Consider the following 70,026-nt stretch of genomic DNA (forward strand, 5'->3'; position numbering starts at 1 on the left):
CTTTTGGAATGGGAATGTGCATTCTGTGACACTGTATATTGGAAGTGTATATCTTTGAGCTTAAGAGGATCAGTTAAGAATTTACTGAGGCTGGAGAGTGATTCAGTGGGGAAAGACCATTCACTGGCTGTTCTTCCAAAGGACCAGTGCTAGGATTCCCAACACCTACAAGGCAGCTCACAACTGTAACTCCAATTCTATAGGTTCTCTTCAGGCATCAAGTATGCCCATACCCTTGTGCACCTGAGTGTATACAGGCACACACATGCACGCATACACAAACACACGTACACAGGGATAGAGGTGTGTGTGGGGAACAGCCCAGAGTCAACAAGATGGCTCAGTAGGTAAAGGTGTTTACTCTTGAGCCTGATAAACTGAGTTCCAATCACAGAACCCATATGGTGGAAGGAGAGAATGGACTCCCGATTCCCTCAGGTTGACCCCTGACTACCACACATGGATCATGAAATGCACACGCACCCAATAGATATAATAAAAGCAATAAAAAAAAGACGTTACAGCTCAAAGTTAGGAATAACAAACATTTATTGAGAAATGGAAAGTAACAAGCCCCTCCATCCCACAATGCCTTTCTCTCCTAAACAAGACACAAAGAAGTAATGGAAGGGAGCAGGGGACATGAGGGTTGGCCCATCTTCTTTTCTGTTTCCCAAGATGACATTCTGAAATGCAGGAGGGGTAAACGCCCCACTCCCCAAAGTACCACATGGCCAGGAGGGTGAGGCTGACTCAGTTGAGTGTACCATCACTGCACGCCTGGCTCAAGGAGAGTAGGGGAACCAGGAAGGGCCTCAGCCATCCCTCCTCTATACAAAGCAAAAAGCATGCCAACTGTTCCCAGTGGCAGAGGAGTGAGGCCCTTTTGTCTGGGGGTGTTCTCTTGGGCCAGGAAGGGATAAACACCGAGGAATGTCTTCCAGTTTCTGAGAAGAATTAAGTTTGTACCCATTTAGAAGGGTTTAAGAGAAGGAGGCTTCTTTAGATGTGGACACCCCAGATGTCATTCCTGGATTCCTCTGCTGGGCAACCTCAGAGCTGAAGGGCTGATTCTGACTCAAAACACCCTTCCAGCTGGGCAGATGGAACTCAGGAAAGAATAATTAGTTGAAGTTCTCTTTCCTGGGCTAGCCTTGAATGGGTCACCATGCCTCAGCTTCCTTTACTTCCTCGGCTTGTCCCTTTACAGCACACACTACTGATCATGTGCGCCCTTAGAATCCTGCTCCAGCTCTGACAGCTTAGCATCTTCTGTTCCCACTGTCAGGGGACTACTGACCAGCTCTGGAATGCTGCTACTTGACACTCGGCACCTGCCTAAGTCCTACACTAACAATGTAGGAGTACACTGTACCCAGTAACCCACCAGCTTGCTTTGTAGCCTGGCTCTACTCAGACCATTCATCAATGTGGGTCACTTACACTAGCAGAGAAAATGCCCTGGTGGCAGCTGCACTTTGGGCAACCCTGACTGCTGTTCTGTAGATAGCCGAAGCCAGAAAAGCAGAGTCAGAGCCAGCCAATGGCTTTGATTCAATCAGTCTTCCCCAAGTTCTCTGTGCTGCAGCCTGGGGTAGAACCTGGAAAAAGGCTCAACCAACTTGCAGCTGGCACTGGCACCAAAGCCAGGCTTTGATGCTGCCCTATCAGGTGAGAACCAAGAGGGCTAATAGGCACAGGTCCCTTCCTTACTCCCATACGGAAGCTCAAAGAACTGAACCAAGGCCTTTGGCACAACACTAACAAGGGGCCATGAACTCTGGGACACTGTCCAAAACAGCACAGGCAGCCAAGAACAGGCAACACAGCCGCCCTACCTGCCCGTCATAGAGCTGCACATTAGCAGTCAGTCCTGGAGATGACAGTGGTGAGAACACAAGAAGCCAGTGACCTGATGCAGCCCCCTGGCTGACTGAGTGCCCACAGAATGGCAGGAGGTCCCATTCATTCCGTTTTGTTTGAAAACTTCAACTGAACAAGAAAACTCTTGAGAACAAAACATTTAAAAAAAAAAAAAAAAAAAAAAAAAGCACTTTCCAACATGCTCCTGCACTGTGTCCCATGGGGCCACAAGAAGGCCACCCAGGGAAACAGTGCACCATTTCTAGGGAAGAAATCAGCTAGGGGCCGAGGATAGGGGAGGCACACGACAAACACAGCCTACCTTGGTGATGAATGGAGGAAAGAGGAAACCTACTACAGAAACGTAACACACAGAAGGGCAAGGTGTAGAACAACACAGAAAGGTGGGTCCCGTCCAGCGAAGAAGCTCTCCCTGGTACCTTGTCCCTTGCTCGGGGGCTTCAGTCCGACGGCCCAGCCCGTTGGTCTCAACTTTGCCTTGGGAAACAGAGCCACCCCTCCTCTGCCCTGTTTCTGACTGCCTCAATCCCCTCCTCAAAGTTTAATTTTGAATTCTGTGGGTTGTGTGGTCACAGAGGCCCCCGAGGACTTGAAGAGTGCTCTGAGAATGGTGTCAGGGTCCACTTCGGCAGGAGGGTTGGAAGAGACAGGATTGCCCCTCCGCGGCAGCTCACTTTCCTTTTTCACTGAGGGGCTGTCACTCAACCGCCTGTGAGAACAGACAACCCAACCCCCGTCAGTGTCAGTTTCTACCTAGGTGGTGCTGCATCCCACTGAGTGTCGGCTGGGTGCTGGGCATGGAGCTCAATGCTATCCACATCCCTCTCTCACCTCACCTTATTGGAAACTGTTACTTTTCTTATTTATTATTAAAAATAAAACAAAACCTAGCTACAGCCTTCTAGTGCTCCAGTTCCACATCTGGAAACACTCCATCTTCTTCCGGGTGGTCAAACAAGGACACATATTACACAATCTTTCAAGTCTCACCTAAGTCAATTGCACTAATTCTGGTTAGTCCAATGATTAATTTATCAGATCATAAAAAACTTCAATATTTTAACTTTTAAATTTCAAATTGTATATATGTATGTATCTATGCATGTGTATACAATGCTCACAGATAGTTTTGAGCTGCCCAACCTTCCTGGGTCCTCTTGAAGAGCAGTATGCACTCCTATTACTCAACTGTCTCTCTAGTCCCTTCCCAAAACATTTATAAAGCACAACTTACTTCTGGGGAGGTTTTACAGAATTTGTCCATTCACCATCTACTACTTAGGTTCAGATCCTGCCTCTGCATGTCCAAGTCTATTCTGGGCCTGCCTGGCACAATTCCACCCAACCTTGGTAGGTCTCAGCTTCTTCTTGGGTATATTTCCTTTTTCAAGAAAAATTCTATTCTGCTAGCCTTAATATTCTATGCACAAAAATTCTATTCTGCTAGCCTTAATATTCTATGCACCTCAGGCTCCAAAGAGTCCTCAATAGTGAGCCAGGCACATGTGCCCAGGTGTTGTCCGGCATCGCCTCAACACAGTCAATTCCAGGGCAGTGCAGTTACTTTTCTTTACCATGAAGATGGCAGTCACACAAAGCAGACGTGAGAACGTGCTCTCTACTTCCCTCCGAGGTGCTGGACACTATCATATTAATCAGGATGAGACTGTAATCAAACCCTGGAGACAGTCTGAGACAAGCCACTTAGTTCTAATTCAAGCATCCTGATGGATCAGTGAGCATCAGAAAAGAGGTGACTGTGCAAAGTAAAGGAGCAGGGATTCTGTCCCAGTCTATGCCCCTAGCACTTACAGCAGGATGGGTTGGTCTGAGGTGATGACATTCCCATTCATGTGAAGGTTGCACTTCATAGGTTGCCCTGCAAACCAAAAATGAAAAGGCTCTATCAAGAGACCTGTTTCTCCCTCATCGGAGGACAAGGATCCCCAACTCCATGACCCAGGGTCAAATTCTACCACTGGAGCTAGGCATGGTGGCACAGCTCAGACAGACATACTGAGACTCAGGCAGGATTCCAAGTTTACAGTCAGCCTGGGATACCTAGTGCAGAACATACAGGAGCTATCTAGCAGGTCTGGGGTACAGCTAACTGAGTGTGCATCCTACAGATGCTGTGAGGTCTGACGTCCACCTTAGATCGCATTGAGTCTGTCACCCATTAGCCTCCCAGACTCGATCTGGGAAGGTGACTGAGGCATCTCTTCCCCAACTCCATGCTCAAATTTTTCTTCCTTTGTAAAATGTGATCACTAAGTATGGCACAATACCCTGAGAACAGCAGGCTTGGCTAGGGAGTCCTCAGCTATGCTAAACCAATGTTACTGCCACCTCTGAAAACCCCAAGTAAAGTCTCTTTTCTGTAAAAAGGACAGAGCCTCAAGTACTTCCTCAGAGCAACAGAAAGCACACCAACACACGTAGTCTCTAAGGAAGAAAACCAAGAGTGTGAGGGATCCTCAGGAATGAGACTGGGAAGCAAAAAGGCCAGAACTTTGCTTTACAAGAGAGATGGTGACTGTGGGGTGGGGAAGGAATTATACAGTAAGAAGTCACTCAACAAGTTTACGAGGCACACAGTAAACGTGGATGCTGTGAGCCTGTGTGAAAAAGCATGTAATGTAAGGCTTCCCCTTTGTCTTAAAGGATCTGGAGACCGCACTCCTGCTCTGAGATACAATGTGCAAAGGGAACAGAGCTACCCAGGAGAGCATTTCTGTGCCAAGGAAAGTCGTTATTAACCTGACACAGCTTCTAATAAGTTATAAGTGCACTGCAAACCCTTGAGCAACCACAAAGAGTAACTCAATGCATACTGAGCCCATTCAAGAACCCAGAACTCTGATTACTAGGAGTGCTTGTGGGCAGGTGCTGAGTCTTGCAACAGTGCATCTGGACGACGTGCACACTGCTGATGCCGCACTCTGCACTACAGTGTCTTCAGGGTTTATCTCCCCTCCTCTCTCCAAACTAAAGGTTCTCAGCACCCCAGATGAGTTAGCAGTGCGCACTCTCAGTCTGTCATGTTTTGGTGAATCTGCAGTGCCTGGAGCTGCCTCAGGGTTATGACATCTGTCATGTGATACAGCAAGAAGCATCACAAGTGTGTGTTCTGGCTGCCCCACCAACCAGCCATATCTGTCTCTCTCTGGTGTACCTACTGCCCTGAAATACAACACTAAAATCAGATCAACTAATAACCCTATAATGAGTTTAAGCTAAGTCCCAATTTTATAGCCTAAGCTGTCCTGAAACTGTGCAGCCCAGGCTAGACTGTCTCAGACAGTGCTCAGGCATGAACTCCATGATTAGCTATGACACAGAGATGGTCACAGGAACCAGGGTTGCATGCTTAGGCAAGGCTGCTGTTAAAGGTCCAGTCAGAGCTGGAGCTCAGAGGGAGAATGTTTGCCTCTCATGTGAGGCCCTTGGTTTGACCGAGCACCGGAAAAACAAGTACCACAAAATGAAATAGAATTGAGCTGCCCTCATGGTGCCTGCTGTAATCTCAGTCCTGGGAGGCAGAGGCTGCAGTGCTGCTTTGAGTTTGTGTCAGGCTAAGCTACAGAGGGAGACCTGCTGTGTGCAAATAGACATCACAGGAACGTGTGGCCTTTTACAGGACAGGGTCCCTGGTCCTTATGCTTGTGCTTAACCCCATGTGCTGTCTGTCTAGCCTTGTGAGCATATGAAGAACCTTCACAACTCAGGATTAAAAAAAAAAAAAAAAAATCCCAGAATCCAGTTGGACAGTGGGACACACCTTTAACCCCAGCAATTGGAGACAGGGGCAGGTGGATCTGAGTTTGTGGCCAGCCTGGTCTACAGAGAGAGAGAGAACCAGGGCTACAGAGAAACCCTGTCTCAAAAATTAGACATCTCTCTGGAAGACACAAATATGGCAGAGCAGCACGTGGGAAACAATGATCATCACCATTACCAACCGGGAAATGCAAACTGAAGCGCCGAGGCCATCTTGGCTTCTCTCTCTCCTTGCTTCTAGTATGGAGGGGGCCCTGGTCCTCAGAAGGCCCTCAGCACACTCATCTTGAGCAAGAGGAAAAGGAGCGTGGTCCAGAGCTCCCAATGTGTGGCTTGAGATAAAGAGGAAGCAGTGTACATCTTCCCTAGAAGCCAAGACCTCTGAGAACACTGGGTCCCAGCGTGGCGACTCAGTTTTCCCAGCAAGACCCTTTGAGAGACTCCTCCGTGGAGATGCCCTACTCAGAGAGTGCACATCACACTACCTCTTCCTGTTACCCAGAAGCCCTAGGAGGTGAGTTCCCCAAGATGTCTTTGTACCAATCTCGGAGGATAGTTTACCCCAAAAGCTCACTGCTTTAAAACAGAGAGGGGGGTCCCCATATCAGCAAAGAGGTGGTCCTGCAATAAAGGCTGTTGAGAAGAAAAAAAAAAAAAAAACAGAGAGGGGAGCATGATGGTGGCCTTCCCCTAACCTACCATCCAGACATCGGTTGTTGTACTTCTTATAAGCAGTGATGGCGTCATCCTTCTTCACAAAAACAACCTCTGCTACCCCAGGATGGACCAGTCGAGCCCGCTTGAGAGCTCCACACACACAGAAAAGCTCCTGCAAAGGACAAGTGAGGTTGGGAGGGAAATGCAGACTACTTGCCGCTCGCACTCTCCAAGAACTGCACTGCAGCCGCACACCCAGGATCTCAGGGCAGGTCCTTGTCTGCTAGTATTCTTTGCTTGCAGTACAAGTGACCTCCCGCAAAATGCTCTGCCCCAAGCTCTCCCTGTGCAGTTCAACAGTGATAACAATTATGGACTTTCAGAGAGCTGTGCTAGAACCACAGAAGGAACGGTGGGAAGTTCATCAAAGGCAGTGCTTAATGCAGCTGGGGAGGGAGACCGCTGCAACTATGGATGCTGGTGCCCCATCTGGGTGACTTACAGCCAAGGTTGCCTGATGAAGTGGCTCCTAGGACATGGCATGGGACTTTGAGCACTAAAATCAGGAGAGTCCTAGCAAATTAGACACAGATGGCCAATGGGTTCTGCCATCTACCGGCTAAGAGAGCACTACTCTCAGGTCGTGTCCCCCTCCTAGCTGGCTTCCTGTCACAGCCTTTGGGATGCTGTGTGGCATTAACTACAAGTGTGAGCTACACACTCGTCAACTGAAGTCATCTTTAAGGAGTGCTCTGTATGTGCTGTCTTCACATGCAACCACTGCACTTCAGTGACAGAGGCAGAGGCCACGGAGGGTACACCATACGAAGATGGAGGAGAGTGCAAACCAGAACTTAAACCTGAGCTCAAAGTTGTGAGGCAGGGGAATCTCTGTGAGTTCAAAGCCAGCCAGATCTACAAAGTGAGCCCAGGACAGCCAGGGTTCTGTTATACAGAGAAACACGGTCTTGAAAAACCAAAACTAAAACCAAACCAAACAAAAAACCTTACCCTGAGCATGACCATCCTTTGAATTCCAGAAAATCATTAACTGACATGGTCTAGAAGCCTGTACCACAGAAACAGCCTGTGACTAAAAGGTCGGATGGTCCATGATGGTACTTACAACTATGTCCTCCTCTGTGACTCGAGGGTGCAGATTATTCACAGTCATCTTGGTGCCTTCCAAGGGGCTAAGCACAGGCTGCCAGGGATAAGCATGTGACACGGTGTCAGAAAGTAGCATGCGCCCCTAGAGAACTCACTCCAGACAACTGACCAGGAAGGCACAGCAGAAACCCCATTCAGAGTGCATCCACCTTAGCAGGCATCCTGGATAGTAGAGGCCAGGAGACTCCTGCTACTTCCTAGGAGACACAGGCCCTTCAACTCAAGCTTCTGCATGGAATGCTGCCCATGTATCTAGACCCAGTCAGAACAAATGCTGTAGGTTTAAATTCTGAGAGGCCCAATATGCCATCCCCTCATGGTTCTCAGCACTCTCTTCTGGGACCCTCAAGCCACATAGTGTCATCTCTCTACAAGGGTCCTCATTGCCAGCAAGCTAAGGCAAAGGTCTAAGATACTGGTTTATTCACTGCAGAAAGGAGCAGTGACATCCATGCCTCAGCGTGTCCTGAGGCCCTTCTAGGGCACACATACAGCACACTGACCCCTAACAAAGGCTGACACTCAGCTGTAGCTTTCACCTTACCTCGGCAGGTGGCAGCTCTTTGGGAAGCTCCTCCTTGTTCACCAGTGTCCGGGACATGTTGGTCAAGGCTTTGGTTCGAACAGAGGAGGGGAGAACAGGAGCGGTGTAGGCATCGTTTTGGACCACTTTTGTGAGAGGGAGGGTCTTGGACATGGAGAGCTTGGGACTACTCATTCCAGTCTATACAAACAAGCAGAAGAAAGAGTCTGAGATACCAGAGACACAGACCACTGTCTGAAGAGATGACAACAAGCTAATGCAAGACCCCCAAAGCCTCAGCCCAAGCACAAAGGGTAGGGCAGCTAGTACCAGCCATGCACACTAGGGAGGAGCAAGAGAAAAGCACAGACCATGCAAGGACCAGAACCCTTGCTAGGAAACATAGAAGCCATTTCCCATAGCACTAGTTCTTGCTTAGCAAGAGAATTTCATACAGATGTAACCAAGAAACTCACTCAAGAGCCAGGAAAGGTTCAAGGTAACTCCACCCTTCCTTCTTCCATTGCCCCTGCCCTCTTGCCTTACTTAGTAAACAACTTGTCCTGACCCCACCCACCCACCCTTCCCAAGTAACCCTACTGTTCCTTTTTTTCCTGCTTTTGTTTTTTGCTTTAAAAGGCCTTTGTGGTACCTGCTGAGGGTCTGGCCACGTCTCAAGTCGATTAGCCTGTGGTAAATAAACTGTTCCTGCTTGACATGTACCACAGTCAGACGTGACCTGAGACTCAACAGCCACAGGCTCATTCACAGCTGGTCAGAAGGCCAAAAGCCTGAGCTCAAGCTCGTTCCTCCATAAATAGCTTCTACTTTGATGGAAGGATTGTCAGCTGGCAGACAGCTGAACACAGAACCCTCCTTCATTATTTACTGATTAATCTTTCTTTCCTGTGCATTGGTGTTTTGTTTGCATCTATCGTCTGTCAGATCCCCTGAATCTGTGAGCTGTGAGCCACCATGTGGTTGCTGGGAAATGAACCCAGGTCCTCTGGAAGAGCAGCCAATGCTCTTAACTTTTGAGCCATCTCTCCAGCCCCTAGGAACTCTTAGGAAGACACAGAACTCCTAGTTCTGAGTCTCTGACCTGGCCATGTAGAGGCACCATGCAGTCATAGCCTCTGTAGCTCCCAGACTGTAAAGACAGGCTGCAGAAACTGAACACACACACAGACCATCAGAAGCAGCCCCTTCAGAACTGAGGGTGTGATTCCTTGGAAACCGAAACTTCTCATACTGACTTGTCTAATTACTGGAAAGGCCACTTCCCTGACATGTTCAACCTCATGAGCACTGTGAGACCTTGATTAGTACCCAGGAGACGGCATCACAGCTGGGGTCCCGCCCAGAGCTCAGCCTCTGCAGCAGGACCTTCCTCAGACTCCCACGCTGCTTTCTCACTTCTCCGTGTGATGTCTGCGGTACCCTTACTGATGCAGTCCAACTTTCTTGACTCCTGGTAAACTTACACTGCTTACAGTTCAACCAGTTGTTGTACTGTCACAGCAGCAGGAGATGGACTAAGACACAATTCCCTTCAAGGGACTCAAACCAGCCCCTAGGACTTCAGCTCTTCCTTTTACTGCTGTAGGACCTTGACAGCCCAGTCTTAGCAATGTTAAAACAAAGGAGCTGGCCAGTTACAGCTCTAAAAAGCTTATAGCCCAAATCAGTGATTGTCCACAACCTTATCCATCCACTTGATCTGATGTGCAGAGTGCAACAAGGAAAAGGAAAAATCGCCATACCGTGTGGTGAACAAGGCTGCCAGGGGCTGCAAACTTCATCTGCTTAGTAGGAACGGGTGCTACAATGTCATCATCTTCATCCAGGTCATACAAATTCTGAGGATAAAGAAACAGTAGCTGGGCTAGGGATGTTGCTCAGCAATCCCTAGCACCCTGAAATAAACAAATCAATTAGTCGGATAAACGCTGAAATGGCATGCAGCCCCTCAACACGTATCTGAACCAAGAGCAGAGCAATGGCTGCTGAAATGAACAAGGACTTAGAAAGGAGTACAACACATAAGTACTGGGGTCGAGAGATGTGTGACCCAAGTCTCCACAGGGGACTCCTACCACAGAACCCAGTAACTGCTGAGAACTACTTCTATGTACAGGAGCTCAGAAATTCCTTTTCGGTAAAAATCCGTGTAGCCCAGCTGGCCTGAAACTCAATCCTCCTGTCCCCAGTCTCCCAAGCACTTAACACATGGCAGAAATACCTTTTTTTTTTTTTTTTTTTTTTTTTGGAGCTGGGGACCGAACCCAGGGCCTTGCGCTTCCTAGGTAAGCGCTCTACCACTGAGCTAAATCCCCAGCCCCCAGAAATACCTTTTTATAGGTAGCAAATGTATATCCAGAATTTCTATATTTTATATTCAGTTAATGACGTAGCCTGAGGAAGGACTTCATTGTGAGATAAAGTATACTTACACAAACCTAGATGGTAAGATGTAATACATAGCTAGTCTGGTATATGCCTCTGTAGGCAGTCTATCACTGAGTGCAATGTCACTGTGAAGTACAAGACTATGTATCAATTGACTTGGAAAGTCATCCCAATGTCCGGTCTGTAGGAATAAACCTAAACCCTACAATGAGTTTTATCCCAAAGATGTTCACAACTTAGTATTTCTGTCTGGAAAAAATGTCAAATCAGTAGATTTGTTAAAGATGTTACTATAAATTTGAAACAAATTCTAAAGAAAAGACAAAACAGAATGTTAAAAAATTGGGTGAGAACATAATCTCAATCCTACCCAGGTATTAAACAAAAAGTAGCAACAACAAATGAAGAACAAGAAGGCTGGAGGAGTGGGTCAGTGGTCCAGTACTTGTCCAGCCCGGTAAGGCCCTGAGTTCCACTCCCAGCACATCAAAACAACAATGGCAACAAAAGTGGGCTGGAGGGATGGCTCAGCGGTAAGAGCACTGGCTGCTCTCTCAGCTCCCAACACCCACATGAGGGGTTAACTCCAGTTCCAGGGACCTTCTTCTGACTTCCATAGCAACAGGCACACATGCAGCACACATACATACATACATACATACATACATACATACATACATACATACATACATACATGCAAACAAACACTGATACATTTTAAAAACAAACAAACCTCCAGGGGAGCTCCAGCAGAAAGTCAGCAGTGTCTGCTTGGTGAAGAGGCACTTGAGGGTGCTTTTCTCCGTTAGACACATGCAGTGTTTATAACCTCTATTTGATTTTCCTGTTTTCTACTGCCCTTTGTGCCTCGCCTCTCTCAGTAACAAGTTTCTTCTCAGAGGCTGGAATGTAGCTGCTTAGATGGTAAAACACAAAAGCCCTGGTTTCATCCACGGCACAGCAAGGGGGAGGCAGGAGTATCAAATGATGTTCATAATGAACTAGAAACTAGCCTGACTACATTGAGACCTTGTCTCCAAAAAAAAAAAAAAAAAAAAAAAAAAAAAAAAAGTTTCAGAGCTGGAGAGAGATGATGGTTCAGTGGCTAAAAGCACTGACTGCTCTTCCAGAGGTCCTGAGTTCAAGTCCCAGCAACACATGGTGGCTCACAACCATCTATAATGGGATCTGACTGTGACAGTGTACTCGCATATATAAAATAAATATTTTTTTTAAAGGTTCTTTTTGGAGATAAGGTCTCCCTATGTAGCTGAGGCTGTCCTAGACAGTATGACCCTCTTGGCTCTGCCTCGGTGATTACACATACACCATGCCTGGATTAAGAAGTTTCTTTCTTTTTTTAAAACAAGGTCTCATTTTGTAGCCCAGGTTTTCCTGAATTCACTATATGGCCCAGGTAGGCCTCAAATTAATGAGCTCTGAGACAACCTCTAAGTACTGAGCTTACAGGTATGAACCACCATGTCTTCTAAGGGGCTTCTGCTTCTTTTTCTCACTATGTAGATCAGGCTAGCCTCAAACTCACAGAGATTCACCTGTCTCTGCTCCCTAAGCTCTAGGATTAAATATGAGTGCCATCACACCCAGCACAAATTCTTCTTAAAACTCACAAATTCCAAAGTGAAAACCTTCTGGTCCTTTGAAATAGGAGCCTTAGGCCAGTCCTCAGTCAATCTACCCTAACAGACCTCATCAAAGCAAAATGCATGCATACATACTCACATGTGGGTACCACACACACTCATTCTACCTGTTTGGCCTGGTGGTTATTGACAACATTGATCCTCATTCCAGCAGGATGGGCATGAAGTGGCACCATGGCCTTTTGCTGTGGAACCTAGAAACATCCAGTAGTCACAATCCATCCCAGAGGGTTCATGTGCACTCTAAGTAGGTCAATGAATTTAAAACAGGCTGGCTTAGACAGGTATCAGCAAAGGTCATGCAGTAATGGACCTGAAGAGCTCAATGAACTTGGCTCAGTCAACAACTGGTGCTGCTGCTGCTGTTTGTTCCCCGGTCACAAAGCTAATACAGTTAGCCTTGCAGTTTCCTCTCCTCCTGGGACGGTGGTTGTTTGGGGCAGCCAAGGCACTGGACAAGCAGTCAGGTCTCCTGGGCTCCTACCCTGGTCCTGGACTGACTGGCTGATTGAGTAATATCAGAAGCACTACTTCACATTTCTTACACACTCTCTTTTCAAGACTGAAATAGTAATTCTACAATTTGAGTGAGGAGTAGACAACTTGTCTACAACATGCTTTCTGCTCTCCCCGTCTTCTTCTCTACTTCGTTCTCACTTTGGAAAGTCAGTTCATTCTTGTGGACCTCTCTTTCGAAAGGCTCCATGAGACTGTCTGTAATGTCCTCTATGCCTTTCTGAAGTCAGACCGTGCTGGACCAACACTTGGAGCAACTGCATGTTTACTATCCCCCAATTTCCCCTGCACACGTCTAGCTTCTCCCTGGGATTTTGAAATGCTGGAGGAGAGCCACAACCTACCTGAATAGTTTTGGTGAGTTTCAGAGCGGGGGTCACAGTCCCAATGGGCGGGCTTGTGAATGTAGCAGGGGATCTCCTCTTCAAGCTGATCTTCTCCCGGGCATCAGCCACCTGGCGGGGCTTCTGGGGCACCGTGTTCTGCTGCTTTCGTGAGTTCAGCATCTCTCTGGCATCCTGTACTTTTCCTTTGATCCGAAACCGGGCATCTTTCTGCAAAAGCTTTTCCCGGGCATCTTTGACACCCAGCTTGAGCCGAGCATCTGAGAGGCCAATCTTCTGCCGGGCGTCAAATCTCTGCTGGAAGGTGGCTGTGCGAGCTGGTTGGCTAAGAAGACTATGCTGGATCCCAACTCGAGATCGGACGCCTCCAATTCCTGGTCTGACACTGAGCCTGCAAACATATTAAAACAGTAAGTGGATCTGGGGCTCAATAGCAGCCCATGGAGGAGAGTTGGGAGACACTGAGCAAAAAGCTTGTTCTGGAATTTCCAGAACCCTGCTGGCACCCAAACACACAGAAACAAGTACTTCTTCTGTACCTCAGGCTTTTCACTTTGCCTCATAAATGGAACCACGGAGAACCCATCACCAGTTAAAACTGTTTGCTCCCTTGATCCTGCTTTTAGTCAACCCTTCATACACCTTGGAATATCTATTACTGTGCCTGCTTTCTGTGTGGAAAGAAGGCAGACCTGGTGAAGATGCCTCTTAAAACAAATGGTGCCTCTATGTAGGCAGGCGCCTCTTAGCAGAACTAAGGAGGCCAACCTGCAGGCCTCAGCACTCAAAAGGCTAGCAGAACGAAGATAAAGGTTGTACCAGCCACACAAGCAATGCTTGCAATCAGAGCATTTGAGAGATTGAGGTAAGAAGACTATTGAGTTCAAGGCTGGTCTGAACTAGACTGCAAAACACAGTTCAAAAAAAAAAAAAATCTAAAGTAGAATTCAGCTCAGGGGCTGGAGAGATGGCTCAGTGGTTAAGAGCACTGACTGCTCTTCCAGAGGTCATGAGTTCAAATCCCAGCAACCACATGGTGGCTCACAACCATCTGTAATGAGATTCGATGCCCTCTTCTGGTGTGTCGGAGGACAGTGACAGTGTATATATATAATAAATAAATCTTTAAAAAAAAAAAAAAGAATTCAGCTCAGTAGTTAAGACTGTTACTCTAGCAGTGAACCTAAGTTCAGCTCCCAGTACTGGCATGGTTGGTGGTTGTGTGGTGACTTGAAAATGTATGGCTCAGGGAGTGTGGCATTATTAGGAAGTGTGGCCTTGTTGGAGTAAGTGTATCCCTTTGGAGGTGGGGTTTAAGACCCTTCTAGCTGCCTGGAAGACAGACTTCTAGCTGCATTCAGATCAAGACGTGGAACTCTTTTTTTTTTTTTTTGCAATTTTTTTTTTTATTAACTTGAGTATTTCTTATTTACATTTCGAGTGTTATTCCCTTTCCCGGTTTACGGGCCAATATCCCCCTAACCCCTCCCCCTCCCCTTCTTTATGGGTGTTCCCCTCCCCATCCTCCCCCCATTGCCATCCTCCCCCCATTGCCGCCCTCCCAAGACGTGGAACTCTTGTCTCCTTCATTACCATGCCTGCCTAGATACTGCCATGTTTCCCCGCCTTTATGATCACGGACTGAACCTCTGAACCTGTAGGCAGCCCTGATTAAATGCTGTCCTTTATAAGAGTTGCCTTGGTCATGGTGTCTTGTCACAGCAATGGAAACAGTGATTGATACAGTAGTCTGCAACCATCCCTAACTCCAATTCCAGGGGATCCAATGCTCTATTCTGACCTCCAAAGGGCACATATATGGTACAAACACATATATTATATATATTCATATAAAATACTCATATACATGAAACAAGTTAATCTAAAAAAAAAAGCTGTTCAGTAACAAAAATATACAATTTCAGAATCTCCTAAAACTGAAAAGGAAGGCTGGAGAGATGGTGTGGTGGTTAAACGCACTTGCTATTCTTCCTGGCCCAAGTTTGTTTCCCAGCACCCACACAAGGTGGCCTATAACCAACACCCTGCAACTCCAGCTACAGAAGGTATGATGCCTCTTTCTAGCCTGCCTCTTCAGGCACCACATGCAAAGGTACACACACACACATGCATACACATAAATCAAAAATATCATTTCTAAAGATCAGAAATGAGCTGGGCAGTGGTAGTGTATATCTTTAATCCCAGCACTTAGGAGGGAGACAGGCAATTCGAGGCCAGCCTGGTCTACACAATGAGTTCCAGGACAGCCAGGGCTACACAGAGAAACCCTGTCTCAAAAAAACGGGGGGGGGGGGGGGATATGAATTAAAGTCCATTAATCAGCCCTGTTCCTGTGGCCTACAGTGGTTGGAGACCACATGCTCTGCTGAGTGAAGCACAGGAGTCTGCAGGTTTCTCCTGCCTGGCCTTCCTACCTGCTCAACCAGCAGACCTCTTCCCATTCCAGCCCATATAGTTAAGCAAGCACTGCTAACTAAGGCGGGCATCCTTTCTCAAGGTCTATGCCAGCATCTCCTTACTCAGAACCCTCCTTGATTCTCCAAGACAACTTTCCTTTGTGCCTGTTACACCTGTTAATTTCCTTATTTCCTTTCCCCAACCCCAAGCTAGAAGGGGAGAAAGTGGTTCATCTCCTTCCCAGGACCCAGTACTTTAAAAGTAGTACTGTGAGCTGGTGATGCCTCAGAAAGCCCTGTGGTACATCTTGAATTCAGAGCTGTCAGACCCCACCCCAGCTGTGAAAGCCCCCCCCCCCCCCCCGTTTCCCAAGCTCAACATTCTTTCACTTCTGTATCCCTCCCCTCCACTCAAGCCTCTCTGCACCCCGGTGCCCAGAGGGAGGAACCAGCTTCCAAAGCACCCACAGCATTTACCACAATAACTTGTTTATAAGCCTGTGTCTCACCCGTGCCCCACCCCACCGCCGCCCAGCCTGGACTTTCTTTACCTGTGTCAACCCTGCATCACAGGAAGGAAAGGTTCAAAGAACTTTCCAGGAGGTGATCACTGCCATTCACACCATCCAACAGTAACCATCTATCTGGGTCTGAGTCTGACTTGGAGGCACCCTGACCAGGCCCCAGTGGGGGCTTTTATCCCTTCTCTGGATCACAATGTCCCAGAGATTGCAGCAGCCTCCCATGATTAGCTTTGGCTTTGATTCCCCTAAGTCTTAGAGCAGCGGATGCCTCCTCCCTACCCTCAGGCTTCCTTCCCATCTCCCCAGCTGGGGACGATTTGGGCAGTGGGGCTAAGGCGCTCCCAATCCATTTTGCCACTTCTTTTTTGTGTGCTTGGTTCTTGTTCTTTTGTTCATTCCTTGCTTACAACCCGGCTCAGACAGACAGAATCTACATTGGGTTCTAAAGCCTGTTGTTTTTACTGGGTCCCTAACTTTCCCTGACTGTTCTTGGGACTTCTTTATCTTTGGTCTGCATTTGTTTTCTGCCCCACCAAGCTTGGACACTCTTGCCTTTATTTCTACTTTCTCAGTTACCCGTTAGGCTTCCCAAGTTGTCTTATCCCATCTCTAGACAAGCAAATTGGCTGTGGACATACAGGACACTGGGCGTAGACTTGAGACTCGATGGCTTGTGAGTATGGTAATACTGAAAAGCTGTCTCAGGCTGTTTAACTCACTCGAATGGCTCTGTGGATGGTGTTTGGTCTGCCTGCTTCACACACAGGTCTCCTCATCTCAACACTTCCTCCAAAGCCTCTGTCAGGAGCCAGGCTGGCCCTAACTCCCCGACAGGGAGAAGAACACAACAGGCCAAGAAAAACATGTACTTACAAACAGCCAAGAGGTAAGCTATTTCCAACGGAGGCTACTGTTGATTATTTCATGGTATGAAAGTGCCATAATAAAACGAGCTGACATGATGCCCACACATGGAAAGGATAAGAGAGACCCTCTGTCCGAAATCTCTCAGTAACCCCAGCATCGCAGTTTCAATGGGGCTCCCTCAAATAAATTCTGTCAGATGATTTAAACATGAATTTAATGATGATTATGATATTAAAAAAAAAAAAACTCTACATGCTACATAAGCTACAGAGGCTGCCTTATGTTTTCTGTAAGATTTTACCTGGACACTTACAAGGCCTAATGGTTTAACAAATGTACACATGTGATACTGACTTACTGCATTACTCTGTGTAACTTGAATTCAACCTTCTCTTGTAAGGTGATGTTGCACAATACCTTCCAAGCTAAATGTCAGCCATCTTCAGAACCTCAACTGTACCTGCTTAAAACAGTTGGGCTTATTAAATATTATAGTCCGGGGTTGGGGATTTAGCTCAGTGGTAGAGCGCTTGCCTAGCAAGCGCAAGGCCCTGGGTTCGGTCCCCAGCTCTGAAAAAAAAAAAGAAAAAAAAATATTATAGTCCTTCAAAAAGAAAGACAAGATCATTGAACTGTCACTTGAGTATCCAGTTACTCCTCCTAGCTGGTTATGCGCAATTAGGCCCAAATTATGAGAGACCTCAAGGTTTTATGGGTACACAGGCTTTAAAAACTAAGAAACAGGAGAAGGTCCACCTATGCAGCAATGAAGAAACCCTGAGTAAAGTACCAACTATTGCCACACCTCTCCTAGAAAAGTTTCTTGTGAGTGATGAGTGTGACTGTTACAGTTCATGATACAATTTTTTTAAAAGACTCATCTATTTTATGTATGTGAGTACACTGTCGCTGTCTTTAGACAATCCAGAAGAGGACATCGGATTCCATCACAGATGGTTGGGAGCCACCATGTGGTTGCTGGGAATTGAACTCAGGACCTCTGGAAGAGCAGTCAGTGCTCTTAACCACTGAGCCATATATTAATCAGGTCAGATGGATATATAAAAGTTAAAATGACTAAATAAGGGTTTTCTAGCTCTCTGAATATTCCAACTCTAGAAAACTTAAAACCTACAACAAAAGCTACTAGTTCAAACATTCATACGTGTACAAACTCCAAAGGTTATAATGGTCTGTTCATGTTAACAAAATCTGACTTAAAGATGCGTCTACATCTTACTTAACTTTTTGCCTCCCCAAGGACTACAGGTATAGTCTAAAGTTTATTTTGATACTAAAAGAGCTTCAATTCAAAACCTGTAATTTTTAAGACAAACTTAACAGATAAAAATTATAAAATGCTGTTTGTCTGGGTTTGGTTTTTTTCAGACAGAATTTCTTCTGTGTAGCCCTGGCTGTCCTGAAACTTGCTTTGTGGACCAGACTGGCCTCAAACTCAGAGATCTGCCTGCTTCTGCTTCCCAAGTACTGGGATTAAAGGTATGTGCCACCATGCCAACCTTAAAATCCTAACTTAGAATTTACTTGTTATAAACTTTTAAAAGTAACTAAGACATGCAAGCTAAGGGTTAGTAAGCTGGTAAATTACTAAACTCTCTAGAGAACTGTAGTCATGCTGGGTTCACATGTGACTCAAGTTAGAGATGAGCTTGGAAGGAGAGACTAATTTATTTCTCTCATACATAGTCTTCTGTATGTGTTGTCAAGACTGAATCAAATAACTCAAAATAAGTTTTAAAGTTCTAGCTTGTTCAATGTAAAATAATATGTTTTAACTAAAAAACTGGTTATGGGCCCAGAGATCCCACCCATGGATAGGGCAAAAGACACCCAGAGGCTCAGGTGTCACTAAGGTGAGCGAGTAAGTGGTGGAGAAGAGAAAGAGAAGCAGAGGCTGTGTGCACAGTGAAGAGAGGGAGGAACACCCTGATGTGAGTAGCCTGTGAGGCCACCTGAGGCCACCTGAGGCCATGGTGAAGTCCTGGCCCTGTAGCAGTGGGGTTCTGTGTTGATGTTCATGGCCCACATTACCACCAAAGGCCATAAGGACACCCCTGGTCTGGGTTGCTGCCTAGGACCATGTTGATTTCCCAGGGCTGTACAGAGCAGGCCTCACCTCCCAATGGCTGTGGCCCTTGCCCCTCACCTGGGCAGCACACTAGAGCTGGCCCTGGTGATACAAGTACAATGAGCCCCAAGGGCACAGGACAGGACAGTTCTGGAGACCTGGTCCTGGTGTCACAATCAAGGAAAAGCTGCAGGCTGATCGACTCAGCTACCACCCAGGCCCAGGCCCAGGGCTCTGAGCTGCCCGCCCTAACATCTACCCCATCTACGACTGCTGGAGCCCGTCAAAGGTCTGGTTCTGCAGAACCAAAGCTGCAGGACGACCATGACACAAGATATCTGAGGGAGTTCCAGTGAGGATCCAGTATTTGTTCTACTCTTTTTTTTTTTCTTTTTTTCTTTTTTTTTTTTTTTTTTTTTTTTTCAGAGCTGGGGACCGAACCTAGGGCCTTGCGCTCTACCACTGAGCTAAATCCCCAACCCCGAGGATCCAGTATTAATAGTGCAGCAGAAGCCAGAGGCTTCAAACCAGACCAATGATTCACGGCAATGAACATATGCAAGTAAAGGCATTTGGGAAAAGGTCATACTGCGTGACACATCACAGCAAAATGTTTTTATTCTTTTTCTTTAAATTTATTCTATTTTCGGTTTTCTTTGGAGGGGGAGGTTTCTTTGGACCGACGGAGGGCTGATATGGAGGGATGGGAAGTTGAGTGGGATTGGGGTGCATGATGTGAAATTCTCTCTCAAACACCAATAAGAAGTTTAAGACAATGGCTATGAAAATTAAATGAGTAAAATAGGCTACATTTATAATATATTTGCATGTAGGCTGTCTGCAGGACCAAATCGTTCCCTTGGATGACACAACCGCACCAGAGTAAGTTGCACACTAGACTCTTACAGAATAAGGATGCTGGGAAAATATGGCAGGCCAAGCCCTGCTGCTCATCTCGGACTCAGTAGGCCAAACAAGAAAAAAAAAAAACCTCTGTAGTGAGGATGAATTACTTCTCACCTATGTGACAGGGGAATGAATTCTCTGCCTGTGAGAGAGTCTACAGAGTCTACATTCACATCCTAAATGCCTCAAACAACAGAGAAGCAAGCAGCAATTGCTCTACCCCCAGTGTCCTGAACTGAGGCCATGAGGATCCTATGAGCAGTGGGAACCTGTATGTAAGCCCACCTACCAACTGGTACAGGACCTGCATACCATTTCTACTGGCCACCAAACTTACAGCTTTGGATATTTATTCTGACTATCCAAGGGATATCTCTGAAAACTTTGATAGACAATCCTATAAAAAAAATGACAAGAGTTCTATTTCTCTTTTAAATTGCCAACTAGGTGCTGAATTTAGCTGAAATTAAGCTTCTCTTTACAAAGTTTCCAGGTGCTTTTCCTTATGCAGGAGTCTGACACAATAAATTCCTAATTAAAGTTACCTTACCCTCCAATAAAACTCAGATCCATAATCTGGCTGGATTTAACTTTACTAAACAAAATTCAGGTTAATTTTGTCTCTTAATGTTCCCACAAGGTTGTACGGTTGGTTATTCCCTCTTGATTTTTCTGGATCTTAGCCATTTGTTGAGTTTTACTGGTCCCCTGGATGGACCCTCCTTTGAGGCACTTTAACTGCTGCCCTTTCTACACTGTCCCCCTTGTCAGAGAAATCTGCACTGTAAACTGCTAAAAGTACTTTGGGTGATCTCTGAAGGGAGATCCAATTCATCCTTCGTTTTGCCTACACAGAACTACATACATCAGATGGACTGAAGCCTTTCTAAATCAATTAACTTCTGTTAAAACTTAAAGAGAAATTTGAGATCTGCTTGACGCACAACTCCTCTGGCTGTTGCAGGAGGCCATGACTAGTTCTGACTCCAGCTGAGGATGGAATTTGCACTCTCCTCCAAAAAATGCTGCTGCTTCCATACCAACAAGTTACACCTGATTTGAGATGGGGCCCAAAGACACATGGATCATACAAACCTTCAACCACAGGCTTTCTCATATGTATACATAGGCCCTTCTTTCATCCTTCTCATCCCCACAGTCACATTTTTACCCTGTCTTAAGTGTTTACCCTTTGAACTTCCCCCTAGACCCATAGGAAAGGTTCCATGTAAGCCCTGCTCTTCCAATGGCTCTCACCCTACAAGTGATAGGGCTCCAACAGGTACGACCCAGCCAATTGACCAACAAGATGAAGAAAGACCTGACCTTGGTACAACAAAGCATCATTACCCTGCAAAATCAAATAGATCCTTTGGCTCCAGTGGTCCTCCAAAACCACAGAGGACTACACTTAAGGACTGCTGAAAGGGACCTATCTGTGCCTTCCTAAGAGAAAACTGTTTTTATACAAAACAATCTGGCCCAAAAGAGAAAACGCTAAGCAACTATTAGAAAGAACCAAACACTGAGAAAGGGTAGACAATACTTTCTGGAAGGACACTGCTTGGGGACCATGGATTACCCCCTTGGCAGCCTAATCACTATGACTGTGTTAACTTTATCCTTTGGTCCCTGCCCTTTCAGCTTTCTCACCAAGCTCTATACACTACAAGCACAAACACTATAAGCTTTCACCAACCAGAGGGTCACAGAATTCTTCATGGGGGAAAACTACCAGCCCCTATCCCACCTAAAAGGAACTTCAATATCCCCCACCCCCACCCCCACCCCCACCCCCACCGAGACTGTCATACCCCCCTCCAGCTGGAAGAAACCTCCATGAAACTATCCTCTACTACCACTCTTCCAGAGTCTGGGTAACAGCCTCGGGTCATCGGGTCAATCAGGGGCCTTAAAGAACTAGGTTTAAGGGTTGGGGATTTAGCTCAGTGGTAGAGCGCTTGCCTAGCAAGCACAAGGCCCTGGGTTCGGTCCCCAGCTCCGAAAAAGAGAAAAGAAAAAAAAAAAAAAAAAAAAGAACTAGGTTTAGCCCCAGCCTGACTAGTCTGCTCCTCCGGCAGAGACCACATGCCCAGTATAAAAACTCAATTTTCTGATACCTGCCCATACATGTGTACATGTCCCCAGCCTCTTTAAGTGTGTTTGTTCAGCTTTCATCCCGCAGGAAGGTTGTGTCCCCTCACTACTCCAACAAAGTAGCCTCAGGCTGCTGAGATCAAGTGTTTCTGCTTCTCTGTCTCATCTCTCAAACAAACTAACAAAGGGAATCTGGTGGCATTCTAGACATCATAATCATAACCATCAAGATCGCTTTCAAAAGTTATGTTATCCATTTCATCAATCATTTAAGCAATGAAACATTACTGTCAGAAAGAGGGAGGGGCTAGAAAGAGACTGGCTAAGATCATTTGCCACTCTTTCGAGAGCACCAGAGTTCAGTTCCTAGCACTCACTTCAGCAGCTGACAAGTAACTACAATTCAAGTTTCAGGGGATCTGACAACCGCCTCTGGCCCATCAAAAGCACCAGGCATGCATGTACATGCAGGTAAATAACCAAAACATAAAGTAAAAAAGCTTTTTGAGATAGTCTCTTGGTGTAGCTCCAGCTATCTTGGAACTCACTACGTAGATCAGGCTGGCCTCAAACTCACAGAGATACCTGCCTCTGCCTCCTAGTACTGGGACTAAAGGTATGGGATACTATACTGGCTAGGTAAATCTTTAAAACCAAACAAAACACCAAACCCTACACCACAAGCTTGTAAACAGGATTACTGTAATAATCGAGATTACCCTAATCCTAGGCACTACTGGTGAAGAATAGATCTGAATGTCCCTCTAGCTATTTAAAATACCAACAAATAGCATTATTGACGTGAATTTTCAAAGTAAAGATGACTACTGCCCCTAGGTGGAGCACCATCTTAGGGTTCTAGTCTTACTCAGGGACAAAGCACACTCTCCTACACATGAAGAACACTGGACGAAAGTGCTTGGCTGCTCACATAGAAATCACCAAGACATCCTGGACTGACATTTTCACCTATAGTAATAATGCCTTGCATGGTGACAGGGATATACTGAGAAAAACAGGACAGTAATAAAAACAGCTCAGGGGGTTGGGGATTTAGCTCAGTGGTAGAGTGCTTGCCTAGGAAGCACAAGGCCCTGGGTTCGGTCCCCAGCTCCGAAAAAAAAAGAACCAAAAAAAAAAAAAATAAAATAAAAAAAAAAATAAAAACAGCTCAGCATGGCCATGTCACACAACCCTAGAGGCCACCTTCATGTGTGCTACTTGTCAACTGGACACCTAGAGTGCATTTGTGGAGGGGAGGAGCTGGCAGTTAGGGATGTAGGCGCTGCTCCTGCTGGGAGTAGCTACCTTTGCAATTTGATGCATTCATTCCCTGGTTACACGAGTTCTTTCAACTCCTTTCACAGCTTTGGGAGCTTCTGTGTCCCAGCTTTTTATAATCACATCTCTGCTTTCTGCATGGAAAGACAGCTATTCATCCCAGCAGGCAGCAGCTAGTTACAAGACAGGCATTAGTCATCAGGAATTCTTCAAATAAACACTCCAGCTAGGGGCAGGCCTCCTCAGTCAATTGTGTTACCCGCCCCAGAACTGCTGAAGACTAACAAAGCGTCCCTATGGGGAGGTCTTAGTCTCACCCCATCTCTAGACCTGCGGCCTCACACTCCATTTTAGGAACTACTGAGTTCTGCATGTTTGTCTTTGGGAAGGTAAGGGAGGGTGCCTTTGAGCAGGACTCCTTTTTTCTTTTTTATGTATATAGTGTTCTGCCTGCAGAACAGAAAAGGGTACCAGATCTCACTATGGATGGTGATGAGCTACCATGTGGTTGCTGGAAATTGAACTCAGGACCTCTGGAAGAGCAGTCGGGGCTCTTAACAGCTGAGCCATCTTTCTCTAGCCCTAAGCAGGACTCTTGCTGCCCCACCTTGAACAAGATCACCAGTGCAACTCTGCAATAGCTTTCAAGCACCCATAGCTACTCCTTGAGATCCTGGGAAGGGACACTGTAGACGTCAGGTGGACCCTTCCCACTCCGATTCTCCAACTAGAACCTGGCATACACTGAGGTGTGTAAAGGATAGGAATGCCTTGCCTTCCTGGTTCTGTGGAAGACAGAGCCAAGACTAGCTCCAGATGTCAGATACAAGAGGCTCATGAAAGTAACCCTGAGTTACATTTAAACACACAATGGGGAGTATGTTAGATAATGTGTATGCTGACATCACTAAAAACCATTTATTCATGTGTGTGTGTGGTCATGTATGTAGCACAGCACAAATGTAGAGCTCAGAGGTCAGCTTTCAGGAGTTCAGGATGGAACTCAGGTTGTCAGGCTTGGTGACAAACACTTTAACCTGCCGATCCATTTTACTGGTCCTGAGGTCACTTGGGGGCAGGGGTGGTTTTGTTGACGATTTTATCCATCTTTTATTTTATGGGTTTGTTTGAATGTATGTCTGTGTACCAAGTGCATGGAGAATCCAGGGAAGTCAAGAGGCTTCAGATCCCTACAGACCAGAGTTGTAGAGTTGTACACTGCCATTGGGATCCAATCCAAGCCCACTGGAAGAGCTGCAGCATGGACCCAGCACTGAGATAATTTCTATACAGAGAACCCAAATCAGTAATAAAGACAAGACACCAGGACACATTCCTTTACTGAAAACTTTCCTTCCCCCTGGCTGTGTGTGTGGGGCCACATTTCCTTCATCTTACCTCAACTAGGAGTAACCTTGGGGGCCAGGTCTAGACAGTGGCTGGGCTAATCCACTCTCCTCCACCCACTTCCGCTCCAAAGACTCCTCAAATGGGACACAAAGCTCTAGCACACTCTGACTAGACCAGCAGTGATCCCCAGAACTAGACTAATCAAATTAAAGGGTAGGGCGGTCTCAACTAATTTAATCAGAGACTCTCACATCTAAGGCAGACGTCAAGAGGGGCACAGCCTGTCTCTGTACTAGAGTGATACCTAGCATAGGCCCTTTGCACCTAAAATCACAAGAGACAAGTGTGGGTAGGACAGCAGGGTCTCATCAAGGGACAGATAGATCAAGTGTCCCTCAAACCACTCTTCTCATTCTACAAACACCCATTCTTCCAAGTGTCTGTTCATGATTAACAGGGGGCCCAGGTTATACTGACCTTCTGCTCTATAATGCAGTCCTGCCACGCTCTCTAACCTGGCTAAACTACACAGGCTTCTGCTCTCAGACTGCTGCTGCTCTTGGATTGCAACTCCCTCCCCAGGTCCTGGCTGCACATGGTGTGCCTTGGGGTGTGCAGAGTCTTGTGGTAAGCAGTAGGGAGGGCTTAACAGCCAGGTAAGTCAAAGAAGGCTGTTTTCCCTAGCAGACACTCTGGCTTTTGCCACATCCACCAAAAGGAGAGTGGCTGCTCCGAAAGTCACACACTCTAAATCATTAAACACACAACCAAAATTGCCACAACAGTTAAGTGATTCCTTCTAGAAGCACTCAACAAAGTATTTACTGTTGGAAATGGCATTTCCTTACTGAAACTGTTCAGACTCTTCACAGAACTTGACATGGAGCCCTAATCTAGTGTTTGCTGACTGTGTGAGTGAAATGGAATTTCAGGAAGCTGTAATTCTTGTACTGCCTTCAAGTCTTCCAGAATACGCCAGTCCCAATCCAATCTTCACATAAAAGCAGAATTTTCACACTAAAAAACCACATCATTTTTCTTTAAGCCTTTCCTACATACATGTGGAAAGAGAAGGGCAGTTAACTGGAAAGGTGAGGCTGAACGTCTGATACAGAGCCTTCTTACGCAGTCGTTCCCCATGTAGTCCCCGGCTTCTCTTCCTTCAAGGAAAGCCCCATGACACTGTCTCTGAACACTTACTAGAAGGTGCATTCTCTGTCTTCTGAGACAGGGTCTAGGCAGCTGGTGCTGGGCATCAGGCCTCCTACGTCAGCTTCCCTAGTGCTGAGATCACAGCATGCTCTACCACCCTCAGTTCTAACATGGTACAAACTTTTAAAAAGTTATAGTTCAGATCTAGAATGAAGGGTTGGTTTCTGGATGTTGGTTTTATTTTGGGTTGGAGATGGGGATGGACTGGGTGGTCTATGTAGCTCTAGCTGTCCTGAAACTTTCTCTGTAGACCAAGCAGGCCTTCCTTGAACTTAAGAGACCCAACTGCGTCTGCCTCCAAGTGCTGAGACTAAAGTTGTGTGTCACCATGCCTGATTTGATGGTGCTGTTAAGAAGTGACTGAATCGGGGTTGGGGATTAAGCTCAGTGGTAGAGCGCTTGTCTAGCAAGCGCAAGGCCCTAGGTTCAGTCCCTAGCTCCGGGGGTGGGGTGTGGGGGGGTGGGGGTGTGTGACTGAATCTTGAAGGATTAACCCTACCAGTGGATTACTCCACAGATGAGTTCATAGCTAAATGGGCTATTAGGAGTGAGGCCCACAAGCAGGAAGTAGGGCACCTCCTTTGTAAGGGTGTATTCTTGTTCTTTCACTTCTCCATTCAGTTACCTCAAACCATGAGCCCTTTAGTTGATGAGTACTGTCATAGCAATGTCACAGCTGACAAACATGTAGTTCTCTGAACAACATTCTAACAACACCATTACAAGAACACTATGTGCAGGGGGAACGTATGTGTGTGTGTGTGTGTGTGTGTGTGTGTGTGTGTGTTTGTGTGTCTGGTTCACAACCTGTTCTCCACAACGTCTTCTCCTCCCTGAAGCTGTCCCTACTGCTTCGCTTAAGACTGCACACTCCAAGATGAACCCAATGTTTTATAGATGGCATGGCCTCAGGAACCGAGGGGAAACATCTAACAGCAGAACCTACCAACAGTTAGCAACCTGTACGGCCTGGACAGGTTCAGGTATGCTGGACAACCCAGAACCAACTCCACAGCATTTACCTGAGGGAAGATCTGTGAGACTTGTATTCGCAGACAACAGATGAGAAAACAGCAGAGCGGTGCTAATAAAATGAATGGGTCCCATATTTTGTGTCCACCCAGACTAACAATTCTCAACCCATGGGGTTGAACAACACTTTCACAGGGGTCATCTAAGACCACTGAAAAACAGAGATTCATTACAAATAACAGTATGGAAATTATTAAGTAGCAAAGAAAATCATTTTATGGAAGGGGTCGGTACAGCATGAGGTGCTGTATTAAAGGGTCACAGCATTAGGAAGGTGGGAACCACTGGTCTAACAGTTCTCAGCCTTCCACCATCAACAGTCGCCTTTGGCAATGGCCATGACTCTCCCTTGGTGCAGTTATGAACCAATATACCTGATGTCTGTGCAAGCTTAACATGAAACTAAAATCACCATGAAGAAGTATATATAAGATAATGTCATGTAGTGTCTGGAACACACTGCTGAACTCTGCAAGGAAACACGTTACAAGGCCACTCAAGTGAGTGACCTCCTCACTGATGTGAGTGACCTCCTTACTACTGTGACCTCCTCCCCAGCACTGACTTTATTGGTCTTGTCTTTAAAAACAATGCACCCCTGACCATGGTCACCAAGTGACCTACTCTTGGCCTGGCCATTAATAAAAGGTCTCAAAACCTTAAAATGGCTTAATCATCGTGGCTGTCAACCTCTCAAAGATTATCTCCTTATGATCCAGAAGACAGGTAGGTGACGATATGAGCTGGTAAGCCAGGCAGAGATGGCGGCCGGCGCTGAGATCATTTCGTTTCAGTATGGGAGACAACAGAGTTTACTAGACACAAGCACAGGGAAGGATTGGCATAGCTGAGCAGATAAGAGTCTGGGAAAACAGTTCCTAACATTTACAGCAGCTCAACTATATGCTTGCTGACCACTAGGCGAGTTACCACTTTTTCACATTGCAAATTTATAAAAGCTAGAAATGGCTACCGATGTTTTGAGTCTGTTGGATCTGAATGTCTCAATTAAGACTCCAGAGCATACATCAGTGAATGTCAATGCACTCTCTTGGAACTGTTTTTCTGTCTTTGCCTGAGGCCAATTCAGTTTGTGAAATGGGTGTAAGATAATTAAACAACACCGAAGTGCCTGGAGCACCAGCTACTCAAAACACTGAGGCAGGAGGATCGATTGAGATAAAGAGTTCGAAACCAGCCTGGACAGCCTGGAGGAAGCCAGCTTTTCAAACAGAAGCAAACTCAGCACTTGGGAAATGGGAGGAGGAGGAGGATGCTGGCGTTTAAGGCCCTCCTCAGAGACACAGCGAGTTCGAGGCCTGCGCCGGCTACGTGAGAGCCCGTCTCAAGAAAACAAACGAACGAAAAACCATTACAGACATTCTAGTGAAAGAGCAAGGAAGGCACTTCGCTTATGAAAAAGCTCTTAGCTTAAAACGGGTCGGGCTAACCACAGTGGCGTGAGAGAGCCAGCAGAACTGGCCATGTACAGCTTTGGGTTCCTTGGCTCAACGTCCACACTCAACTCCAAGGGCCTAAAGGCCAAGCAGAGTCTGCGCCACGGTGGTCCCCTAGACCTCGTCCCCGGGAAGCAAGGCCCGCCTTGCCCAGCCCTCAGCTCGCCTGGGCCAGGCCTCCCGGGCCCAGCAGCCAGTGGACTACCTAGCGGCTGGGCCCGCGCGGCCCGGCCAATAAGAAGCGCGGCGGACGCAGGGGGCGGGCACAAGCGGCGTCGCACCCTCAAGCTGTTCCTTCCTCCGCCCCCGAATCCCAAGAAACAGCGAGCCCCACGAGCCTCGAATAAAGGAAAAAGCCGCTCACCGTCCCTTGGTCGCCGTTCCGCGCTTCCGGATGAGCTCGTCCAGCGAGATATCGGCCATCTTGCGCCGCCAAGGTAGCGGAGAGCGGATGAAAGGCCGTCAGCAGCGAGCCCGCCCCTCGGCCGGAGTTATGAGCAGCTTCCGACACCGGAACGACCAACTCTCGCGACAGCTCAAACGAAGCTCGAAACGGAAGGGGTGGAGCCCCGCCCCGTGAGCCTTTGCGGTGCTTGCTTCTAATTTGCATGTAGAAGTGCGAAGCATTATGGATTCTTTTTCCCCCCTTCTCCTTTTACAAATGAGGAGTTAAAGTGATACAAATCCTAAGCCGCTCAAAGAACTATCAAGAAAATAAGTCTGTTAGTCAGACAGACGATCTAACACTCACCATACTTGTAATAAGAATATAATTTCTTACCCCTGAGGAGTGTAGGTAGGTTCCTTATGCCTTAAACTTATGAGTAAGGAAAATAACGATTCGGGGTGACGCCCGAGTCCTCACTGCTTATGTGAGACGAATTTTTGAGCGGGTAAAGGTTGCTATCTAAGGCGACCCGCCTACTTTGCGGGATGCCTAGGTAACGCGATCTGCCCGACCCCTAATATGATAAAAGAATAGAATTTCTGGCAGTTATCCTTGACAGTTAGTTATACCAGGTTGTAACTACGACCCGGAAAATGTAGGTAACATTTTAACACTGCAGCCAGAGGTCCCCTAGAACCGGCAATGACATTGTGAGCCACCTGATGTGTATGTGCGCGCTCGCGCATGTACTCTTATTCACTGCACCATCTCTGCTCCGTCCTACTGTTTTTAAGACAAGGTCTCGGGGTTGGGGATTTAGCTCAGTGGTAGAGCGCTTGCCTAGGAAGCACAAGGCCCTGGGTTCGATCCCCAGCTCCGGAAAAAAAAAAAAAAAAAAAAAGACAAGGTCTCACGAGTGTTTATATCATACCTGACACGAGGCTCCTGTTCCTCCTCCTGTTTCTAAGTGCTCGTTTCACTCGATCATGCCCTGATGTAACTGCCCATGTTGTCAGGTCGTGCTCAGCTTCTGATGAGTGTATGTAGTGTTGATGAGAGAGCTAAGTCAACTGTTTGTCTTCCGAATGTGTAAATGGGGCAAATGAAGGTGGTTGGGTGGACTAACTTGACTGATTTGTTAGTGTTTGGCCTATGAGATAGTTTCTCGTTGGTGAGACAGAACTTCTAGAAGCTGGCCTGATGTAAGAGATGTGCTTGATAATTACGGAACACACAGACCTGGGAACATAGCTCAGATGTAAAGCACAAACTCCAGCACCACAAAATTACACATAAAAATAGGTTTTTGTTTTTTTTTGTTTTTGTTTTTGTTTTTGTTTTTTTAATAAAAACACGATGCTCTTGGGTCAGTCAGTTTCTCATGTCCCCTTGAAATGAACACGTTATGAAAGGAAGGCCTTACTAAGAGACAAGAACCAGTTTCCCATAAGACTATTCACAAGCTTGGCTCAGGAATCCCAGGCTGCTAGTTTGAAATGCCCTATGACTGAAGCCTTGGAAGAGTTGGAACTTTGATCAACTTGGACTGCCCCCTTTCTCAGGACATAGACTCTACAACCAGAAGCCGCCGTCCCTGCTGCCAGGGGCTGGACTACAGGTCCACTAACCAGCCAACTGTTTAAAACAAAAGGCATCAGGGTTCAGTGGAAAGGAAAGCTGAGCAGGATCCAGGAGAACCCTAGGGTTCAGCACTGCATCCAATAACTGGAGAAGCACGTCCTGGTCCTGGTAGTCCATCTTGTCATCTTACTTTAGAGACTGCCAGCATATAACGTGCAGGCAAGCATGCACGCACGCACGCACTCCCAAGGTGAGCAAAGGGACAGCTGCAGGTTTAGCCTCAGTGCTGGGGCCAGTTGAGCTATGCAGAGTACAGGAACAGGCCAGAGGGGTCTTGCCTAGAAGGCCCCGACTGCTCCTGAAGTTGTTAAAATATCTGTTTTCCTCCAGTACATGGGACTATAAGGAAGTCATCTGTAATGGTTACTCCTCGTTGTCAACTTGACTCTATCTGGAACGAACTACAATCCAGATCTGGAAGGCTCACCTGCGATCCTGATCTTGAGGCTGGGAGATTCAAGTTTCTGACCTGGATCTTGGCATGGAGATCTTGAGGCATAGTGGCTATGAATCCCAGGAGACTAAAACAAGATCTCTGAGTTCAAGGTCAGCCTAGGACAAAACAAGTCCCAGATCCAGGCATGGTGGTACACATCTTTAATCTGGGCCACAACTTCTGCTGCAGACCTAAATTAGAAGAAGGAAGATTCTTCTTCACCTGCTTGCATTTACTTGCCAACACATCTACTAGCTTTGTGGGATGGAGCAACTGCTAGATCCTTGGACTTGCCATTCACCACTGACCACTGCTGGGGAGCTGGACTACAGACTGTAAGTTATCATAATAAATCCCTTACTGTACAGAGACTATTCACAAGTTCTGCAACTCTAGAGAACCCTGACTAATACAACATCTAACTCTGGAGTTGGGACTAGTTTGAGGCTTTTTTGAGGGCAGTTCCACTGACCTCCTCCATGACAATGGGGCTCTGTGATCAGACTATCACCTTTGTGCAGCAAACACTGCCTAGTCAGTGCCCCCCAGCTTCTCCAGTCACCAGTTTTCTCCAGGTTTTTGAAGCAGCTTGTTCCAATCATAGAGTTCTCAAACTCACATTCTCCACCTGAGCTTCTGCCCCAGCAGGACGAGGTCTTCACATCCCAACTGTCTCATCAGAGGTAGCATGCTGGCTGGTTTTGTGTCAACTTGACACAAGGTAAGATTGATCAGAGAGGAAAAAGCCTCAGTTGAGGAAATGCCACTGTGAGATCCAGCTGTAAGGCATTTTCTCATTTAGTGATCAATTGCAGAGGGCCCAGCCCATGTGGGTGGGGCCGTCCCTGGGCTGGTGGTCCTGGGTGCTATAAGAAAGCAGGCTGAGCAAGCCATGGGGAGCAAGCCAGTAAGCAGCACTCCTCCATGGATTCTGCTGTTTGAGTTCCTGCCCTGACTTCCTTCAATAATGAACAGTGAGAGTTACAGAACATGTGAGCTGAATAAACCCTTTGCTCCCCAACTTGTCTTTTTGGCCATGGTATTTAGTAGAAACAATAGAAACCCTAAGACAGGTGGCTTTCCTGCCACCCGGTTTTAAGAACAGCCCACACTTCCACCTGATCCGTCTTTAAGTGACCATCTTACAAGTGTAATCTGTTTAGCACCTTCCCCAGCAAAATCCAGAGCCGAGGATCAGGGAAGGGAGGGCAGCAGGAGAGGCAACCCAGGGAAGCACTAGCCTGTGACCTGGGAAGAGCATGAACAAGCCTCCCATGCCCCACCTTCCACAGGGCTATCCTGAGGTGGGAATGGCTGTCATCAGGACAGTGACAGACAGGACAAGGCTGGGCTCCCAGTCTACTTTCTCCACTGCCCAAACTCCGAATGGGCAGTGTAAATGCATATCTGAAACAAAATAACATGTCTGTCCCCGACAGCCCTCCTCTCCTCCCTGGTCCCCTGAGAGACACCAGAAGGGCCAGGATTTGCAAAGTTTTATTTTAACTCATTTTGCCCATAAATGACTAAAAAAAGCCAGTGTGCAGGAGGCTGTCTGCTGTCTGCTGAAGGCAGCGCCAGGCACCGGGTCTGTCTCCGAGAAAAGAGGCTCTGCTCAGAACCCCCCAGGCTGGGAACCAGATGGGAGGGAGGTATGGGATGGAGAAACAAGCCAGGTACCCCAAGGTCTACCAAACTCTGTTGGGCTGACAACTTAGGGTGCTCAAGGCATCATGGAGGGGAGGGGCAGTGTGTGGGGTTTTGGAAGGGTCCACGTGCTGACCCAAGGAACTCCTGGCCAGCAAGTGGGGGCTGGCCTGTCACTGCCAGACACCCTCCTAAGAGAACCTCTGGGTGTCACTGTCTAATGTAGTGTTTAGGGGCACAGACCAGGCCATAGCCTAAGGCAGTAGGTGGTTAGGTGACAGGCATGGTTCCTAGGACTGTAGATAACTGTTTACCTTTCATTTCCTTACTACACATTGCGGTCCATGGTAACGGGTAGACATGGTACTAACAGCTCTCTGACTCCTCTCTCTCTGTCTCTGTCTGTCTCTATGTCTGTATCTGTCTCTCTGTCTATCTCTGTCTATCTCTGTCTCTCTGTCTCTCTGTCTCTGTATGTGTATGTGTGTGTGTATAAAGGGGTGGTCATGGACCATCTCTGGTAATGGCCAGTTAGTACCAGACAGAAGCCTATTCAGAAAGTGGTCAACAGAAGCCACCTGATACACAGGCCTGCTCCCAAAGGGGCCCCTCAGGGGCCAGTACAGCTGGATGACCAGGGCTGGGCAGGCCAGGCTGAACCCAGGCCCCAGCATGGATGTGGGCATATGTCAGGGTAAAGGACAGTAGTGGGGAAGGAAGGGGTGGAAGGTGGTTGTGGTGAGTGCGTGAGCAGCAGGCATGGGAGTGGCCAGCATCCAGCCATCAGAAGGTGAAGCATCGCTCCTTGGGATGGCCCACACGCTCCAGGTTTGGCAAACAGGCAAACTGGATCATCGGTGGGGGTCCACACATCAGTATCAGTGTCTCCTCCCCAGGAGGTGGAAGATGGTCCCTGATCATCTCCTCATTCACGAAGCCTTGGCTATAGTCCCAGGCTGTAGAACAAGAAACCAGGTGAGTCAAAGTGAGATCCGGTGCCCACCTGACCTGCTGCCCACCCCACCCAGAGTTCTGCTGTCTGTCCTGCCCTCTCCTGCCCTCTCACAGATGATCTACTTCCCTTTCAGTAAACCTATCCTGTTGTGGTCCCCAAACCCATGACCTCCCGACAGCCTACAACTGGAACACAAGGCCTTCGTGACTCCCCTGCCCCACATGCCCCATAGGGTTATTTGGTGTGGCAGTGCTAAGAATGAGACTCAGCCCATGCATGCTAAACAAGGGTCCCCCTGGGCCATGGTGTAGCATGTGGACTTCACTTTATAGAAACCAAGGCCCAGAGGACCCAGAATTGTTCAAGGTCAAACCAGCCAGTCTCCCTTCCCTAAGGAGGTACTCAGCCCAGGCTGGTCAGAATGACATTTGCTACACCTTGAACCCCAGCTATAGCTCACTGCCTCATTCTGCCACTGCAGTCAGCCCATTGGTCTTATTCACAGCAGCATCCTGGTCCCTGGTGTAAAACTGTCACTCAGTAAACAATGAGCAAGCCAGGTGAGATTACAGGCTTATGAGTGTACTCCTAGCAAGGACAGCTTTAGGTCCCCTGAAATAGCCGCATGCAAGGACAGTCCAGGATCTGACACCAGTGGACTCAAACTCTAGGCGTGGGCCATGCCAGTTCAGGCACGCTCTCTCTCCTGCTTGGGCCTGTGAATGCACCACTTCCTGTTCCTCATAACGGGCACTGCATCAGACAGAAGGCAGCCCACAGAGGCTACGGTGGGCTCTGGTCCAATGCTGACTTTTAAGAGAAACAATTCTGACACCTCTCAGTCCAACTGAGGGTCCCTGGTGCAGGCCAGTCCCTGAGCTGTGCCCAGTGGGCCATCCTCCAGCTTGGGTTTAGAGGTAGACAGGAAGAGGCAGTAGCAGAGCACAGGGACAGCAGGCCACTGACACCTGCTACTAAGGCTGCTTCTTAGACGCAGGGCTCCATGGGGTCTGGCACAGGCCCTCGAACCTTCCAGTCCCCTCACTCAGGACTATCTCTGCCTTGTCTCTGCCCTTTGCAAGCCAAAGAGGGCATCCTCAAAGCCTAAACCCCAACAGAAACACACAGAAGCTTGAAGTGAGAAAGGCACAAGGGCCAAGGAGATGGCTCAGTGGGCAAAGGCACTTGCTGTATAAGCCGAGTCTGCTGACCGGAATTCGATTCCACAAACTTGTCCTCTAACCCCCCGACATGTGCTGAGGAATGCAAACCCCAACACACACACACAATAAGAAGGTTAATTTCTTAAAAAGGTGTTGGCTGGCAGGGAGGCACTGCTGATAGGATGTCTCCTCTCTGGGTTCCCAGGTACAGGGGGAACTAATCTAGTCCCAGGGGACCCAGGACTGGGAAGAACCCAGGGTGCTTGATCAATAATGTCTTCCAGCTCATGGACACCATGAGTTAAGTAACAGGACACATGTCCCTTTGCACCCTGGCTCCCAGGGGTGTCAGAGTGACACACGAGGCCCCATGTGTATCAGACAGGCGTCACCGCCATGCTTTTGGGTGAGCCTGACTCCAGGCCAGCCCTTGTTTTTCTTCCATTCCTAAATTCCATTTGTAGCCCTCTGACTCAGTTCATGAGTCACTGCAAGCTTCCGAGGATTCCTCTGGAATGAGGCATGGTGCAGACAAATGGCTGCCCAGGCGTGAGCATTCTAACAGTGCACACAGGTACACAGGCCAGGCTCACTGGGCCTTTTTGGATGGTGTTTTGTAATTCAGGTCCCAAAGGTGACCCTGGGAAACCTAGCATTCACCATACATGTGGGCCTTGTGTCTTGCTGGGTCTTAAGGGACTGTTGCTGCTTCCCTGTGGGTCAAGGTGGTATTGAATAAAGGGACCGGGGCTGGAGAGATGGCTCAGTGGTTAAGAGCACAGACTGCTCTTCCAGAGGTCCTGAGTTCAATTCCCAGCAACCACATGGTGGCTCACAACCATCTGTAATGGGGTCCAATGTCCTCTTCTGGTGTGTCTGAAGACAGTGTACTCACAGACATAAAATAAATAAATTAAAAAAAAAAATAAAAAAATAAAGGGACCGACCGATTACCCAACCCTTGCCCTAGCCCCGGGAAACCAGCCCTGGGAGGCAGTCTGCATTTCCACGAACCACCACAAAGGGGCAGCACTGGCCCTGACCCTGCAGGAGGGCAGTCATTCTCCAGATAGCTGCTCCCTGGCAAGCCCACCTCCCACTCCTCCCTTCTTTACTAGAAGAAAAGCAGCCCTTCAGACACCACACCCAGTGCCCCGCTGACTCATACACGCATTGCTTGGCCTTGTTAAATAGCTGTTCCTTCCGACTGAAACTCCTTCCAGCCAGGAGGAGAAGGGAGGCCTAGGCTCATAAACCTCCAGAAATTTGGGACTCACCAGGGCCTCCCTGGGGTTACAAAAGCAGTGAGGTGTGTGGAAAGGGCAGACTCTTCGGTGGAGCTGCCTGCAAGATGCACAGCAGGGCCTGGGATGCCCCCGTCATGGGCCCATGCTGGGATGGGCTTCTTGCTGATGCAGCTACTTTTTAGTCACCAGGTTCCAGTTAGTGACCCTTCAGCTGTGCTCCTCTAAAACCCCAATAAACTCCCTGGGCACCAAGGTGGACTTGGATGGAATCATTCCTTTGTTCTATTTTTGCCCTCTCTACCCAAGATAAATACAAACAGTCTATCTTTGGCCTCTCTGTGTGGGATTAATACAAACAGTCTATCTTTGCCCTCTCTATCTGGGGTGACTAGAAACACTCTCTTTGCCCTATCTACCTGAGGCTAATAGAAACAGCCTATCTTTGCCCTTTTTGTCCGGGATGACCAGATATAGTCTTGGAGTATGCAGGGAAGGGGCGGGGGTTGTTTTCTTTACAGCAAAGAGGGCACAATGTTGAATTTTGTTGCTGTGTTAAGAGGACAGGTCTCATGTAGCCCAGGCTGGCCTTGAACTTGCTATGTGGTTGAGAATGACCTTGAACTTCTAACCCTTCTGCTCCCACCTCTCCTGAATGCTGAGATTTCGAGTGTATGGCACCATGTCCAGGTAGTGATGCTGTAGGTGAGACAGGGGCTTCACCCACACAGAGTGAGCAGGATGCCCACTGAGCCCACGCCCACATGCAGGTGACCTCTCTATACCCTTATGGTTACCCAGAGCAGGGAAACGAAGGACAGCTCAGTTCCCAGAGAGCACACTCACAGGAGTTCGGGGGCCTCATTTCCTCCTTCCCACACAGCTCCTCCACAGCACACATGTGAACTTAGCCCACAACTTATGCGGGTGCATGGCAGCGTCGGGGCAACCAGAACAACCTAGCCTTTCCCCCAGAGTGACCAGAAAGCACACATACGAAGACTGTTCTAGGTTAAAAACCACACAGAAGCAGCCACCCCAACCCTCAGCACTGCCCCAAGGCCTGTCCCAAAGTGAGCCAGGCCCATGGAGATAAAAGACTTCTCTGCCAGCGGGGGCTGTCTGGGGGACTGGGAAGCAAGGTCTGAGGTCCCCACCCTGGCTCTGCTGCTTCCTAGCTGTGCGAGGTGGGCACTTCCCCTCTCTGAGGTTTGATTTCTCTGTAGTTATGAGCAGGCCACGAGTACTAAATGGGCCTGGTGAAGGCTCAGGGCTGAGGGCTGCCTCCCGCCCCACCAGTGGTTCCCCATGCTCACCATCGGGGGCTTTGTCCACTGTGTACCAGAGCTTGAAGCGAGAAGAATGTTCGTTCCTCAGTTCCTCCAGCTCAGGCCGCAGCAGGATGTCTTTCTCGGACTGCAGGAGACAGGCCTCTCAGTCAAGACAGGTGACTCAGGGACTGACTGCCTTTGAGGACCTCGACAGGGACAGACCCAAGGGTAGTCATCCCACCCCTGTGGGCTGCACTCAGAGGCAGATGCTGAAGCTCCCTGGAATCCTAGTGACATGGTGGCTTTCTCCAGCCACCTTGCCTAAAGAGCTCCTCAAAGCTGCTGGCCAGAAGGCTCCTTATAAAGGGAGCCTGTGAACAGGCATGGTGGCACATGTCTGTAATCCCAGCATTCAGAGGCTGAGGCAGGGGGATCTTGAGTTCAGGACCAGACTCCACTATAGTAAATTTACTGCTGGCTTAAGCTTTCTCTCTCTCTCTCTCTCTCTCTCTCTCTCTCTCTCTCTCTCTCTTTCTCTGTTTCTGTCTCTCTCCCCGCCCCTCCCTGTGCTCCCCCTCGTGGAAGAGCTGGGCCACACAGACCCTGGGGACAAGATGACCTGATTCATATCTGAGAAGCACAAAGTGCCAGGGTCTGGTCTCTACACTGCTGGGACACATGGGACTCGGCTTGGTCTCCCAAGAGACATCACATTACTTCATATTCAGACCCAGCACAGAGGACCGGAGAAGGTTCTTGAAGAAGGTCTTGCTCCACTGGCTTGTTCTACCTGTGAGAAGTGCAGGGCAGAAGGGGCAAGCCACTCATCCTAGACCTCACAGCAGCTCACAAAAGCCAGGTTCAACCATGCTCAGGGCATCACGAGGGCTTGCATCCTAGGCCTCTCTCTGCCCAGGCCAGTGTCCCAGAGTCCCCAGTCTGCCTGAGGTGAGGGCTGCACCAAGTGTAGAGGGAGGAGTGGAACAGGGAGAGGCTGGTGCTCCCACTGCAGCAGCTGCCCGCCCCTACTGCTGACAGAATGTTTGAGCTGCCCCTCATTCCACACATCCTTGGCATCTCTGCAGAGCCATTTAGACTCTTGCCCAGGGCCTGGCCGAGTCCCAGGTCTGCACATTCTGGGGACTGTTCACTGACCTGGTTGGCGAAGAGCAGATAGCACACAGTGTGGTCGTTCGGGTCCTTCAAGACGGCTCGGATCACCTGCAGCATTGGGGTGATGCCTGTAAAGCAGGACCCACATGCGCTGAGTGCCTGCCGGAGCACGCCAGGCACCCAAGCAAGGAGACAAGTGGGACACCCAGGTCTGGCCACAGACCTCCCTCCTGCCATGCCTCCTCCCACCCCCACATTCTGACCCACCACAGCTCAGCCAGGGTTCTGACCCTTACCTGTCCCTCCTGCAATCATGCCTACAGACTTCACCGTCCTGACAACAGGGTTGGACTTCTTGTCTGCACGGATGGCGAACTTCCCTGGAAAGAAAAGGAAGGAGCAGCTGAGCCCTGTGGGGTCCAGGGCAGGGAAAACACCACACAGCCCTAGCCAGCTGGAGTGAAGATAAGAATCTGCTTGAGTAAGTCCCCTATGGACAAGATGCCACAGGTGAGCAGAGTGACCGTAGCCCCCAGCACAGCCAGGGACAGCCAGGGACAGCCAGGGACAGCCAGGGACAGCCAGGGACAGCCCCTGCACTGGCACTTAACCTCTAAGCAGCCAACAACCAAGGTAGGGGAGAACACCACCTGTCCCCTCCAAGCCCCGCCCCAGACACAGCACCCCCAGCTTTCCAGTCCCCAGAGTCCCTCCCAGTCCCCAGGGGTGCCTGCTCTAATCACCTTTGCCCTGGTAGACCAGTAGCCCATTGGGGCCCCGGAATTCAATGGTGTCTCCAATATTCATGTTTTCCAGGTACTGAGACATTTTCCCTCCAGCTGGAAACTTGGGATGCGTGTCCTTGAAGTAAACCTGCAAGCCAGGTGGGGATGTCTCAGTCCCCACCCCTCGTGGGAAGCCAGCACCTCCCCTAAGATACCACTCACCCAAACTTAAGCCTTCCATCCCCCACCTCCCAATCACAAGGCTTCCACCTGCCACACAGGGCTAATAGGGAGGGTCGTGTCAGTGCCTCCGAGAGGCCAAGATTCTGTGTGCGTCTGCCTGCACTGGGGCCTCAGCTCAGCCCTGCCCTCCCCTCCTGGTGCATGCATGCTTCAGCAGTCACACAAACATCCCTCTTCCTTCCGGGACCCTGTGGGATCACTGCCTATGGGAACATGGCCAAAGAATATGGGGACAGAAGAGCAGCAATGTCCCTGTCAGGGCTGGGCCATTTCCCTAAGGGCCTAGACCTCAGAGACAAGCAGGAGTCTGGGGGATGGGGAAGGGGAGACATGGGCACTGGCATAGAGGCTCCAGTAGGGGTCTTTATCTCTTTATCCAGGGCCAACAGGAGCTAATGGAGACTCAGGTTGGAGAGCCTATCATCTATGCCCCACCCCCGCCCGCTAGACTCCCCCACCTCTCTGTACTCATTTCTGCCAGTAATTCCAACCCAGAACAGATGCTCGGTCCACGACCAATTTCCTTTGTCTCAGGCCGACTGGGGCATACAAGACCCTGTCTAGCCCTAGGGATGTCCCCATCCCCATCCCTGTTCCCATCCCCATCCCTGTCCCCAACCCCAAGGTCTTGCCCTGCACTTCTGACCCTCAGTTCTCAAGCCCTCCTGGAAGGCTGCTCTCCTCCCTCACCACCTGTTCCACACCCACTCTTCTCCAGGTCTCCCTTTCTGTCACCTGAGTAGAAAGCAGGTTCTCACACACACACACACACACACACACACACACACACACACACACCCTACCCCTGCAACCTTGCCACGGAGACCCCACCTTGACCACCAAGTCCACAAAGCCCTTGTCATCATCACTAGACACAGGGGTGTAGGGACGAATGACCAAGTTGCCATCGATCCTGGTGGAGAGGTAGATGTGCTGGCCTGTAAGACAGGAAATGGTGGCTTGAGGTCAGGCACTATCCCCTCAGGAGCTGATCTTCCCGGGGCCTACACCCATCTCACCGTCAAACGCTGGCCTGGCCTTGGCTCCCTCTGTTCCCTCCACATCATTCCCAGTGTACCTCGGCATTGGTCTCTACACCCGTGCTGGTGCCACAGCCAAGGACACAGGCCCATCCTGCAAGGCCAGGTACGGCCCCCTCCTCCCACTCTTGACTGCAGAGAGGAGACGGGGTTGGGCAGACTCACCGATAGGAAGGCCCAGGATGTGCTGGGGCGAAGGGAGTGCAAATCGGAAGCGCCGAGTGTCGTGGCTGATAATCTGCAGAGAGGTAGAGCTGCTGGACCAGAGCCCCCACCTCACAGTGACATTGATGTCACCAGCACACACATATGGCGCAGGGCAGCAGGGGCAGGTGCACGTTCAGTGGGCCCAAAGAGGGCCACGTAGCAGGGCAGACAAAATGGTCCCAAAGGGAGAATGCCAGACAACCCAGAAAATTTCAGGACATGGCGGGAAGGAGCCATATTGACCCTAAGTGGAACTGGAGGGGCCTAGGGTAACAGGAGCAACTTATGACTGGACTAGAGAAGAAGCAGAGAGAGACAGGTGCCAAGCCTGGCAGTAGAAAATTCTAGAAGTCACTGCAGCCAAAACCCCACAAGTGAGAGGCTGTGCAGGGCCAGGGACCATAGCAGCTTCCATTGCCTGGGTTGGCCACAGTCAAGAGCTCAAAGTCAGGTGACCATCCTCCATTCAAACCTGGAATGTGGTGGCTACTTCCCCTTCAAGGATGATCAGGGGCTGCTTAAAAGCCTGAGAAACAGTCCTGAGGCTGCCATAGGAAGGCCGAAAAATCTGCTGGTGAGTTACGTCAGAGCTAACTCTGGCCCCTACTCCTGGCATCCAACCTGGCCTTGGGAAGAGCCGGCAGCTGCAGGGCCATACCCACATGAGCCGGTGTCCACAGACGGACACAGCACTGACACCCGGGATGCAATGTTTCCCCACCTTGGCTCAGTCTGAGGAAGAAGGCCTTGCCCCTCAGGAGGAGGTTAGCAAGAGGAAGCCATCTGGTAGCGCAACATCCCTGAACATTTGAGCAGAGGAAACACTTGCAGAAGCCCAACTGGGTACCACATGGGGCAAACTGTGGCCACCCTGCCTCCCAGCACCTTTGGACTGGGCCAAATGTAGCCTCGTCCTGACCAGGAGCAGAGTCCAGAGCTATTGACTGGGCCAAAGGGCCAAGGACAGGCACCACCTTTCAGGGTTTATTTCTGGAGGAAGTGCCGATAACTGACTACTCAGACGACCTCGGCCACAGAGCAGGTCCTGCTGCTGACCGGGAGGGGCAGTGCCAGGCTGTGGAGGGGAAGAGAAGAAACTGAACTCCAGAAACGCCAAGTGCTCGTTCAATGAGGATGGCAGGGTCCCCAGTGTGTGGTCTCCCCTCCTTTTAAAAGACACTAGACAGTCACAAAAACAAAACAAAACAACCAAACAAAACAACGCACTTTGAGTTCATGAGAACCTATCTGCACTGTGTGAGTGAACCGTAACCAGGCTTCAGGTTTCCAAAACAACACACCACAGGGCTGGGCCAGCCACGGGTGGGGAGGGGAAGTCCCACAGCACAAGTGGAACCTTTACAGTGACACACAAGTCATGCCATTTAAGAATTAAATGGCAGTATAGAGAAGAGAGAAAATACAAAAATTAAAAACAAAACCAGGTTACAAGGCTGAGGCTGAGGGTCAGAGCTCTGGGGACCTTGCTCAGGCCCTGGGTCCCATCTTCTGCAACACACAACAAGCCAGAAACCTGACAAACAATAAGGTTTAAAAACATGACACTGGTTCTGGTGGCTCGAGCCTCTAATCCCAGCACTGAGGATCTCTGAGTTCAAGGCCAGCCTGGTCTACAGAGAGTTCCAGAATAGCCAGGGCTACAAAACAAAAAAACAAAAACAAAACAAAAGCAAAAACAAAACCACAAGAACTCCATTTTGGTAAGAAAAAAACTTACATATGTGTAAGGCCTACTGAGAAGCTACAGGGGTCTCATTACATACATGTCCACATATGTGTAAGGCTTTCTGAGAAGCTACTGGGGTCTCATTACATACTGGGGTCTACATATGTGGTAGGCTTACTGAGAAGCTACAGAACTCATTAGGACGGGACTTTTATTTTTTTTTAAATTTTCCCCTTCTGTCTCCTCTACAGATTGGAGAACATCACAGGCATGCATACATGAGTCCCATCAGCTCCCTAGGAGGTTAATCCCGTGGTCACACATACAGAGTGGAGACCTGGGTCCCGGCGCCTGAAGCCAAGGCTCCTCTACTCTTCTGGACTCTGACTCTGCTCTCTGAAAGAATTTTCCTGCCACACCCTTCTGGAAGCAACTAGGGGAAGCCAGGAATAGAGCAGGGAGTGCCCTGAGGAAAGGGAGGGAAGGCAGCTGAGTCCTGGCCAGAAGTGGCCTGGTGCAGACAAACTTCACGGAGGCAAGCAGAGGCAGACATCCAGGCTAACAGGCATGGCTGTATCTACCACAGCGAGCAGGGGAAGGGATGAGCTCTTATCTCCAAGTGGCAGGGTGTTCAGCCTCTTACTCTGCTCCCCAGGCTAAGCAGGGGTGTGTACCCCAAAGTCCCAAAGGGCCTCTCCCATTCTGACACTCCGTGGGACAGTGAACATGGTGGGAGACTGTCATAGGGTGTTATGTCACCCTCTGGTATAACTGTTATCACTTGCATCAAGCAGCTGTGACCACTTGCAAGACACGCCCCACCCCCCAGACTGGGCCTATAGTTGCTTTCCCCCATAGGATGGTCTGGGAAGGGTGACTGGATGCTCGCCTGAAGTTCCAGCCACTCCCTCCTGCACCTCCCAGGCAGCTTTGTGATTCTGCCTGAACCGACCTGGCCTTGGGGTCTCCGGAAGTACTATAGTGTACAGACAAGAGAGGGTTAACTCAGGGGACAAGTCACCTGTGCCATGTGGGGAAATCCATCATCCACATCAGGCTTCTTGCTGGCATGGCTGTCTTGGGGTCACCCATAGTCACCCACGCTTTGTCAGTAAGCTCAATAAAGCTACTGGTTTCCCAGAGTGCTTTTGGTGGAATGGTACTTTGGTCTGTCATCCTGCCTCTCTGAGGGAGTGGGAGTTTGTTTCTATCTCCCCAGGGAGAGTTCACACCACAGAGAGCAGGGACTGAACCCCTCTGTCACTTCTCCATGGCCTTGGTGGGCAGGTTGCAATATGGGGGAGGGGGATGGAGGGGCAGTGTAGGTACCTGGGAGCCACAGGGATGCTGGGCGGGGGTTGGGGGGGTGGAGCAGGGCACTCACCTCCTTGTCGATGAGCCGCAGAGGGTACTTGATGTCGGGGTTCTCGAGGGTGATGGCCGGTGAGGAGCGCTGAAACAGCTTCATGAAGAGGCTGTAGACGAACCAGACCGGGGAGAGTACCACTCGGCTCAACTGCAAGGACAGAGCGGAGCCCAGGTCAGCACAGGGTCCTGCGCCCACCTTACAGGTGACACTTCACCAGCATCCTTGGGCCTTTCCTCCTGTGACCTTTCCTCTCCAGCCTTGTCAAGTGAACTCCATTCGGCAGCTCACCAGGAGAAATGACCAAAACCAGACTCAACGACATTTGCTGCACCACTCAGTCCTCTGTGCCCAGCACCATGAGGAAGCTTCAAAAAACCTTGAACTTCTGACTCCTGCCCCCAAGTGTAGATATTACAGACCTGTGCCATGCATGGTGTGCAAGCACTCTGTGGACGGAGTCAAATCCCAGGCCCAAGTTCCAGTTCTCAGCCTGGCTCCGAATCCACCTAAGAGCCCTTCACTGGCCACGGGGCTCCAAGCGTCTATGCGCCAGTTTCCTAGGGGCCACTGATGAGCACAGGCCTGGAGCGTCTATGCGCCAGTTTCCTAGGGGCCCACACATCTCTGCGACAGTTTCCTAGGACTTCTATACTTTTTCCTCCTTGCTTCTACCCAGATCCAAGGAAACAAGCCAGTGAGGGTGGATAAGTTGAGTCACTTCCCATAAACAAAGACCCTGAGTCTGTCCCTGGACGCTGGGCTGCCTTCAGCACTGGCTGGGCACTGTTCCTCACTGGCTGAGTAGCCCTGGGCAACTGTTTTGGGAAGTTGGGCTTGGCTGAAGAAGTGAGTCACTGGATTTGGCTCCCGCCCTTTCTCTGCTCCCTGGTTAGCAGGGATGTGAACAGCCTCAGCAACAGGTCCCTACTTCCTCTACCTGACAGACGACAGACAGACAGCACAAGCAGAGATCTTTCCTTCTGGTCATTTCTGTCAGGAGCGGAGTGAGGAAGTGCTCTCATTCACTGAAGCCCATTGGTTGGTTGGCCCAGCCCCAGGGTCCCCATCCCTCAAAGCCCTGCCCTGTAGCTCTGTCTGAGCCTCTTGTCCCATCTGCAAACAGAAGGTGAGGCTCATCATGAGGTACTCTTCCCAGGGAGCAGTCAGTTAATCTGGGAGCCCTCCCCCACCCCAATCCCCAGAGGGGTGTGCAACCTGAGAAGTGGAGGGACCATCAATCAGCCAGATACACTCCTCACCCCCAAACCGGCCTTGCAGGTTCAAGCAGCCCCAGCAGCTAAGGGCCCTTTGTTGGGCCCAGAATAAACTGCCTCTTTCCCAGCCAAGGCCTTACCCCATAGGCCCCTGGTATGCTTATATGAGGACCACGTCCATTTGATGCACACCACTGTACCCAGCACCATATTAGCTCTGTCGCAAGACTCACTGAAAGACCAAGTTGACACCATGAAGTGTAAGCTCAAAAAAACCAAGGTTTGAGGCCCAGCCCAGAACTCAGAAAGGGTTCCCTAGGGCTCTGGAGACAGAGGGGGCTTCCAAAGGCCATGCACAGAGAAAACACCAGTCATATTCCCTGAGCTGGTGCTGCTCTAAGGACAAGGCCTTGTGTTCCTGGGGCCACCCCATTTCAGCTCTTGACTACAAGTGTAGCAGCTACTCCAAGCCATAGAGGGGAAACAAGATAGAGGGAATCATCCTGCCCCAACTCACACCAAAGTCCCGGGACCACATTCAAAGCACCAGATTCTCATGTGCTCTCTCAGGATAAATGGCTGGTCAAGGTGACAAAACCAAACATGAATGCAACAGTGATTTGAATTCAGGACTTCTCTGTCCCATCTTGCTGTTTCTGAGCCACCTCTGGGGACAGGTCCTACTGTGTCCCCATTAGAGTCTGCAGTCAGATACTATTCCCCCTTGGAAGTGGGGAGCATATTTCCAAGCCCAGCCTTCCAAACCATCAAGCTACTTCACCTCCAAGGTGCACAAGGATCCCACCCACCAGCCTTCAACGCATGGGATTTATGGCTTCAAAACAGACTCCACTGCCGGCTCCCTCCACAACTTCCCTAGCTTTGACCTTTGCACATTTTTTTTTCTCTCCCCACGCCCTACTTCTAGATGCATCCAACCAGTAGACATCTGTGAATCCTTCAGAACCTGAGGAGCCATGCCTAGCTAACTAGGCTCTTGGTGCCTTTTCACAGCCTTGGCGTCTCTGTAAGCTTTCTGGGCATGAAGGGCATTCTAGCGATTTTCTGCTACAGAAAATTCCATTGCAGGGAGCAAGACCTCATCCAGAAACCACCACCATTGGAAGTCTTAGGAATGAGCATCAATGACTCCAACCAACTGGGCCCATGCTCAGTGTACTCTGGTTTATCTTCCCCAGCAGGACTGTTGGAGTACCCTGTCGGGCTCACTAGCTGGAGTCCCCTGAGCCTGCAAGCTGGTTTCCCAGGGCCTGTCACACCTGGATTCGTTTCTGACCCTCCATGGTGGGTGCCTGTTGTGGTTTGAACGAGGAGCATCCCCTATAGCTTGTGGATTTGAACACCTGGTCCCCAGTACACGGTGCCGTTTAGTGAGGTCATGGAACCTTTCGGAGTACAACCTTGCTGGAGGAAGAACTTCACTGGGGACAGGCAAACTATCTCTGTTTTCCTATATGTGGCTAAGATATGATCCCTCAGCTCCCTGCTCCCCCTGCCAAGCCTTCCCTGCTCTGACAGACTCTAGTCCTCTGGAAGTATACGCTAAAACAAGCTCTTCCCTAAGTTACCTTTGGTCATAACTAATACAAAAGTCAGTGCAACTGTCTCTACACCCCCACTTAACAAAGGAGGTTTGGAAAGGCCCAACATGTAGCTGACCATCTGTGGACCAGCCTACAACCCTCATTCACCCTAAACCCACCAGTGCCAGGCCTCTGAGTGGGTCCCTAAACATAGGTAGGGTCCCCAAAACAGCCCTGGGCCCAAAATGGCCCCCCTCTCCTGTCTCTGGGTAACTTAGGGTTGCCTAGTCACCACTATGCCAGCACTTGGTGAGGGAGGTACTCTGTAAATATTTGCGGACTTACCACAAGGACAACAACACCCCTCTCTCCTGATCCCTCCTGACTCTCTGACTTCTTACATTGTGTGCAAGTTTCCAAAAACGGGGCAAAAGCCAAGATGGCTCCCTGACGAGGGAAGGGCTCAGCCTGTCCGAGTTGCCTTACAAACCTTTGGCCTAGCACAGGCTGTGGAGGGAGCCATCTGTCCCTGGCACTGGAGCATGCTCAGAAGGTACAGGTTTAATGAGCAGAACTGGCTCCTGGCAGCTCCCAAAAAGCACTGCCCTCTTACCTCAACCCTCAGGCTGCATCTGGGAGGTGCTGTCGTCATTCCCAGTTCAGGTAAGAAAACAGAGGCTTTGGTGACAAGCCTGAACCCAGGGACATGTCTGGACACTGAGAGGGGAGAGGTGAACCTTTCCTATATAGAAATTCCTATCTAGAAAGGCAGCTGTGACAAGCCATCTTAGCTGTTATTCAACAACCTTAGCGGATGCTCCTGTGTCTAAGTGGTGTGTGTATGTGTGTGTGTGTGTGTGTGTGTGTGTGTGTCTCCCAGGGCTAAACCCTATGTCCAAGGAGCTCAAACTAGAGGGGAGACAGACTCAGTCACAGGGGAGCTGCACCAAAGTCAGTAGCAGCAGAGCAAAGGTTTGGTCTCCCAAAGCTAGAGGCCCAACTAGACTGACTTACCAGGGGACTGGATATATTCTATCCTTACTGGCATGGGGTAAACAGGCTGTCCCCCATCCTTCCATGGCACCACCCTAGTCCCAGCAGCAAAGGCCAAGTAAACAGGAGGCAGATGGCCAAGGCCAAGTCCCTGCCCCAGCTTCTCCTCAGCTGTACACACACACACACACACACACACACACACACACACACACACACCCCTCTCAGTTTTAAGTCCTTAAAGGCAGCTGCCTCCCAGACCTTGACCTTGCAGGCCACATTCCAAGGAACCTACCTCTTCTTCTCCTTGCTCTGACAGCAAAGGGAGGTAAAGAAACTGGGTTCCAGGGTCCCAGGAGGGAGCCCCCAGCTCACTCACTATAGCTAAGGGATGCACAGCCTGTTCCTCACCCACGGGACATCCTGCCTGGGCTTCTCACTGTGGCATTCCCCCCCTCTAAAGCCCTGGAATCCATTCTGCCCAGGCTGGATAGAGAAGGTTGGTAGAGAGTTCAGTCCCCGCCTCCCTCCGGGTGCCAGCTCCCTGACCTGGGGCTTAGACAAGCCAGTCATAGGCTCCCTTACCTGCCCACCACCCACTCTCCTGCTGTCCTGCCAGGATCAAGTGACCACAGCCCTCCTGATCTTGTTCTAAGTGGGAGGAAGTGGGAGGATATGGAGGAAATCCTGAAACAGGGGGGCTCTGGGCTGGGCTCCAGACAATGGGGGAAGGGAGCCCAGGAGGAGGAACAGGTGGATAATTGAGCCACCTTCTGTGGAATCTAAGCCACCAACCAGGCCCAGAGTCACTAGGAGCTACTGGGCAGACCTTATATACTCTACAAAAGGAATGGGTCTATCAGGGCTGGCTGGAACTCACAACAGGCAGAGAGGCAGTCCAGAGCAGCGGGCCAAGCATGCAACGTTTTCCAGATGGACAGCAGGCTCAAGTGCCATCCTCTGTGTTGGGGCCCCCTATATATGTAGGAGGCCTCCCACAGGGCCTGCATGGCCCAGATAAGACATCTGGTACACTCAATGCCCAGACACAGAGCACATGGGCCTCCAGGCCTAATATGCATCGTGGGCACTGAGGACTGTAAGACCCCAGTCAGTTCCATAAATCAAAGACAGTACCGAGCGACTGTTGGACAGATGAGGCCATGGTGGGGCCTCCTGATAATTAGAGTTCTACTACCTGCAAGGAATGACTGGAATTGACAGAAAAGCCAGGTGCTGGGGTACCACCGACATGGTCCAAAAGGTGAGGAGAGCCTGGAAGGCAGGGGAAGGTGAGAGATAGGCAGTGTCTGGGGAAACTGGTCAAAATGTCATTATGTCGTGTTGTCACTCTGGGGTTTGCCTTGGGCCACGCTGCTCCTTAGATGGTCCAGCCTTGATTGGCCACTCTCTCAAGAGCAAATGACATGCCAAGAAGACAGCTGACTGTCTTCCCCAGAAGCCCTGGATCTTACAGAGGGGAGGGCACCCTCCAAGACAGGCACTGGCCTAATCTTGTCAGACCCAGACCTGGGTACCTCAAGGGTATGTTTGTGTAATCAGGACTGGGCACAGTTCACATGGATGCTCTGAAGAAATCTGGGAGAAGCTGGGCGGTGGTGGCCCACACCTTTAATCCAGCACGGGATGGACAGAGGCAGGTGGGACTCTGTGAGTTCGAGGGCAGCCAGCCTGGTCTACAGAGAGCATTCCAGGGCTACATTGAGAAACCCCGTCTCCAAAAAAAAACAAAACAAAACAAAAAAACAAAAACATAAAAAAACAAACAAACAAAAGGGAATCAGGAGAGTGGGCTCCAGGATTATTGTGGAAGGGGCCTTGGTCGATCCAGAGTAACAGTGAGATAGCAGATTTATAGATGTTAGAAGGTCCCATCATCCTCAGTGCCCTGGGCTGATGGCCAAGTCTAAGTGACACTTCTTCAGTGACTGCGCAGCTCTGTAACAAGAATGGCCAGAGCTTTCTGGGCGACAGCTGGAAAGATCATAGCCAACTACTTCTTTATGGCAAGAAGATGCATCCAAACCCTGTAGGGACATTCTACACACTTCTCCCATACACACACGCACCCCAAAGTACTCCTCCTGCCAGCTCACACGTGTCCACTATTTACACCTGCCTGTCTTCACACCCACACCCTCATTCTCTCACACACAGCACTATGGGTTCCTCCATGCATACACACCTATGCACCTACAGTCACACTTCACGTTCTCATTTACAAAACCCTCACACGTTTCACATTCCCACGGGCTCAGGCACTTCAACTTTCTCACTCTCACAAGTCACGCCCACTCACGCGGGCGCACACGTCACTCATTCCCTGTCACATTCGCGCACACGGAACAGGGTCTTCAATGTCCATCCCGCGCTTGGGGCCCTCTGGCTTGAGATAGGGCCGGAGTGCCGCGGCCACTTAGCCAGGGCGTGAGTCACGGTCCGCAAAGGGCCGGGTGAGGCGCGGTGCTCATGAAAGGGTGCTGGGCGCCCCGGATCGTCCCGTGATCCCACGGTGCGAGCCTAGAGACCCCAGACCCATGCCGCCTACCGTGCTCAGCTGGGCCCCCATGGTGGCGAAGAAGACAGTGGTGGCACCGTTCTACACCCGCTACTCAGCAAGCCGCTCCCCCAACAACCCGCCCCAGCCGCAACACCTCGGAGGCGGGGACGCCCTGTGGAGCCAGTCAGGAGAGCGGAGGTGGGCGGATAGGGGGCGGGGATTCTAGAATCCCGCCCACTTACGCTTGTGAAGACGGGAGCACGCTCTGAGTGGCTGATGGCGCTGCACGGAAGGGGCTCAGCGAGACTAACTGCTGTAGCGCCCCTGGGTGGCCTCCAGCTGCAGCTTGTTGCTTCTGGGCCTGTTTTGTCCCGGTGAAAAGATGTTGCCCCATGATGGGCTCTCAAATCCCGACCATCAGTCTTGGGAGCTTGCAGGAGCTGATCGTGCTGGCCAGGGCTCTAGTCTCGCCCCGGGGCGTGTTGCCAACACCACTGGCCACCGAGTTCAGGCCACAGAGCCCTGCACTGCCCCATTTCAAGCCTGTGAACCGGTCGTTCCTTCCTGAACAAATCTCCAAACGTACTGGGACCAGTTCCGGATTAAAGTTCAGGTGTCACTTCTTCAACTAGGCCAGCTCTGGCCCTCTGCTCCCTTGTGGGATGCCACTGGTGCAGAGTGGTCTTTGCAGCGCTTCAGTTATCCTGCCTGTTCATTCCTGATGCTCTGCGTCCACACACCCGTCCTACTAGACGGTGGGGCTTCCCCAAGTCAGGAGTCTGCAGTCAGTTCTCTGTGTGCCTGGAACCCAGAACAGAACCTATCACATAGGTACTCTATAAACACTTGCTGAATGTGTGATCTAGTGAGGAGGAGAATATGTCCCTGGAATTCTTCAGCGTGGTGCTGGCCAGATAGGGAATGGAAGGCCGTCTGAGAGCACTCAGAAACTGCAGAGCCTGGAGGTGGGAACAAAGTGGGGAGAAGCAGGAGGTGGGCAAGGCCAGAGAGGCGAGATGGGTGTGGCTGGTGCCTTCAGTGATGTGAGACCCAGATGAGCATGGGAGGGCTGAGTGACTGAATGAGGAAGAGGCTTGCTGCATGAAACTAGGGAACTAGGGCCTTCAATACCGGAAGAGGCAGGTGGATCTGTGTGAGTTCCAGGCTACACCATGGGACTGTACTAGTTACTTTTCTGTTGCTGTGGTAAAACACCATGACCAGAGGCAACTTTAGGAAAGACGGAGTTTATTTTGGCTTACAGTTCCAGAGAGATAAGAGCCCCTTACAGCTGGAAGGCATGGCTGGTCACAAGCAGCAGGTAAATGTGAGTGGAGGAGAAGGATGCTGAGAGATTGCACCTGAACCTTAAATATGAACCTGAGAGAGAACCAGAAGTGGGGCCAGCCTATAAGCTCTCAAAGCCCACCCCCAGGGACATTTCTTCATCCAGCAAGGCCACACCTTCATATCCCCCAAAACCATCACAAATTGGGAACTAAACGTTCAAATACATGAGCCTATTCAAACTGCCACAGAGACCCTGTCTCAAATAAATAAACAAATTAAATAAATAAGGAACAATGGTCAACTCATCTGTGATTCCAGAACTGAGATAGTGGAGGCAAAAGGATAAAGGTTCAAGGTTATCTGTCCCTGGCTACGGATTGAGAAGAGATCAGCCTGTGCTACATGAGTCCCTGTCTCAAAGAAGCAAACAAATAAAAAATCAGATAGGAGCTAGGCTGTGGAGGGGCACCTCCTACCCTGGAATATGAGGCTGGATCTAACATCAGTTAAGTTTTATTCTTCTTTTAATTTCAGCCTTTGGGAGGCTGAGACCGGAGAATCACAAACACAAGCCAGTCTGTTCTACAGAGCGAGACCTTGTCTCAAAGGGGGTGAGGTGGATATGGGAGCTCTTCTTGTTCCTAGAAGTAAGTAACTAATCAATGTGTCCCGGAGATGCAAACTGTAGTCTTCAGGCTTGCACAGCCCTGAGGCACAGTTCCTGTCACCACCGGAGCCATCTTCCCAAACTACACTGTTGCCTTCCTTAGGATCCTTACTGTCTATCTCTTTTCTATCTGGCTGAACCTCCTCACGGCTGCTTCTCTTCCTGAAAGTAGCATGGGTCAGAGGTCACAGTCAACTGTCCTCACTGAGGCACCTCTGCTACTTCAGATCCTGTCTTGCACTCGTACTTCAACCGACTGGCAATATTTCAGATGTAAAGCCAAAGAGGAGATTTCACTCTCGCTATTTCTATGGACACTTCCACAGACAGGAAACTGGACAACACAGCAGGCCTCACTAGCATGGCCCCCTGACTGGCTATTTGACCTCCAGGCCATGTTGACTCAAGACCTGGGATGACAGAACTGATATCAAAGTGGAAACTAGTTGAAGCTCGTGCCAAAATCTGGACAGATCTTGTCATCTCAGGGGAGGGAGGAGTCATGTGGTCAGGAAAGTTGCTATGACTACTGGACTATATACAGAGGAAGAGTCGCCGTTTGGAGAGATGACTCAGACATTAAGAGCACTTTCTGCTCTTTCAAAGTTCTAAAGTTCGGTTTCCAGCACTTCCAACCATGTTAATTTCAGCTCTAGGACGGCCATTCTCAATCTGTGGGCCGCAACCCCAAAAAGACCATTCGAAAACATAGATTATTTACACTGTGATTCATAACAGCAGCAGAATTACACAAAAACAACTTTATGGTCGGGGGATACCACTCTGTGAGGAACTTTATAAAAACTGTATTAGGAAGGTTGAGAACCACTGGTCTAGGGGAACCAACGACCTCTCCTGCCCTCCATGAGCACCTTGCACACATGTGCTCTTACACAAACATAAATAAAATAAATCTAAAAGAACAAGGCACCTGAGACCCTCTGCTGTTCACTCTCTCCAGCTGCCTGGAGCGGGAGCACCCACCCCCCCACCTGGCTGCCTCCAGCCCCGGTGAGGACTGAGCTCCAGCAAAGTGTGTTGCCAAAGTTGTCTGATTTGGTGTCTCTTTGAAGATAATGTCTCTCGCACTATGTAGGCCAAGCTAGCCTCTAACTCCCAGTGATTCTCCTGAGTCCTGAATCACGAGCTTGGCTCGCTATGCCTGTTTTGTTCCATTTGATTATTTTTTTTAAAGATCTATTTATTTAAGGTATGAATGCTCTATCTGCATGTACACCTGCATGCCAGAGAGGGCATCAGATCTCATTACAGATGGTTGTGAGCCACCATGTGATGACTGAGAATTGAACTCAGGACCTCTGGAAGAGCTGCCAGTGCTCTTAACCGCTGAGCCATCTCACCAGCTCCCCGTTTGATTATTGAACTGAGTCTCAACTCTCAACAAACTCTCTTCCCAGATCTATACAGTGGTTGAGTGCTGCCCAAAAGTCCTTGCTTTCCGGGGGCACTGTCTCTTTTCCTGCGACCCTCCCCCTAACCTGAATAACCCTGCCCCCCCACCCCAGTCTGATCCAAACTTAGCTCAGATAAGAAGTGGCTCCAAAGATGGCAGACAGAGCAAGCCAAGGGAGTCTATGGTCCCTTTGGAGTGAAGGAGATAGATTTCTTCCCAGGATCCTCCAAGGAGCTGACAATGGGCCTTGGGGGAGGGGGTTCAGAAAAAGGAAGTGGGGGACACTGGGAACAGTTGGCATTGAAGCTGTTGTTTTTCTTTCTATGCACAAAGCTCTCCTCTCTCTCCCAGAGTTCTTTCATCCCCTGGGTGACCACCAGCATCCCTGTTCTTTGGTGTATTTTGTTATAAATTTTAATTCCTTTTTAAGGAAGATTATATGTGTGTGTGTGTGTGTGTGTGTGTGTATGTATTATCTATGTAGTATCTTCAGACACATCAGAAGAGGGCATCAGATCCCATTACAGATGGTTGTGAGCCACCATGTGGTTGCTGGGATTTGAACTCAGGACCTCTGGAAGAGCAGTCGGTACCATCTTTCCAACTCTAATTCTTTTTTGGGGGGGTATCTCCCTGGGTAGACCCCTCTGGCCTGGAGCTCACTTATAGCCCAAGCTGGTTTTGAACGCTCACCTCAGCACTCCTCCCGCTCAGCCTCCTGAGTGCAGACTTGCTGCTGTGTCCAGAGTCAGGTGTTCCTGCCCATTCTCCTCCCAGGCACTTACCAGGCAAGTCTCCTTCTGTCTCCTTTCATCCAGATAAAATCAGGAGGTATGTGGTGTCAGCTTTCTCCACCCTTCATGGCACCCGGCACTGGCCAGACCTTCCCAGGGAAAGGCAGTCCTTTGCTGTGTGCATGGGATTCCCACCCCCAGCGACTTCATGCTGGTTTTCAGAGTCCTCAGTGACCCTAGATTGAAGTGAACCACTGAAGTGATTTAGGAACTGCATGAGCAGAAGATATGACCTAATCCCTCAAGGCCCTGTATGACCTAAGACTAGAATTTCCTTATTGCCCTGCTTCCCTCAGGCATTGGCAGAGGCAGAGAATCCCTGGCCCAGCCCAGACTCTTGATCCTCAGAAAAGGCCAAAGGTCATTCCATTTTTGGTATAGGAATGAGAATGAGCCATGGCCCAGAGAGAACAGAGAACTGATTTTTTAAAAATTTGTTCATTTATTTACGTGGGGGTGGGTGCCCATGTGCCACCAGATATGTGGAGGTCAAAGGACAACCACGAGAACCGATTCTCTCCTTCCACCTTGTGGTACCCAGGGAGCAAATGCAGGGCATCAGACTTGCAGCAGAGTGGCTTTCCCTGCTGAGTCACCTGATTAGCCAGGATGAAGGAACCAGAATGGCAGTGAAGCACCAGTACTGTCACAGGGTTCTGACTCTGGTCCTTCCAGGACTTGGTGAGGGTTTGGATAAAGGCACCCAGGCAATCTTCCAGGGCAGATGTGAGGACCTGAGTTGGAGTTACCCTACCTCGGAGCTATCCCAGGTACTGCTTAGAGGTTCAGGAGTTACATGATCAGATGAAGTGTAAATAAATAGAGAACAGAGGGTTAAACTCTTACCTCACATTTTCTTTCTTTCTCTCTCTCTCTCTTTCTTTCTTTCTTTCTTTCTTTCTTCCTTCCTTCCTTCCTTCCTTCCTTTCTTTCTTTCTTTTTGTTGTTGTTTTGATTTTTTTTTTTTTTTTGAAAAAGGTTGGTTTGTTCCGCCCTGGCTGTCCTGAAACTCACTCTGTGTACCAGGCTGGCCTCGAACTCAGAAATCCACCCTTCTTTGCCTCCCAATCCCTGGGACTAAAGGTGTGCAGCATCACCCCCCAGCCTTGCCTCACATTTTAGTATGTCTCACAGATTGTTCGGGGTATACTTACAATAAAGAAGTCCTAGGCCTTCAGATGTTGTTTATCTGGTATCAGGTAAGATTAAATCGAAATTTCAGGCAAGCAATGACTGCTGAACTAATATATGGGGCAGGTTCTACTGAACATAGGACGTGGGCCAAGGGTTGCCAGGACGATGAGACAGGCAAGTGATGCTGGAAGTTAGTGAAGCCTTGAACACCAGGGTGTTCTGAGAGCAGCTACTAGCCTTGGGCAGCGGGAACTTGAACTTAGAGGGTCACAGACAGACCATACTATAAAGTACTCTGTGATCCAGGCATGGGGTACACATCTCAGAACTCGGCACCCAGGAGGTAGAAGATGGAGAATTAGGAGTTCAAGATCATCTCTGGCTACATAATGAGCCCAAGGCCAACCTGAGACCCTATCTCAGGTGCTCGGACACACACACACACACACACACACACACACACACACACACACACAGACACATACACACACATACACACAGAGAGACACACATACACACAGAGAGACACACATGCACACACACGAACATACACACTCACACACACATGCACACGCATGCACACACACACACGCATATGCGCGCACACATGCACACACCCTCCCAAACCCATGCCACAAGAAAGCACAAGAGTCCCTGTGACTCTGGGGTAGGCCGAGTAAGGTAAGAGACCAGGGACTAATGAGAGAGCACCTTCAGTGACTACGAGATTCTGGCCCTTGGTCAGAAAATAAGAGAACATCTGAACTCTCAGGCCTGAGGCTCCCCAGCTAGGAAGACCAGGCACAGAGGCACTGGATTGAGCAAGATGTTGGACGGTGACCTGGTGTGAGAGAGTTATGATTAGAGGGACTGTAAGAGAGGATACAGAAAGCCCAGGAAACATTTGAGTTCAGCTGTGGAATAAAAAGACCAGGTGAGACCCTGGAGAGATGTTGTAATGGGTTTTAGCTCAGATTACCAATGTCATTTGTGGGGTTGGGGATTTAGCTCAGTGGTAGAGCGCTTGCCTAGGAAGCACAAGGCCCTGGGTTTGGTCCTCAACTCCAGGGGAAAAAAAAGACAAAATAACAACAGCAGCAACAACAACAACAACAACAAAAAAAAAAAAACAACAAAAAAACAAAAAAACAGCATCATTCCTGTTTCAGGAAGCCCCCAGGGATCCCTGGGGATTAAGGAGGGGTGGGGAAAATAAGTTTCTCCTAGGAGGGGAAGCAAGAACTAGATACACAGACACACCACTCTTCTAGCTAGATCCCTGCAGGGCCTGTGAAATGGTCTGCTGTGCTCTAAGAACATAATCCCTGGATTCTTACAGTGTGGAGAAGATTAAGTTACGAAGTTTTTAAAAAGGAAAGAAAGAGTTGGGGATGTTCCAGGAAAACGAAAGGTAAACGCAGGCCCAGGGGAAATACAAGTACCTTTCTGTTGGGTATTCGTAGGGAGGGGGAGCTGGGGTGATGAGTTTATCTCTGATCTCACCAAAGCCACCCCTGAAGCCTCTCTTGAAGTCCCACAATCCAGATCCATCCTTGAGCAATCTCTAAGCAAGCAGGGCTGGTCCTGTTGAAACAGGCATTGGCGCCCATGCATGGTGTGGTAATCCTCTCAGGATGTTGTTGAAGTCTACTGAATAGCTCCCAGCCAGGAGGATCGTTATTACTTTGGGAGCAAGAAGAACCCCCCCCCCCCAGAGCAACTAAACCCCTTACCCAGAGCTTCCTGTCTCATCTCACAGAGCCAAGGCTGTGGGTCGATACAGAATTTTGCCCAAGGCCACACGGGCAGACAAGAGTGAAGCTAGAGTCCTCACCTGTGATCTACTTCCTTAGGAGACTGGCTCCCACACCACCTCCTTTCTCTGGAATGAGATGCTTGCCTTCCTTCTTTAATGTCTTCCTGGAATGTCAGGGTGGCCAAGGTGGTTGAAGTGGTGTCACTCCACCCATAATGCCAGAAATGTCCACATCTTAGCTGTGGACCATGACCAAAATCTTGACCTTGCGTAAATCACTCCTCTCTCCCAGCCTCAATTTCTTCAGCCTTAAACTGAGGGATTATCTTTAGATGGTGCATGTACTTGGGAGGTGGAGGCAAGAATATCTATCAGTTCCAAATAGCAAGTTTGAGGGGCTGGAGAGATGGCTCAGTGGTTAGGAGCACTGGCTGCTCTTCCAGAGGTCCTGAGTTCAAATCCCAGTAACCACATGGTGGCTCACAGCCATCTTTAACTCAGACACCTGTGAGGGCACTGAAAACACATGGGACATGGACATACAAAGTAGTATGCTTGGCAGAGATTGGGGAGAACTTTTATGCCAGGAATCATTTGGAGTTTTTGTTTGTAAAGATTTATTTACCTATTATATATGAGTGCACTGTAGCTGTCTTCAGACACACCAGAAGAGGGCATCAGATCCCATTACAGATGGTTGTGAACCACCATGTGGTTGCTGGGATTTGAACTCAGGACCTCTGGAAGAGCAGTCAGTGCTCTTAACCACTGAGCCAAGTCTCCAGCCCCAGAGATCATTTGTTAACCCCAAAAGACCACCAAGGAGACAACTAAGATGCAATGGCGGTAGGGTCTTTATTTAAGGTCTGACACAGCGGGGTGTTGGGGATTTAGCTCAGTGGTAGAGCGCTTGCCTAGCAAGCTCAAGGCCCCGGGTTCGGTCCCCAGCTCCGAAAAAAAGAAAAGGAAAAAAAAGATTTATTTATTTATTATATATGAGTACACTGTAGCTGTCTTCAGACACACCAGAAGAGAGCATTGGATATCTTTACAGATAGTTGTGAGCCACCATGTGGTTGCTGCGAATTGAACTCAGGACCTCTGGAAGAGCAGTTGTCGCTCTTAACCGCTGAGCCTGAGCCGTCTCTCCAGCCCAAGAGGAGGACTTTCTTTCTTTTCTTTTCTTTTTTTTTTTTTTTTTTGGTTCTTTTTTTCGGAGCTGGGACCGAACCCAGGGCCTTGCGCTTCCTAGGCAAGCGCTCTGCCACTGAGCCAAATCCCCAACCCCAGAGGAGGACTTTCTAAGGTGAGCACTGGAACAGAGGCTGGAGGGAGGTGTGGGAACAACTCTAGCAGATAACTGGGGAAGAGTGGTCCTGGCCATAAGAAGAGAACCTTTGGAGCTGGTGAGTTGGCTCAGCGGTTAAGAGCACGGGTTGCTGGGGTTCGACTCCCAGCACTGACATGGCAACTCACGATTGTCTGTAACTCCAAGATCTGACACTCTCACACAGACATACATGCAGACAGAACACCAATGTACATAAAATAAAAAGAAATCTTATTCTTAAAAAAGGAGGCTGGAGGGGTTGGGGATTTAGCTCAGTGGTAGAGCGCTTACCTAGGAAGCGCAAGGCCCTGGGTTTGGTCCCCAGCTCCAAAAAAAAGAACCAAAAAAAAAAAAAAAAAAAAAAAAGGAGGCTGGAGAGACGTCTCAGCGGTTAAGAGCACTGATTGTTCTTCCAGAGGTCCTGAGTTCAAGTTCCAGCAACCACATGGTGGCTCCTAACCATCTGTAATGGGATCCCATACCCTTTTCTGGTGTGCCTGAGGACAGCGACAGTGTACTCACATACATAAAATAGATCATCATCATCATAATAACCTGTTTTTGTCACTTTGAATTTTTATATTTGCAAAGGTCTTATGCTCCCAGCAAGCACTCTCACTCTTAGGGAGATACCAAAGGTCACCAAAGATTTGGCAAGGTGGCACATGCCTTTAATCCCAGCACCTGGGAGGCATATGCAGGCAGATCTGTAAGTTTCGAGACCAGCCTGGTCTACAGAACGAGTTCCAGAACAGCCAGGGCTACATAAAGAAACCCTGTCTTGGGGCTGGAGAGATGGCTCAGCGGTTAAGAGCGCCCGACTGCTCTTCCAGAGGTCATGAGTTCAATTTCCAGCAACCACATGGTGGCTCACAACCATCTGTAAAGAGATCTGATGCCCTCTTCTGGTGTATCTGAAGACAGCTACAGTGTACTTATATATAATAAATAAATAAATCTTTTAAAAAAAAAAAAGAAACCCTGTCTTGAAAAGTCAAAAAAAAAAAAAAAAAAAAAAAAAAGCTCAGAAGACATTACATTGGACTCGGTGTTTCCGTTAAAGCATCTGTTCAGGGCTTCCCATATGTGATGGATGTTGTAACTCACAGCGATAGGCTGTGGATTACAACTGGGGAAACTGAAGGAGATGGCACCAAGTTTTGCCACGCAACTGGAGGGGAGCTAGAGGAGACAGGAAGCCAGGTTGGCAGAATTGAGCCCCTGCAACTGGCCTAGCAGGAGGAAGCTATTCTAAAAGAGACACTGGTGTTCCCCTCCCACCACCAGGCGGTTGAGAGAACGGTCCTCAAGGAATTGAAATTTCCCCCCAGAAATCTCCTGGCAGGGGAGGGAAAGGATGAAGCCTGGTACCAGCCCGAGGAGGAGCTTGTCTCCCAGAAAGAGATTCCACAGTTCTGATGTTTGTCAGACCACCTCCCAGGAAAGACTGATGGGCAGGGCCACACCTCTACCTGCTTGTTCTGGCTAAATCTCACATCAGGACCAGGAGATGGTGAATATGCGGTGGGGGTGGGAGGTGTCACTGTATTGCTGGAAAAAAACCAAGGTCCTTTTTTGGGGGTTCTTAGTCTCATTGTTAAAAGAATTTACCAACAGACTCCAAAGGAAGCTCAAGGACAATTTTATTAGAGATTAAGAGGAAAACAAGGCAGGCAAGCAGTAAGTCTCAGCAGGGACCAGAAGGAAAATGGAGAACACTGCACTGACTTTGATGGAGATTGAAAGGCAGCCACATAGCAACAGGAGAAGGGGGCTTCAGAGAGAGCTCGGAAGAGCCCAAAGCACCTTGGAAAACACTCTCCGGCCAGTATCCAGAAGAAAGAGAAGTATATAAGAGGAAAAAAAAAAAAGGAACGATTCCACTTTTCTGAGCAACTCAAAAAGTGGAAAAGAAATAAGGCGGAAATTCGGCCAGTGGCTAGAAGCGGCGGCCTAAGAGAAGGGACTTCTGGGCGGGGCCAAGCAGTGGTGGGGCGAGGAGTGTATTATCTCCTGGCGGCGAATCATTAGCTCTGGGAGGAGCTGGGAGCCCCTCTTAGGTTGCTTAGAATGCCTGGTCTCCACCAGGGATAGAAATGGGACTTAGAACAAAGTCCAGATCACTCTACCCTTGTATGAACGCCATAAAAAGCCTTATACTATAAGGTAATTTAAATGTCAAGGGACGGCAAAGCCGATGTCAACATTTCTAGCGCTACCAGGGAAACAGGAGGTTCTGGAGTTACTATAGCAACTGGACCTCTTTGTCAGTAGTCCCTCTTCTCGCTGACCTCATTGAAATAGTCGCCTTTCTCCGCTATTCTTTGCCACTTTGTTACAGCTGCCGAGACAAATGACCCTAAAACCCCAGCTTCTGAGTCTCTGTCTCTCTTTGTCTTTCCCTCCCTCGCCCTCCCCGCCTTTTGAGACAGGATCTTCCTATAGAGCAGGCTGTCCTGGAACTCAGCGATCTCCTGCCTCTGCTTCTCAAGTGCTGGGACTAAAGGCATGCTCAGCCACGCTGAGCTCCTAGCCACATTCTTAACAGGGTGTGGCTCTGGTAGACAGAACCCTAATTCAAACTAGCTGCGTAGGAAGGTCGTGGGATGGCTCATCAACTGGAAGGAGAATCCTTGGGAGGGGGCCAGGGTCCCTCTTTCTCCTCTCCCTCTCTGAGTAGGGAGCCCCAGCTCTTCCACCAACATGGGCATCTTCCCACCTGGGTCCTGCCATAATTTGGGTCAGGGAAGCGAATAAGGGGGGGGGGGGGAGATCTGCAGGAAAAACTCTGATTGGTCTGTTTTGTCACGTGTCCATCTTGGGCCATATCAATGGTGCCTAGAAGTTGGCATCCTTAACTGGCTCCGTTTAGGTCAGGTGATCGTTCTTCATTAGTGGGGGTGGGGTTAAGAGGGAGATCCAGAAACTCCCTGGGACCAAGGTAGTGGGGCCTGTGGGCCTGGAATGTCTGCAGAAGGACCTGTATAGCCAGGGCCACCGAGGAGGGAGAAAGGCTAGAAAGGAAATCACTACTACTGGGTTCTGGGTTCTCCTTTAGCAGGCTGTGTGACTTTGAGCCATGGAGAGATGGGCAGAAGCTTAGAAGCCTGAGAGACAGAAAGAGAGACAGAGGAGGGTGAGGGGAGGAGGAGAGAGGGAGAGGAGTAAACAAAGTTTTGATTTTCTGCGAATAGAAAGAGACCCGGAAGTGCAGCCGGCAGTGGCGGCTTTGGCTCAGGTCACAATCTCAGATGCTGATCTTCAGTCTGGGGTTTGTGCTTGCCCTGTTTCTCTCCTGCCCTTTCCCTTGCTTACATTGGCAAAATGCTGAACAGCCTAGCTGGGAGCAGACTCCCTTGCGCACCCTGGGAAGGGCTCTGAGAGCTCAGCATCATTTTCACCCAGGGAAGGCTTGTAGGTCTGAGAGACCCCTCTTCACACTTAGGATGCTTTTGGGCAGCTAGAGAAGACACTAGGAATGAACAGTCCTGGGTTTCGTGACTGTACAGGGCTCAGCAACAGGTAAGGGAACGCCTTACCTGAGAGGGGCTTTCCAGGTAAACTAGGACCCAGAGAAAGGAGGATGGCTGGGAATTGCTTAACTTAAAGCACTCCTCTCTAATTTGCATATAGATACTTGAAGTGAGCCCCAGCAGAAACTGTAGAGGATGAGTGAACCACAGCCATGTGCCCCTCACGTAGAAACTCCTGAGACAGAACTAACTGCACCAAGTTGAGATCAGCCTGATACTGGAGGCTGCTACTTAGAAAACAGGGGCTGTTTGTTTCTTCGTGTAAAATCCATGCTCAGCACACAAATGAAACCTCTTGCAGTCCTCATACCAACTCTAGGAGGTGGTGGGAAAGCCTACATCCTAGGCTTCTCTGCCTTAGGTGAGAGGGACAGAGAGAGAGAGAGAGAGAGAGAGAGAGAGAGAGAGAGAGAGAGAGAGAGAGACAGAGAGATCCCTCGAGGGAGGAGCCTGCTCAATTTACACAGCCTCACAGCAATCACCAGCTGACACCCCCATTTATTTATTTATGTATTTATTCATTCCCTCCCTCTGCCCCTCCTCCCCCCTCCTCATCTTCCTCTTCCTCTTCTTGGTTTTCAAGACAGGCTTTCTGTGTCCTGGAACTCACTCTGTAGATTAGGCTGGCCTCAAATTCATAGATCCACCTGCCTCTGCCTCCTGAGAGCTGGGATTAAAGGTGTGTGCCACACCGTACCTATTTAATGTTCTTACGTGTGGCTATACACACTAGCTTCTTCTACAGCACAGCCTATGGAGTCACAAATCCACCATAATCATTCCCAGTTTTTCAGGCAGGGAAACCGAGTCAAGGAGAGGCCAGGTACTAGGGTGACACCCTATTTCTTTCTTTTTTAACATTTATTTATTTTATGTATATGAGTGCACTGTAGCTGTCTTCAAACACACTAATAAAGGACACTGGATCCCATTACAGATGGTCATGAGCCACCATGTGTTTGCTGGGAATTGAACTTAGGACCTCTGGATGAGCAGTCAGTGCTCTTAACTGCTGAGCCATCTCTCCAGCCCCCAACACACCCCATTTCTTAATCAGTATTGATTGCACTTCCCACTTTTTCTTGCCTTCTTTTCTCTCACTCTTTTTTTTTTTTTAAACTTGGGGCTGGAGGGATGGCTCAGCGGTTAAGAGCACTGACTGCTGGGGTTGGGGATTTAGCTCAGTGGTAGAGCGCTTGTCTAGCAAGCGCAAGGCCCTGGGTTCGGTCCCCAGCCCCGGGGGTGGGGGGGGGAAGAGCACTGACTGCTCTTCCAGAGGTCCTGAGTTCAGTTCCCAGCAACCACATGGTGGCTCACAACCATCTGTAATGAGATCCGATGCCCTCTTCTGGTGTGTCTGAAGACAGCTACAGTGTACTCACATAAAATAAATAAATAAATCTTTTTTAAAAAGCTTAATTTGATTTAACATGTACAAACGCTTTGCCCGAATACACGTCTGGGCATCATGGGCCTGCCTGATGCACACCAGAGACCAGAAGAGGCTGGTGGATTCCCGAAACTGGAGTTGTACAAAACGGTTTGTAGCAACACCTAGGTGCTGGAAATCAAACCCAAATCCTTTGGGAAGAGCAGCCAGCGCTCTTAACCTCAGAGCCATCTTTCCAGCCTCCCCGTCACCATTTCTCCCATTTTACTGAGTGCCTGTTATAGTCCTCACAGCCCAGTAATGTCTAAGATGGACACACAGCAGGTGGCTGGCCAGACACGACAAGAGGGGACTAACTTGGAAAAGTACCTTTTGCTAACTGTGTGACCTGGAGCAACTGACCTAGCACTTGGACTCTCTGTGACTCAGTTTCCCCACCTGTAAAATGGGAATGATTATGGTGAGTTCATGACTCCATAGGCTCCAGTTTGGTGTGCTGTGGAAGAAGCTAGTGGGTACAGCCACACCTAAGAATAGGAAATAGGCATTGTTTGGATATGTTTTATTGTCTTGAAATAGGATCTCTTCTTTGAACTTTTTAAAAAGATGTAGTGTGTGTGTGTGTGTGTGTGTGTGTGTGTGTGTGTGTGTGTTTCAAAATGGAGTCTGTAGCAAACCTGTAGGATATTTTCTTAATTAGTGATCGATGGGGGGAGGGGCGACGTACCACATTGTGGGTGATGTCATCCCTGGGCAGGTGGTCCTAGGTTCTATAAGAAAGCAGGCTGATGGGGTTGGGGATTTAGCTCAGTGGTAGAGCGCTTGCCTAGCAAGCGCAAGGTCCTGGGTTCAGTCCCCAGTTCTGGAAAAAAAAATATTAAAAAAAAAAAAAGAAAGAAAGCAGGCTGAGCAAGCCATGGGGAGCAAGCCAGTAAGCAGCACCCCTCCATGGTGTCTGCATCAGCTCCTGCCTCCAGGTTCCTGACCTTCTTGAGTTTCTGTCCTGACTTCCTTCTGTGATAAACGGTGATGAGGAAGAGTGAGCCAAATAAACCCTTCCTTCCCAGTTTGCTTGTGGTCATGGTGTTCTATCACAGTAACAGTAACTCTAATGAAGAGACCGGTTTGCTTCCCTATCAAGTCATTTATCAGAAAGCCTCAAAGAAATTTCAGATCAGTTCAACACAATGCAAGCTTGACTCTTTATTGGCTGTGGCACTGGAAAATCCAAGAGGTTTAGACTTCCTGACTTTGGCCCCTGGAGATACCTACACCCTCTCCCAGGAACAGTGCTGAACAAGTCTCTACCTCAGTTTAAACTCTTGGACCCTCCCTCATGGCTCCTCCCCTTACTCTGCCCATTTCTCCTTATTACACACACACACACACACACACACACACACACACACACACACCTCTGAATTTCCCATGGACAAAGCAAGTTCAAGGCCACCAGAGTTTACCCTGAGGAGACGAGTTCACTAGGCTCACTTATAGATCCTGGGTGACCTCAAAGCATGGATGAAAGCCTCCTCATAGCCCCATAGAAGGACAGAGTCCTGCTTCAGTTAACACACACACACACACCCCTATATCACTTCTGTTCTGGGTCTGGTGCCCTGCTCTGTGCCCAGAGGGAACCTGGACCCCTGTCCTTCTGCAGAGCTCCCCTTTTCTCCTTTGCCTCACAGTAGCAAGGGCTTTTGTTCCCCAACTGCTTTTTGCTGGCCAAATCCTCTCTTGCAATTCAAACATCAAGCTGTTATTCAATCTGGGAAACAGGAGAACACAAAGAAGCATTGTAGCTGAATGGAGGGGCTGAATGGAGTCCTGTGGGAAAACCTTCACCTAGGCAAGTTGGGCTGCAGAGAGCCTGTGCTGTTAAGAGCATGTGCTGTTCTAGAAGACCCGAAGACCCAAAGACTGGAGTTTGTTCCAAGCTCCCATATCTGGCTGCCTCTTCCTCTTCCTCCTCTTCCTCCTCCTCCTCCTCCTCCTCTTCCTCCTCTTCTTCCTCCTCCTCCTCCTCCTCCTCCTGCCTCCTCCTCCTTCCCTTCTTCTTTCCTCCATAGGCACAAGCTCATACATGAAGTAAGTAAATAAATACATTATTTATTTATACCTCTTACCAGGCCAGGGGTGGTGGTGCACACCTTTAATCCCAGTACTGGGAAGGCAGAGGCAGGCTGTTCTCTGTGGCCAGCCTGGCGTACATAGTAAATGAGACCCTGCCCGAAAACAGTAACAACAAAAGACACCCGCAGGTTGAGGCTAGAGAGATGGTTGAGCAGTTGAAACCACAGCTCTTGAAGAGGGCCTGGGTTCAATTTCCAGCACCTACTGTCTGACAGCCATCTTCTGGCCTCTGCAGGCAAAATGGTCACACACATACGCTGCAGAATATTTGATCACACTGTGGGATAGTGAAATCTGGAAAAGACCTGTTTCTAGTTGTGGTGAGGTTCACACCTTTAATCCAAGAGCCTCCTGTTCACTGGAACAGGATTAAATAAAGTCAACCATAGGTCAAGAGGCAGAGCAAGCAGCCAGTTGATGGCCAGTGAACGTAGGAAAACAAGTCACACACTTTGCAGAGGTAAAACAGGCAAAAGCATAAGGCCACCATACTTCCCATCAGGCCTAATCAGGGGCAGGCAGGTATCCTGAGGTATCTTTTGCCTGTGTACCTCCCACCTACATCCAATCAAACACATCTGGGCACTTGGGTTAGACAAACTTGTTTAGGGGAGTGAAGATATGAATGCCCTCTAGCACTTCCTGCGTTGTGGGTGATTTGGTCAGCCGAGGAGGAAGGTCAGCTGGGTGCTTTCTCTGCCTCTCTGGGCTAGCAGGCTTTCACCCCAGCATCTGGCCTCCCAGTCTTCATTGGTAATAGTGCACTTTGAGATTAACAACTCATAAAATAGAATAAATCTCAAGACAAAATTTTGAAGGTCAGCTGACCAAAATGATTGGTTAATAGTTACTCCCCAAAAGCCTCTGTGTTTGGGGTCTTCTTTTTTTTTTTTTTTTTTGGTTCTTTTTTTTTGGAGCTGGGGACCGAACCCAGGGCCTTGCGCTTCCTAGGTAAGCGCTCTACCACTGAGCTAAATCCCCAACCCCACGTTTGGGGTCTTAAGGCATGAATTTGAGCTCCTATTTGGGGAGCCAAGGTAACTACAAAGGCTACTGTTAGGTCTGAGAATCGCAAAGAGAAAGACTGACTATGATTTTTTTTTTTTAAGATTTATTTATTTTATTTATATAAGTAAACTATAGCTGTCCTCATCCACACCAGAAGAGGGCATCAGATCCCATTACAGATGGTTGTGAGCCACCATGTGGTTGCTGGGAATTGAACTCAGGACCTCTGGAAGAGCAGTCAGTGCTTTTAACGGTTGAGCCATCTCTCCAGCCCCAGCCAGTGCTCTTAACCACTGAGCTACCTCTTCAGCCCGATCTACAATTTTTAAGCCAGTTTGAGGCAAGCTTTAATTAAATACTGGCCAGGATGATGGACTCTGGCCAGGTTCATTCCAGGGTTCCCAGGAAAAGGGCAGCAAGTCACATTTTTCAGAAATAGGAGAGCCTCCCTCCCCCACTGCCGCAGGTCCTCTTGTTAGAACTTTGTTACATAAGCTTGTCTGACCAGGTGTAATCAGGTTCCTGGAATTCCTGAAATGGTTACACATCCAACATTGCTAATCCTGAGGTTTTCTGCTCTCTCTCTCTTCTAGATTTCTAAATTAGCCAGTTGGGCATAGACTGAACCTCAGTGAGGAACAGCAGAGCTCCCCTCTTGAGTAAGGGATATTTATCAAAGGTCACTGGCACTGTGGCCCACACCTTTAATTTCAGCACTTGGGAGGCACATTCCAGTCAGGACTACATAGGGAGACACTGTCTTAAACAAAGCAAAACAAACAAAACCCCCAGAAGACAGAGAGCATCTGTGCCATGTGTGCTGTTCCATTGGTCGGGCTTCGGGTGTGGCATTGCCACTTTTACAGAAAGGATTTGCATGGCTGAGGTTCTTTCACTTTATTAGGGTTTCCTCAGTGCAGTGAGGCTAGTCTTTTCCCACCACGTGAGGAGGCAATCTGGGGGACTAGCCAGCCATCGAGACCCTGGGGTCCTCCCCAACAGTCATGAGGAACACTTGTTCATTTCCACAAGTTAAAGCAAGCTGAGGTACGGTCAGACCTGGGGGCACAGGGTCACAATTCCAGCTACAAAGGAGGCCGAGGGCAGGAGTGTCTCAAGTTCAAGGCCAGCCCATGTAAATTTAGTGAGACCTTATCTCAAAATAACACAGCCTCTCTCGGGTGATGTTGGGATTCAGATCCAGGACAAAGAGCTTTGGTGCATATTTTACATACCAGAGTGGTCCTTACCCCTAGGGTCTCCCAGCATCCCTCAGCCCCTACCTGTTATAGGGCATGACTGGTATACCCCACCCTCTGCCCTGAACTTTACAGCCCAGGGGTCAGGCTTCCCTCCCTCCCTCCCTCCCTCCCTCCCTCCCTCCCTCCCTCCCTCCCTCCCTATCTCTGCTTCTCTCCTCTCTCTGCTCACATGCTTTCTCTCTCCTTCTCTTCCCCCTACCTCAATGTCCCACTCCATGGTGACTTCACTGACCCTCCTCCTGTATGGTTGGTCCCCAATAAACCTGCCTTTATACTTGGCTTGGACTTGCTCGTTTCATCAGCAGAGAGAAATTTATCAGAGACCTCCAGCTGCCTTTCAACTTTCAACAGGGATACCAGCAGATTCCATTGGGATAGAGCTCAGCTGGTGCACAATATTGCAGTGGAGCCAAGGTCAGCAAGGGGAAGGGGCGAAGGGCAGCTCAATACTCAGAGCTGGTTGGCTCCCAGGCTCCCAGCAGGGCACAGCTGATAGCCTTGTTTCCCAGATGCTCTAACTGAGCCTCACAACATGGCACAGGTGTCCCCCACGGCTGGCTGACACTTTATAGTGGGGGCTCTCTCAGTGTTGCTCACTGTAGCTCCCAACAAGGAGCATCACGGGGAGATACACCCCAAAATGAAAGGACTGGGCAGTGCGTTGGGGATGGCAATGCCTACCTTCAATCCCAGTACTCAGGCGGCAGAGGCAGGTGGATTTCTGTTTGTTCGAATTCAACCTGGTCTACAAAGTGAGTTCTAGGACAGCCAGGACTACACAGAGAAACCCTGTCTCAAGAAACACAAACATGGGGGTTGGGGATTTGGCTCAGTGGTAGAGCGCTTGCCTAGCAAGCGAAAGCCCTGGGTTCGGTCCCCAGCTCCGAAAAAAAGAAAAGAAAAAAAAAAAAAAGAAAGAAAGAAACACAAACATGTACATGTCAAAGCCATCTAGGAGAAGCTAAGGCATGCGAGCGAGACTTCTGGAGATGGCCCACTGCTTGCATAGCCTGTGATGCGTGAGATGTAAGATGCAGGGCCCTAAGAGACTTTATCCCGGGATTACCTCTCGCTGCTGATATGCCTTTCCTGTTACTATTACATAACCTAATGATTCTTGGGCATCAGCCTACCCCATTGGGCTGATTTTCTGCAGATCAGCACGAAGATGCACTCTCATGTAGACAAACTGATGATTTCCTGATTCCCGATGATCATTTTATAGAGCTCCTAAATTGATACAAGTCATTTCAAGCCCTGTATAGAAAAACAAATAGCGCTCCATAAACCTTCATGTGTCACAGGCTAATTACACTAGGAAAAGAAAGCAGGCTTGGAACAAACTTACGATCAAGGAAAACATCCCTTCTAGGTTAGTTATGAGACCATTATCTGGTAACTAAAGGTCATAAACTGGGAATGGACATTTTATTGTAGGTACAAGGACATAAAATAAAATATCAACTAGTTTATCTGTACAGAACTTCAGAACTAATTAGACAAAAGGCAGATGATCTGTCTCTTGACGAAACCATGCTAACTTGCGACAAAAATTACTGCTTATAATGAACTTATGGGGGGCTAGTGACAGATTAATGAATGTTCTGTTGTAATTCCTTAAGTCTTATCAATCTATGACCTGAATTATTGCCTTAAACTTACTATGAACTTATTGGCATGTAAAAGTATTTAGAAAACCATGTAATCAGTTATACTGTTCTAATGGTTCTGTCTGATGGTTAGATGAGGTGATTTTTTTTTTTTTTTAGGGAAAGTATAAATAATGACAACAGAAATAAAGGTTTGTTGGAGCCTTTCTTCCTCTGCCTCATCCAGAGTGTGTGTTTTTTCTGCACATGTCTCTTCTTTTCTTTTCTCTCTCTTTTTTCCCCTTCTTTTCTTTTCTCTCTGGTTCACAAAGAGTTAATGAACTTCAAGCCTCTTGCCTGGCCAGCAAGGAAGCCTTGAGACAGAGAAAGGAAACTAGTAACTAGGCCTTTTTTCTTAGTCCCCTGCTGCCAACAGCAGGAGCTAACTACCAGAAGCCAGTGACTCTTAGCCTTAGAATAGCTAAGAGTTAAAGAAAGAAAAAAAAATGCTGGATAGTAAGCAACTTTTGCTCCAGCAACCACTGACACCACCCATCGCTGCCTGACTCAGTTTACTTGGATCTCAGGCAAGTATATAAGGAGGAAGGGGAGACACAGTTCAGTGGTTCAGGGCACCTGTGTGCAATCCTGGGGGTCAGAGTTTGGACCATAGTACCAACACAACAAACTATGAATATACATTTCTATATTACTGTGATAAAACACCAAAACCAAAGGCAACTTGGAGAGGAAAGGGTTTGTTTTGTGTGTACTTTCATATCCCAGTCCACCACTGAAGATAGTCAGGGAAGAAAGTCTGTAACTCCTCTTCCAGGGGAGGTGCAAACCTCTACCAGCCTCTAAAGGCACCAGGCATGCATGTGGTAGACAGACATACACACAGGCAAATACTTATAAAATAAAAATACATGGTCTAGAGAGATGGCTCAGTGGTTAAGAGCACCGTCTGCTCTTCCAGAGGTCCTGAGTTCAATTCCCAGCAACCACATGGTAGCTCACAACCATCTGTAAAGAGATCTGATGCCCTTGTCTGGTGTATCTGAAGACAGTTACAGTGGACTTATATATAATAAATGAATAAATCTTTAAAAAAAAACAAAATAAAAATACATATTTTTT

At 49.0% G+C, this 70,026-nt stretch overlaps 2 protein-coding genes and 2 non-coding genes across 8 annotated transcripts; 2 read left to right on the forward strand and 2 right to left on the reverse strand.

The window, feature by feature from the left end:
- Positions 1-291: 291 nt before the first annotated feature.
- Poldip3 (DNA polymerase delta interacting protein 3) lies at positions 292-28,719 on the reverse strand. Of its 3 annotated transcripts, NM_001130506.1 has the most exons (9): positions 28,547-28,700; positions 12,948-13,338; positions 12,195-12,281; positions 9,778-9,873; positions 8,036-8,215; positions 7,448-7,525; positions 6,364-6,493; positions 3,697-3,763; positions 292-2,593 (listed from the first exon to the last, which is right to left on the reverse strand). In NM_001130506.1, exons 1-9 carry the CDS (start codon positions 28,603-28,605, stop codon positions 2,419-2,421), a joined length of 1,263 nt encoding a protein of 420 aa, NP_001123978.1. In that variant the 5' UTR covers positions 28,606-28,700; the 3' UTR covers positions 292-2,418. The 3 variants fall into 3 exon arrangements, with proteins under 3 accessions (NP_001123978.1, XP_006242152.1, XP_063119691.1); XM_006242090.3 differs by lacking the exon at positions 12,195-12,281 and having other exon boundaries at positions 532-2,593; positions 28,547-28,719; XM_063263621.1 differs by lacking the exons at positions 12,195-12,281; positions 12,948-13,338; positions 28,547-28,700 and adding an exon at positions 10,366-11,488 and having other exon boundaries at positions 532-2,593; positions 9,778-10,256.
- A 270-nt stretch (positions 28,720-28,989) lies between these two features.
- On the forward strand, positions 28,990-29,140 carry Rnu12 (RNA, U12 small nuclear). Its single transcript, XR_005487719.1, has one exon. It is a non-coding gene; the product is annotated as a U12 minor spliceosomal RNA (small nuclear RNA).
- A 230-nt stretch (positions 29,141-29,370) lies between these two features.
- On the forward strand, positions 29,371-29,452 carry Trnap-agg38 (transfer RNA proline (anticodon AGG) 38). The gene has a single exon. It is a non-coding gene; the product is annotated as a tRNA-Pro (tRNA).
- Positions 29,453-32,128: 2,676 nt separating this feature from the next.
- Positions 32,129-49,690, reverse strand: Cyb5r3 (cytochrome b5 reductase 3). Of its 3 annotated transcripts, none has more exons than NM_138877.1 (9): positions 49,632-49,690; positions 43,327-43,458; positions 40,214-40,286; positions 39,840-39,946; positions 38,784-38,913; positions 38,337-38,420; positions 38,083-38,168; positions 36,973-37,072; positions 32,129-33,250 (listed from the first exon to the last, which is right to left on the reverse strand). In NM_138877.1, the coding sequence occupies exons 1-9, from the start codon at positions 49,650-49,652 to the stop codon at positions 33,078-33,080; spliced, it is 906 nt and encodes a 301-aa protein (NP_620232.1). In that variant the 5' UTR covers positions 49,653-49,690; the 3' UTR covers positions 32,129-33,077. The 3 variants fall into 3 exon arrangements, with proteins under 3 accessions (NP_620232.1, XP_006242127.1, XP_038934366.1); XM_006242065.5 differs by lacking the exon at positions 49,632-49,690 and adding an exon at positions 47,943-48,019; XM_039078438.2 differs by lacking the exon at positions 49,632-49,690 and adding an exon at positions 47,648-47,709.
- Between the last annotated feature and the right edge of the window lie 20,336 nt (positions 49,691-70,026).

The sequence above is a fragment of the Rattus norvegicus genome, chromosome 7 (assembly GCF_036323735.1).
Source record: "Rattus norvegicus strain BN/NHsdMcwi chromosome 7, GRCr8, whole genome shotgun sequence".
Classification (NCBI taxonomy): Eukaryota; Metazoa; Chordata; class Mammalia; order Rodentia; family Muridae; genus Rattus; species Rattus norvegicus.

Excerpts from the sequence above, each read along its gene's own strand:
- Poldip3 (NM_001130506.1), bottom strand. The coding sequence starts at position 28,605 with ATGGCCGATATCTCGCTGGACGAGCTCATCCGGAAGCGCGGAACGGCG. Across the intron at positions 7,526-8,035 it reads AAGAGCTGCCACCTGCCGAG|CCTGTGCTTAGCCCCTTGGA; the intron begins GTAAGGTGAAAG and ends TATCCCTGGCAG. Across the intron at positions 3,764-6,363 it reads CAACAACCGATGTCTGGATG|GGCAACCTATGAAGTGCAAC; the intron begins GTAGGTTAGGGG and ends TTTGGTTTGCAG.
- Cyb5r3 (XM_006242065.5), bottom strand. The coding sequence starts at position 47,981 with ATGCTTGGCCCGCTGCTCTGGACTGCCTCTCTGCCTGTT. Across the intron at positions 39,947-40,213 it reads CATCCTGGGCCTTCCTATCG|GCCAGCACATCTACCTCTCC; the intron begins GTGAGTCTGCCC and ends CCTGTCTTACAG. Across the intron at positions 38,169-38,336 it reads CATGATTGCAGGAGGGACAG|GCATCACCCCAATGCTGCAG; the intron begins GTAAGGGTCAGA and ends CCTGCTTTACAG.